The following is a 72,089-nucleotide window of genomic DNA, read 5'->3' on the forward strand; positions in this document are numbered from 1 at the left end:
GCCAAGGAAACACTTGTGGCAGCAGTGTATGCTTTCTTTCCCAATTATCTGTTCTTTTCGTAAGAGATAAGTACTTTATTGGAGATAATTGTGTTGCAGTGGATGATCGCCTTGTTGAGATTGCTGTATCAACAAATCAAGAACTTCGTTTTCTTTCTATGCAAGGTAGATGTTTCCAACCAGTTATCATATTTCGTAAAGCGCAAAGCATGCATGTTCAATAAATTGAAAAAGTTCCAACTTGACACTTCTGTTTTTTTTTTAATGTACTTTGCTTTTGGTTGGTAACATCTTACTCTTTTTTCTCACGGGTTCTATAGGTGTTTGCATGACATCTTCGCTATTTGGTAAATATGAAGACGGGGACATCGTGAATAAGTTACAAGAGATGTATGAGGTATATGGAATTTTTCTTTATTTATTAGGTCAAAGGTTTAGAATATCTATTTAGATTCATTCGTTAAGAGTTAAGAGCGAAAACGATAATTTTAGTCAAAATAATGACATATAACAATCAAACGACCCTTAAATGTGCATAACTTGACCAAATTAGGTAATAATGAGAATTATAAACATAAACCTAAGTATATTAAACATGTAAAAGGTTTAGAATATCTATTTAAATTCATTAGTTAAGAGCTAGGAGCAAAAACGACAATTTTAGTCAAAATATGACATATAACATCAAACGACCCTTAAATGTGCATAACTTGACCAAAATAGGTATGAATGAGACTTAGAAACATAAAACAAGTATGTTAAACATGTATATGGTTTCAAATACCTTTTTAGGTCCATTAGTTAAGAATTAGGAGCGAAAAGGACAATTTTAGTCAAAATATCACATATAAGGATCAAACGACCCTTAAATGTGCATTACTTGACCAAAATAGGTAAGAATGAAACTTAGAAACATAAAACCAAGAATGTTAAACATGTATATGGTTTAAAATACCTTTTTAGGTCCATTAGTTAAGAATTAGGAGCGAAAACGACAATTTTAGTCAAAATATGACATATAAGGATCAAAAGACCCTTAAATGTGCATAACTTGACCAAAATAGGTAAGAATGAGACTTAGAAACATAAAAACAAGTATGTTAACCATGTATATGGCTTCAAATACCTTTTTAGGTTCATTAGTTAAGAGTTAGGAGCGAAAACGACAATTTTAGTCAAAATATGACATATAACGATCAAACGACCCTTAAATATGCATTACTTGACCAAACTAGGTAAGAATGAGACTTAGAAACATAAAAACAATTATGTTAACCATGTATATGGCTTCAAATACCTTTTTAGGTTCATTAGTTAAGAGTTAGGAGCGAAAACGACAATTTTAGTCAAAATATGACATATAACGATCAAACGACCCTTAAATATGCATTACTTGACCAAACTAGGTAAGAATGAGACTTAGAAACATAAAACCAAGTATGTTAAACAATTATATGGTTTGGAATACCTTTTTAGGTTCATTAGTTAAAAGTTAGGAGCAAAAACGACAATGTTAGTAAAATTATTACATATAACGATCAAACGACCCTTAATTGTGCATAACTTGACCAAATTAGGTAATAATGAGACTTATAAACATAAAAACAATATGTTAAACATGTAAAAGGTTTAGAATATCTATATAGGTTCAGTAGTTAAGAGTTTGGATCGAAAACGACAATTTTATTCTTTATTTCATTGGTATGAGCAAATTAAGTCTTACTTTATTTTACGATACAATATTTATAATATAACTAACTAAAGTATACATATATTTTTTTTTATTGTCGATCTTCGTAAGGTACTCAAAAATTCGAGGGAGGAGCCTTTCACGATTGAAGAGATAAATGAAGTTCGAGAAAAGTTGGCAAACTTCATTTCTAGTGATTGTCTTTGATATTTTCTTGTAGTGAATTTTAGTATTGTTTTTGATATTTCCTTGTAATGAATTTTAGGTTACGGATGCTAGTTTTTTATGACTGTTATGTAATCGAGTTTTCAACTGTACAATTTAATTATCTATATAATTGGGTACTTTTTTATATGATGTATGGAGGTTAACTAGTGGCGTGGTCCAATTATATAAAATATGTGGCAGGAAAATAGGATATATAACAAATACGGCTCGTTTATAGGCTCGTATATATATCACAAGTGCGGGCTCATTCCCAAAATTGGCAGCACAAAAGTTGCAAGTGCGGGCTCATTTACAAAATTGCCAGCACAAAGTTTGTCAAGTACGGGCTCATTTTAAAAATTGGCAGCACAAAAGTTGTCAAGTGCGGGCACATTTAAAAAATTGGCAGTACAAAGTTTGTCAAGTGCGGGCACGTATTCGAAAATTGGCAGCACAAAGTTGTCAAGTGCGGGCACATTTTCTAAATTGGCAGCACAAAAATAGTTTTGTGCGGGCTCATATATTGGCAGCACTTGAGAAATGCCAAGTGCGGGCAGGCCATGTGCTGCACATGTAAAAGCCCGCACTAAACCCCTTAAAATGAGCCCGCACTTGAGGTTTTTTCCTATAGTGTCACGTCTAAGCTTTCTTCCCAACCTCCTTGGAAAGCAATGACACTAGCTCGAAGCGTGTCTTCGAGTGTCTGAACAGTCCTCTCTGTTTGACCATCTATCGCTGGATGGAATGCCATACTCATGTTCAGTTCTCTTGAACGCTTTTCTATCATTTCAAAAGAAATCTAAAATTTTTATCTGAAATAATGTCCTTCGGAACTCCATGCAGTCTCACGACATACTTGATGTAAGCTATGGCAAACTGTTCCATTTTTCAAATCTCTTTCGTAGGAATAAACATTGTTGACTTGGTTATACGATCTACTACTACCCATATGGTATCATTTCTTATTTTCTATTGCGGCAAAGACGTGACAAAATCTATAGAAGTACAATCCAATTTCCAGCTTTTCCTTGAGGCCTTCTATGTTCTATATTGACTTTCTAGCAAGTCAAACATCGTGAAATGAATTTAGCAACTTCGTGAAACATTCTAGGCCACCAATGCACCTTCTTAAGATCCTTATACAACTTGTCACCTCCTGGGTGTATTATGCCCTTCTTCCATAACCTTTTTTTATAATTCCTCACACTTTTGTGGTATACACCACCTTCATTTGTATCTCAAGCTACCATCCTCGTGGATCTTCAATTCCAATTCTTGTTCTTACGAAATCTTCTCTTTGATTCGATCCAACTTATCATCCTATACTTGGTTTTCCTTGATCTCATCAAAGATTGTTGGTTGAATAGTAAAAATACTAAACATATTCTCCAACACTTCTCCTTCTACAAGCTCTAGGCTTATCCTTTCCATATCCTTATACAACTTGTCTGGTACTACAAGAGAGTTTACTCAAGGCTTGATTTTCTACTCAGAACATTTGCAACTACATTTGCCTTTCCCTCATGATACTGGATGATAAAATCGTAGTCTTTTATCAACTTAAGTCACCTTCTTTGACTCATATTCAAGTCCTTTTGCGTAAAGATATACTTAAAAATCTTGTGATTCGTGTAGATCTTTCACTTCATACAATACAAGTAATGCCTCCACATCTTCAATGCGAAAACAATTGTTGCTAGTTCTAGATCATGGGTAGGTTAATTTGTTTCATATGGCTTCACATGATTAAAATAAAGATCCTATGCATGATACTATACACATAAGCATATACGTACCTTGAGTACGTTAAAAGGTGAAACATTGCTCAATCAATTACTCAATCAAAGCTTGTTCAGAAAATAAATAATAAATCAATTATTATTCATACTTTGATAAAATTTCAGCAACTATTTAATACTTTAAAATTCATTAAAAACCCTAATAATCTCTTTTAATCTTAATTAATTACCATGGCCAAAACCCTAGGTAATTCATGGAATTAAAACATTAAAAATCCATGTTTCATATATGCACAAATCAATTAATAAATTAATTAACAAACTTGAAATTTTGTGCATGAAATATATAAATTTTAAAAAATTTAACGATTTTTTTCATGAATTGCCCCCGAGGTTAACAAAATGCACTAAATACCCTCAACTTTTTTAAAATACACCAAATACCCTTGAGGTTTGTGAAAATGCACCAACTACCCCTATTGACTAACGGTCGTTAATGAATTAACCACTAATTAACCATTTCCTCTATTAACCCTAACATTAACCCTTAATTATATAAATTAAACCCTAAAAAGTTAATTTACTATTATAAAAATAAAAATAAAAGCCAAAACCTTCTCTTTCTTACCTTTTCTATGATTCTTCTAAGAATTTTCCCTCCAATTTGTGTTCTAACGCTCATGTTGTGCATCATTTTATATCACACAATTTCAAATACTTTTTATCTCTTTTTATTTTATGTATCTTAATTAAATTTTTAGGGTGAAGTAAAAAACAGGTTGACCAAACACGAGATAACATGGGGTTTTATTTCGTGAAATTCAAAGAAGAAAACGTTGAAAACCAGAAAAGCGTCGAATAATCCTTCCTTCTCGCCACCACCTCTAGACTGAATCGTCGTCTTGCCTTCAATCCGCGCTAAAAACTACCAATCTCGCTCTCCCTTCTCATTCTTGCCCAATTCAACCACCACCTGATCATACCGCCCAACTTTCTCCCTCATCTTTTTCACCACCATATCGAAGTTTGTTTGGCGGGTGTTTTAATGGTGGTCTACGACAATTATTCATGTAATGTAATACAACCAAGTTTTTTAAATCAAATTCTTGGATTGGAGCTTGATTTTGGGTAAGTAATAGTTGATTGCGATTCGTCAAATTAGTGGGTTGATATCGGACGGTAGTAGGATTATGGGTTGGTTCTGTATGTGAGTCTTCGGAGGCTATATTTGGGCGGCGTAGCAGCCCAATGGGGGTGCAATGTTGGATGGTAGCGGCGGCTGCAGGTTTGGATGGTGGTGGAACTATCGGTGGAGCAGTGAGGAAGAGAGGGAAATGGGCCAAGAGAGAGAAGTGACGGGGAGAGAAGGGGGCTTGAGTGGTCGTAAGAGGTAGAAGGGTGGGGGGTAGACCAGTGGGGTAGAGAAGCCATAGAAGGAGAAGAAGAAGAGACAAAGATTGTGATGGAAAAGATAAAAGAAAAGGAAAAAATTACAAAAAATAAGTAGGATTAATGTTAACGGAAAATGACCATTAAGGGCATTTTATGCATTTTTACCGAAACTCGGGGGTATTTGATGTATATATGAAAACGTAAGGGTATTTCATGCATTTTGTTAAACCTCGTGGTATTTCATGAAAGAACCGTTAATTTGAACATCATTAACAATCTCGAAATTAATTAAATTAAAAAATCTTGAATCATTTTTTTTATTTTATAAAAACAATCAAAAACAAAGATAGGAAAAGGACACACACACACACACACGCGCGAGACACCAACATGCGGTAGCGGCGCGACGTAGGGACGACAAGGGAGAGGGCGGTGACAGGTGGGAGGTTGCTGTTGCCTTCTTCTTCAGTGCGGCAAGGGGAGAGAAAGAATGAGGGAGAAATTAGAGAGGAGGGAAGAAAAAGTGATTTTAGGGTTTTAATTCCCTTGCAACTTGGTTATTTATACTAACCCTTACTTGGGCCTCTGATGAGTGACATTTATGTCGCTCTTAGCTTATGATTTTAGTTCATTTTATTAGCATTTTATTATTATTTTTGCTTAGTTTTATCGTTTTTAGTTCGTTTATCGCATTTTTGCATTTATCGTAACATTTTCTCGTCTTGCTTATATTTTAGTCGTTTTTTCTCTAAATATGCCTTTTGTGCGCATTCTCGTTGCGTAAGAGTCGTTTTGAGTATTAACGTGTTAATATTGTATCATTATGCTTGTCGACGAGTTATATGTTTTACGATTTGCAAAAATGTTAAACGAATTAATATTTTGATTTACAATTTTAATAATACGCTCTACGATTTTATTGAATGTGGTAGGCGAGGAAACTAGCTTGCATACGATGCCTACAACGTTGCAGCAACATGAGCAGCTAGCCAGCAACACACACTCGAGGAGCCACAACAGCACTCAAGCAAGCAGAAGAGCAGCGCGCGGCAAGAAGCTTCAGCCGTGCGGACGCACGAAGATCCTTTGCGGGCGCACACAGTTGTGCGGGCGCACAGCCCTTCCTGTGCCGGCGCAAGAAAGGCCAAAAACGGATCAGGAACTCTTTGCTGCTTGGTGCGGACGCATGCCTTTTCTGTGCAGTCGCACGATACCTGTGCGGGCGCACACACCCACTTGTGCGGTCGCACAACTGCGCGTGGAATATAAATACGAGAAATCGCGACTTAGTTTCACGTAGTTAGTTTTTAGTTTTTTCATTTTCAGATTTTTGAATTAGAATTCTAGAGAGAGAATTAGTTTAGGGCTTAGATTAGAGATTAGGATTAGGATTCATTGCTTCAAATTCTTGATTCTTAGTTGAATTCAATCATATAATTTTCAGATTTCTTTCTCTTTCTTTTGAGCTTTGTTCTTCAAGGTTTGATGCAAATTCTTAAATTCAAGGTATAATTCTAATTTTTTCTTTTGATTTGTTCTTTCAATTCTTTAATGCTTCATTAATTTCGTTTATGCTTTGATTTCATGCTTGAATTTTAGAATTAGTTTCGTATTTTGAATTTTCTTGAATTTTCCCCCAATTTTGGATTTTTAGATTTTTGAATTTTCTGATTTTTGTTGATTCAATTAGCTTCATTATTTCAATTAGTTTCATGATTAGGATTGATGTTAGTTTAATTTTGATGTTAATCATGCTAGTTGAGTAGTTTTAGTCTAGAGGTTAGGGTTGAAGCCTTGGGATTGAATTTGGGGAATTTTGGGGAATTTCATGATTGATGTTGTGATTAAATGTGATTTAGTCATAGGACATCCATGAATAATTGAGTAGTAGTTGCAAATGCTATTTGATTGGATTAGATTGGAATGCATAGGCTAGGCTTGGCAAGACATTGTGAGCCTAATTTGTGCAAGTGAATAGTGGTTCCTATTATATGCAAGTTGTTTAGTCTAGGATTAGGCGAAAGCTCTTCCATAGATTAGACGCTTCGCGTGCTCCATCCGAGAGGTGGCGAGCACGTCATTCGATTCTACTCCCCTATGTGCTAAATCGTTGCATATTCATGAATATCTTGACCTTGTTCTTCCTTTGATTCGATTTCCATTGCCGATTCCCGAATCCTCTAGAATTTCTTTATTTGTTTGCATTTCTAGCTTTCACTAGATTAATTCAAAAACTCAAATTTGATTCGAACTAGCTTGTGAACGCATAGATTAAATAGTCAAACATATCCATTCCTATGGGACGATCCCTATGCTTGCCGCTATAGTCAATATAGCCGGTTAGTAATGTGTTTTATAAATTATGTTTGGTGAGGTGAATTTCTATTCAACGACGGAAAAACACCTTATCAGCCTCAAGTAAGGTCCAGGAACCCAAGTTTACTTGATTTTTCATCCTTTCCTATTTTAATCCCTCCATCCTTTTTAATTAAATCTATTTCCGTTTAAGGAAATATTTAAAATATTTCTTTTTTCTAAAATACATTTAAAAACTTTAATAAATATTAAATGCACTTAAATCTCTTTTATTATTTTTATGAATTAATAATCATCTAAATATATAAAAATGGTTTATTAAACTATAAATATATTGAAATTAGATTTATAAAATAATAAACGTACGAGGTATTACAACGCAGCTCATGGTTGCAGTGGCTAACATTAATACCACTCTAGAGGGAGTAAGCGGTCACTTGGAGGTCGTAGAACAAATTACTTCCAATGTCGATCTGTCCAAAAAGATCGGGAGCATGGTGAATTGAGTCACCAATCATGAAAATTATTTTGACACTTCAGGTGAAGACAATCTCAAAGAGAAGGTCAATCTGCCTGAGAAACTTTTTGCCAATAACATTCCTATGTTCCGATATACTGACAATCCCAAGTATCAAGAACTTTATGGAAATGATGGCCATCAAAGGGGTCGATCCTGAGCTTTACCTAGTTGTCTTTCCTATGTCCTTGGAACCGGTATGTCAATGTGGTATTATTCTCTTAAAGATCATGAAACTGACACATGGGATGCCGTGGCTTTGGCATTTCTGGAGTAGTACATACCCATCGTCTAACTTACAAAAACTCTCTGTGAACTGGAAGTACTCAGACAAGGAAATCAAGAAGGTTTCACTTCATACCTCAACAGATGGAGGGAAATGACATCCCAAATGGTAACCAGAACACCAGAAAAAGAGCTAGGCAAGACCTTCGTTTCTAGTCTGCTCCCCCAAATACAATATCCACATGAAATATCTGGGTCTTGAAACCTTTGAGTGGGCATATCATATCGGGGTGGGCATCGAAGATAACTTGATGAAGGCTCCTCCAGTACCCTCTCATCAAGCAGAAAAGTGGAGGGGTAAGAAAGCTGAAACATTAATGGTAAAGGCATCCACAAGGTTAATGCACTTGAAGCTCCTCGCCCCCAACAAAACTTCACCAAAGGCAATGGTTTCTCCAAAAACATTAATGGCAATCAAAAACTCCTAGAACCGTCCTCAAAGAGTGTTTACTAACATGGGTATGTATTACTAGAAAGAATTTGATCCACTGACCGGAAAAGACCTCATAACTCCAATGGGCCCAACCGAGGATCCGCTAGTTTTGAAAAGATCCAAGAGCTGGAACAAGGATGCCTATTGCAAATTTCATAAAGACTATGGCCACGACATCGAAGACTACTTTAAGATCAAGTGTTTCACCCAAAACATGGTGGATAACAAGACTCTACCATCTCCTCCATGAGCATAACAAACACCTTCAGTCCTAGCCATTTCTGAAGACCATGAGGACTTTGAGGATCCTTTTCCATGCGATCTCATTTCTACTATCTGCAATCGTGCATTTGAGATAGTGATTCCCAACTTCTACCATCCCAAGCTTCAATTTCAGGAATGGAAAGTGCCTAACCCATTGGGGACACCAGATTTGGAGGAAAATGTCTGTTCATTATCAACTCTCAAAGCTCTTGGCTTTAAAACTATGAATTAATGCTATCTCCTCTGCAAGCTCTCAAGCTTCATGGTATCACCAACAAAGTAATGGGAATCAAGAAATTAATCTTGTAACTTTCTGGTAGTTGACATTCAAGATGATAACGGTCTATTATTTTGCTAACCTTGGGTTGAGGAGCTGATGAAGGATTCTATCCACTTCACCCAAAAAAACCTCAGTACAAGGGACACCCACATCCGAGAGTCAATTTTGCGTTAATTATAAGTAGAGGACAAAGATTTATTCTCCTACCTCTACAAGTGGATAGGTACCGCTAACCTCATCAAGCCTAACCTACCTGGAGGGAAGTTTTTCAGAAAATTCATGTTGAGTCTGAACAAGAAATACAAGAGCTAATTCTCCATGTACCTATACAACACCTGTGATCAAATTCGTGAAAAGGCCTCTACCCTCACCAATGACCTCTACCTCACCGATGATGACCACTAGGAGAGTCCTTCTTATTGCATTTATGTTTAAAGTTCATGTCTAGAGTCCATATCTAGAGTCTTTAAGTTTCAAGTATAAAATGCCTAAGAGTCTAGGGTTAGAGTCCTGCATCAATAAGTCTAAGCCCGCAAAGGCCACATCTCAAGCTTTTAATGTAATGATTTCTTATCAAGAAACTGACCTTGAAATCTAAAAAGAAATTGAAAATTATGAAAACAAAACGCCTATAATTGAGGAGACTAGTACAAATTAGTTTAACATTAACTCGCGTAGAGCGTGCAGATCTGACCAACCTACTCATCAAGTACATAGATATATTTGCATGGTCCTATCATGATGTGACAGGGTAGACCAAAGCATTAGGCAACATACAATTCCCCTCATTCTAGGTTCAAAGCCAATCAAGCATAAACTCAGTCTGGTGAAATCGAGTGTTTCCCTCAAAATCAGAGAAGAAGTCTCCAAGATGCTGGAGGTCGAATTTATTAGAGAAGCCAAATACTCAGACTGGATTGCCAATGTTGTTCCGGTCCTTAAGAAATATTTCCGTTGTCTTAACATAGCTATCCTTAATATTGTTTTACATTTCCACATCGATATCCTGGCCTACAATACAACAAATCATGCCTTACTTTCATTCACGGACGAGAATGCAGGCTAAAATCAGATTCCCGTGGAAGAGGAAGACATAGAGTAAATAACCTTCATCACTAGTGGGGTACATATTGCTATGCAGTTATGCCGTTCGGACTGAAGAACACAAGGGCTATTTATAAGAGAACAACCACAACCATCACGAGTGACATGATCCACAAGGAAATCAAAGTTTATGTTGATGACGTGATCTACAAATCCAAAGATAACTAGGCACATACGACAGAACTTTGGAAATTCTTCGACAAACTCAGCCAATTTAATATGCGGCAAATCCGTAAAAATGTGCATTCGGGGTAACCTCAGGAAAATTACTCGGGAATGTCATCAGCTCTTGATGCATTGAGGATGTTCCTTCCAAAATCTAAGCTATCTTGGCTATGACACCACCCACGAACTACAAGGAAATTCGGGGGTTCCTGGGAAAATTACAATAGATCAGTCGCTTCATCCCCAAACCCACCATGGTCTGTGAGTCGGTGTTCCGCAAGTTTCGCAAAAATGAGCCAAAAGTATGGGACGAAGACTGTCAAAAGTTATTTGACGCCATCAAAGGCTACCTTTAAAATCCACCATATTGAAGTCAACAATTCTAGAAATTCCACTACGGCTTTATCTTACAACAACCGACCTGACAGTTGGGCACATTTTTTCCTAAGAGGTCGAAGGCAAATAAAACGCAGCGTACTATTTGAAAAAACAGTGACTCGAGTATGAGACCAGATACACTCAGCTCAAAACACTCAACATCGCCTTGGTTTGGCCACAAAGAAACTTAGACATTACATGCTTTCCCATACAATTGACATGATATGCAAAGTAGATCCTCTTAAGTTCTTGTTCGAGAAACCATCTCTCAATAGTCGACTATCCAGATGGTTGGTTATGCTAGCCGAATTTTACTTGAAGTATCTTCCTTAAAAGTCCATCAAGGGTTCTGCAGTCTTAGAGTTCTTAGCAGATTTTCCTATCTAGGCTGAGGAAGAAAGTTATGACTTATCGGATGAGTTAATCTTAATGACAAACGATGACAGCTGGTCGCTGCACTTTGACAATGCTTCCAATCAGAAAGATGTGGTATTGGGGTAATCTTAATAGGTCACGACGAGAATAAACTCCAATCTCTACAAAGTTCTAATTAAATGATACAGATAATGATGCAGAATAGGAAGCCTGCATAATGGGCCTGGAAGCTGCCATAGCTCTTGGTGTTCATAAACTTTGGGTGTACGCAGATTCCTCTCTGATTGTTAACCAGATTTCCGGCAAATGGAAATTCAGGAGCAAAAGCCTAGCTCTATATCCGTTATATCTTGAAAAGCTCTAGGAGAAACTCGAAGAACTCCAGTACACATACCTTCCAAGGGAAGAAAATCAATTTGCCGATGCACTGCAAAGACTGGCATCCATGATTAATGTTCCAAACGGCTGACTGAAATTCCCCTATTCATCGAAACTCGTCAAGAAGCAGCATATGTCTATGTTATTGAAGAGGAAGTGTCTAAGGAGGAAGAACCTTGGTTTGCGGATGTTAGGTTATGAATAATACAACAATATAATTCATGCGGAAAAACCATAAAGCCAGAATCCAAATTAATTGCCACATAGTTAATTAGCATAATTTAGGTGACATACAATGTGATGCGTGCCTTCCCTAGCTGCTCCCGAACAGAACCAGAACAAGTCTTTAGAGCCCCAAATAAAGAATTTGAGTTTTACTAGGAATAGAATTACCAAACCTAATAGGATTGAAATTCTTATTCAATTAGAATTTCAACTATATTTAAACTCTTAATTATTTGAATTCTAGTAAAACTAGGAACACTTAATCCAAGGTTACTTGGGAATTAAGCAATCGGATATTTCTTGGAGCCCAAGACGAATAACCCACGCAGCCACGATGGGCCACGTGGGTGTGTGTGCTGCCTCGGCCCATGCCTCGGCAGGCCTTGCACACAATGCTCGTAGGGTGGGCGTAGCCCATGCTCTGCTGCCTTGCCTCAGGCTTGGCACGACCCATGAGCTTCTACCTTGCCGCAGGCTTGGCGCGGCCCATGAGCTGTTGCCTTGCCGTAGGCTTGGCGTGGCCCATGAGCTGCTACCTTGCTTGCAGCTTGGCGCGGCCCATGAGGTTGCTTCCTTGATTTTAGCTTAGCCCGGCCCATGGATGCGTCCTTTCTCGCAGGGCGCGGCCCCACGGCTGCTGCCTTTCTCGTCGGGCGATGGGCCGGCTCGCTTGCCGGCTTGTCGCTCGTCGAGCATGCGATTCGTTTTCCGATTCCGAAATTCATTTTCGTTTCAAACAAATATTTACGTTCACGTTGATATTTCCGATTCCGGAAATAACTTCCTTTTCCGACAATATTTCCGATTCCGGTAATATTGCCGTTTCCGGCAATATTTCCGATTCCGGCAATATTTCTATTTCCGATAATATTTTCCGTTACGAACCATTTTTCCGTTTTCGGCAACATCTACGACTTGGATAATATTTATATTTCCGTCATGAACCATATTTCCGTTTCCGGCAATATCATCATTTCCGGAGTATTCTTTATTTTGCCTTTTGACGATTTCAGCTCCCACTGGAACCGAGATCCGTCGTTTCCGAATGTTCATAAATGGAGTACTTAATGAATAATATATTCACTTAAATAGTTAATCCGTTCACGTACTATTTTTGTGACCCTACGGGTTCAGCCAAGAGTAAGTTGTGGATTAATATCATTTATTCCACCTGAACATAAGCGGCCTCTAGCTAGGCATTCAGTTCCCTTGATCTCACTGAATTATTAACTTGTTAATTAATACTGAACCGCATTTATTAGACTTAGCATTAAATGCATACTTGGGCCAAGGGCATTATTTCCTTCAGTCTGCCACTTGTCCTTACGGACAAGTGTGCATTTCCTAATTCCTTTGTCGCTTGATGCCTGCTCATAAAAATAAGGTAAGAGTAGTCATCCTTATTATGTACAGAGGTATTTCTCGGTTTCAGAGTTCAACTGATCAAATAAACAGATAATCATAGCCTATGATTCATCTGAGCACGGCCATGCATTTTTCAATTTCTAGCTCTTCGAGTGGACTTGTACAACTTTCTGCATCTCATCCCGATGTATGGGAGGACAATCCCAATCTTGTGATCTTGAGGTTAGACTTCGTTTGATAGGTGATTACCTGAGCATTGCCGTTATAGTCTCCTTTTACGGTGCGACGCTTGACAACGTTAAAGTAACCAGTTCTCAAACAAGAAATCTTAAATCACTCAGGTATTGAGGATTAGTGTCTAATAATGTAATGAAATTCACTTATGACAGATTTTCATCTCTTACAGTAAAGTTTCATAGGTCTGTCATGTCCACATAGTTCAAGAAACAGAACTACTAGTCATCTTGCACTCCAGTCGTCTAGCATTTTCTATGCGTCCCCCTTTATAGAAAACTAACGACCAGGGACCATTTTCAACTTTTGACATTCAAGTTCACTTCATCATACCGTGAAGCTCAGTGAGCATTTTGTCCAGACCATTCATGATGTAGTTCAACTTGAACTGGTCATACCCTCTATGAAGAGAATGGAGGATGGTGTCTACATCCATTTCTTGAGAGAACTACTGATCCAACCGACTCATATTATCAATTAATCCAATCATATTTAGAATATGTGGACTTACGGGCTCGCCCTTCTTGAGCTTGGTGTCAAGAATTCGCCTTTGAGTCTCGAATCTTTCGAATCGAGCTAGATCTTGGAACATGTTCTTCAACTCACTAATGATCGTGAAAGCATCTGAGTTGATGAACGTTTTCTGTAGATCTGCACTCATGGTTGCAAGCATTAGACATTTTACATTCTTGTTGGCATATCAATCCAACGATTGAGGGCTGCCTGAGTGACCCCGTCGCTCGCGGCTTCGGGCAGCGCCTCTTCCAGGACATACTCCTTTTCTTCCTACATAAGAACTATTTGCACGTTCCTTTACCAGTCAAGGAAGTATTTTCCGCTCAACTTCTCCTTTTTGAGAATTGATCGGATGTTGAATGAATTGTTTTTTGCCATAATTAAAACTACAATTGAAAAGAATAAACAAATAAATAAGCATTCATATTTTCTCTTAATAAACTTAAATTCTAGCATACATGCATAATTCAAAATTTATTAAGCATTTCGTTCGAGTTTTTGTGTTTCGACAGGTGTGAATAAAATGAATCCAAGATCCTTAAATCATTGAAGAATTAAGCACATTATGTATTCTGACTCAATTCTAAAATATTTTAGGTAAGAAAATCCTTTGCTAATGGTCTCGAAACTACTCTTGGTTGATAGGTACGTCTAAGAACTTATTAGGTAAACCTATCCCATTTGCCATGACATAAAAGGACTCCATACTTATATCGTTGAGTTTTACCAAAACTAACTTGTACTCACAATTATTTGAGTACCTTACGCCTTTGGAATCAACAAGTAACACCTCGCTATGGCGGGAAACTATTACTTAAATTGATGTAAAGGTTATCCAAGTAAGCGTTATTTTGGAATGACACCTTTTAACTCAATTTTATAGTTTGGAACTTAAGGCTCTTACTATGTTGGTTAGATTTTAAGTGAACTAAAATCCTTAATCATGCAACATAAGCAAGCCATAATCTCATGCATTATTAAGACATATTTAAAGAAATAAATAACTTAAAGCATGTATAAGATTTAAATGTGATCTAATATGTCCCGACTTCATCTTGAAGCTTCAACTTCAAACTCCGTCTTTGAAAATAGATTGGAAACTCCGTCTTGAATTTCTCCACGGGAGGTGCCATTTTCTTCAAATAAGATATGCTATAATTAAAACTAATTACAACTATTTGATGGTACGCAGACCATATTTAAATAAAAACTTTGGTGCATAAGACCAATTTTACATTCAAATTAATGGTACGCAGACCATATTTACTATCCTATTTGGGCCATACTAGTCACTTTCCATAACCTTTAAAACAGTACATTTACAATATACCATTCATCCATTCATTTATCAATGAATGGCCTACATAACAAGTTAGTAGAAAAATCATTCGTCACATAAACATTTGCAGCAACTAATCAAAGGTTCCAACAATCTACAAATTATTCAACCTTATTAGTTCTAATCGAGTTGTTTTAACCTTAAAGGAATGTAGACCTAATCAAGAGTTTAATGACTAAAAGCTCCCACTAAAACCAAGAATTTATATGCTTTATAAATTTTAAACATAAAATTGTATTTCCTAGTCCAATCGGAAACTTACAAATTTAATTAAAATTTAAAGCTCATATAAAATAATTTTAAATCCCTTAATATTATTTTCAGTTGATTAAAACTAATTAATTATAATTTTTTAAGGTTTTAATTTTATTTAAATAATTAGTATAAAATAATTTATAATAATTAAATTAATCAAAGTTAAATTTTGAGAAAAAATTAATTTACGAAATTAAATTAAATTAAAAACGTTTTAAACTGAAAAATTAAACGAACGACCCAACGTGCCAAGGCAAGGCCGTAGGCCGAATCCCACGCCTTGCCCAAGCAAGCCACGCCGCAACGCCCATGGGCCACGTGCACAAGTGCATCGCCCATGGCCTGCTTTGTTGCTGGCCGAGTGATTCACCACAACAGGCAACGCAATAGCCTTTGCTGTGCTTTCTGATGTGCGCTGGGCAGGGGGCTTGCACGGCGGCACGCGATCTTCCTTGCTCGTTGTGCTGCTGGCCTGCCTCTGGCCTTTCACTATACGACGCATCGTCGCCTTGCTCGATCACCCGCACAACACACACCGCACAGGCCCGTGCCCGCGCGCGCATGTTCGTGCTTGCTCGCTGCATCGTACCGCATGGGCGATGAGCTCCCTTGCTCGTCGTCGCATGCCCGCACTATGCAACACCACTTAAGGGCAACATTTAGCTTCCATTGCTTCGTGCGTGCAAGATTTGTGACCGATTTATAAATTTAATAAATTTTATATTTAAATTTAACGACAAATTAATAATCATATTAATTTCACTAAATTTAGGCGAAAAATCAAAAACTTATTATTCAAATTAATTTCCGATTACATATATTCTTAGGGATTAAAACTAGGTCATAAAATTTTTAAAATTTTCAATTTAAAATTTTTTTTGGTGGTTTTTAATCATATGATCCTAATTTAATTATCAATTAATTATGAAATTCAAAACAAATTCTAAATTATTTGAAATTCAACGAATTAATTATAATTACAAATTAGGTTGTATAATTAACAAGATTAGACCTTAACATTGTTAAACATATACAATAGGTCAATCCTATATTCAAGAGTTACATACAAGATTCGCAAATCACTAGTGGAAAAAACCCCTGTTGTAGCCCCCTTGTTGAGGGGGGCATATATAAGTGAGCCTCAATAACCCCTTAGTCAACGCGGGTCAAAAGTTTAAGCATGTGGTTGGGGCGGGCTTTTGTTAGGTTCGCTTCTACAGATACTGTTGAAGGGGGCTTTAGTTTGCCCGCCTCAATAGGTAGTATTCTAAAAAGGCGGGCTTCTTGTTGTTCGCTTCAATAGATATTCACAAAATTTAAATCAATTAAAACACACCTCTCTCACCGCCAAACAGATAACACGTACTGGGCAATTAATCCCCAAGTCTCTATTCGAACAAAGCAAGAACAGTCGCCGCTCCTCACCGCGCGGCTCCACCACCACCACCACCACCATCACCTTCCTCGCCTCCTCTTCCATAACGGTCGCCGCCGACCGTTGTCTTCCCTATCTCGGTTGACTCTGTTTCACACAGTGCCGCAATATATCAAGGTTAGGTTATAATTGATTCTTGTTTTGCTTGGTCTTAAAATTCAGTTTCTCTTCAATTAGTTGAGCATAATGAGTTGATTATGCAGAGAATTTAGGCTAATGTTTCAATATTGGATGAATTTACAAATTAGGGTTTGATATTTGTGGTTTTTCTAGTTCAGTTACAAAATAGAAGTTAGGTTAAATTTTTCTAGTTCAGTTACAAAATAGAAGTTAGTGATATGGGTTTTGTGTCTAAATGATGAAGGCCTCTTTTTTGGTGATGGTTTATGTAAGCTATGTGGTAGCTCGATCCAAAGTATGCAGATGAAATGAAGTGTTTGAACTTTTAAGTGGAGCGAATCGATATGAATCTGTTGAAAATATGTCTGCATAAAATATACTCATGTGTTCATTGTAATATTGATAGTTTATTAATGATGTAAACTAATCGTTGATATTGGATTGTAGCTTTATAGGCTCTAAACTTACCATAGCTTGATGTATTCACTATAGTATATTGTGATGTTTTTTGTACACGCTTGTGATATATCTACAATATTCTGATGTATGATAGTGGAGCCTGTTGTTGCTGCTGCTTTTATTTTCAAGTTCTTTTAGTTCCATTTTTATTATGCTACAATATTTCTCTTGCTGTTGTTGAGTTCCTATTCTGGGGTTTTGTGAGATCGGGAACTGTCCATAGACAGCTGCCTGTGGGGCTTTGACAGGTTCAACAAGGACTAAAATAGGTGCAACAATAAACTTTGTCACCTTCTACTTGGTTGCATTGCATGTACTAGTTGTTATGGCATTTTCGGTCAAGGTTGGATTTATCGGTCTGTGGTTTGGGCTCGCAGCAGCTCAACCAGCTGGTGTACCTGATGCAACCAGCTGGTGTACCTGATATAGCCTGCTACAGTATCTGATAATAACGCAGATTGTAAACACTTCTTTATTGCTATGTTAACGGTGTGAAAAAAAAAACACTTCTTTAACGCAGATTTAGTCTTTTTTTGTTTCTTGGTTAAAAATTTAATCAAGCCAGGTCGTCGAGCACCTGTCAAAATTTGAAAATGTATGCACAGTCCGCAGCCAACCTCCGTGCCTATTCCTTTGCCGAGGACCAGTCTCATATTAACTAGTTCTACTTACAAGGCTTTTGACTATGGCTGAGTATGAGTAGTGCCAGGTGCTTGTAGCTTAACCCTTGCATAGTTGCATGCATAGGGGCTCATTCAGTTATCCATCCTGTTGCATGGAAACAAACTGTGGTTTGATATTTAACTTAAGAAAGGACTTTGATAACCAAATTAGGAGATTCTATAGCTATGTTATTTTATGTGGAGCTTTTTCCTTTCTGTTACTTTTCAACTAAATCTAATAGCATTTGCTTACTTCTAATTTTCAAGGGAGATGAAGCATCATTGCAAAAAGCGCTGCATTTGGTGTACAGCCTCAATCAGGACTGTGTAGATGTTCTGTTTTATGCTTCTTGGTGCCAGTTCTCGAGGAACTTCAGACCAAGCTATTCAACCCTGTCTTCCTTATATCCATCTATTCCTCATTTTGCAATAGAAGAATCAGCCATCAGACCAAGGTTTGGACTTAAAACCAAATCTTAGTTTTTTTTTAATTGAAAAATTAGTTTTCAACATGTGTAACAATGATTACTTTTGTGCAGCATACTGTCAAAATATGGAATCTTGTGTTTGTAAGTTACTTTCATTTCTTTTTAAGTTATTTCTTTTCGTGCCGAATCAGATTCATGAAGTTTTACTCAACTTCCAGGGCATACCAACTGTACAAGTTTAATGATGGGATTTGTCCGAATAGAGCGACTACGCAGGGGTTGAAAGGCTTCCCTGTAAAGGTATCATGCTTACTAATTAGCTTTACTTTTTTTTGGGTAACTACTTGGATATATAATTTATGATTTGTTTCCAAATCAGTGTGTTCAACAAGTCGGCGCCCGCGAGTGTGGCTATTACATTATGAAGTTCATGCATGAAATAGTCACGTTACACCATAACTCTGATGCGCGGTTAGATAATGTTCGTTCTTTTACCATATGTTAGTTGAACTACTAATACTAGTACTTGTACGTAGTAGAATTCTTAATTTACAAGTAGCATTATTTATCATGTTACTTATTTCAGGCTTACACTCCAAGAAATGCGCCTTATACCGATGAGGAAATAGATGTGGTTCGTGAGCTATGGGCTAAGTTTTTTACAACCGAGTATTTATTTACTTAGGTTGTTTAGACACAAAGATGGAAGCGTTTATATCTTCATGGATTTGGTAAAGTTCTTTAATTTTTCCATAATTACAAGTCTGCTGGATTTGCTAATTTATTGCTTTGAATACTAATCTGCTGGTCTTGCTGCTGCTGTGAATACTGCTGTGAATACTGATCTGCTCGTCTTGCTACTGAATACTTAGGTGTAGTCGTATTTGATTTTTTATACATGACATTGTCACACCTTTTACTATATGCTATGTTTTTTGGAAACTAAAGTTAACAGTGGAATCAAATCCCCTGCATACTCCAGGCGTACAACAACCTGGCTTCAGTTTGTCAATTACATTGCTAAGAAGGCTTGTGTAAGAGACTCTTCATATACAAGAGGAATACAAGCTGAACTAAAATGACAACAAATAGGCCACAAACTACAAAATATGCATAGGTTACTCAGAGCCTGCATCTGTTCTACTGAGCATCTAGAAGCTGTTCTGAAATCTGACTACAATGTGTATGAATAGCATGCCAATTCTTCCACTGAGCAGAAAACTGCAATTCATGCCTTCTCAGACAGATCCCATAAATGAATTTAGAAAATAGCATACCATAAAGTATATAATGAGTGGTGTTTTTATTTGTATTTCTTTTTCTAGAAATCTTGACCTCCTCCCCCAATTTCAGTAGTCACTTGTCCGTATAGGTCCAGGAAATTCAGTCATCTGCAGTATAGAAGTCCACATTCTAGAGCCAAAAGGGCAAAGAATTATGAATGTGTAAACTTTCATCCCCAGATCCACACAAAGAACCAAAAGGATCGCAGTCCACATTCCAACTAATGAGCTTGTAAGCTGTTAGCAATCTCTGATGCATCAGGGATCAAGTGACGAATAAGTTCTCAATAGAAGCCTGGTTATTACACACAATTCTTCTCCATTCCTCTCTCTGAAAAAGACCTAGCAGCAATTAAAACCTTTCTTTAATGAAAAACTGATCATCTTTTAAGGTTCAAGCCCACCCTCCAAATTTATTAACAAGATCTTCTCCATCATCCGAGAAACTCTACTTTTACTTGAGTAAAATTTCACCTCTACTTTTAACTTTCTAAAACTCATTCCAATCTACGTATGCATATTTAAGGCTCATTGGGTCGTTATAGGTCATATTTAAAGCTAAAATAACATTTCCACTCCCAACTTTGAACTAAAGAACCTAAGGACTCATTTGATTCTTATTACATGATTAATATACATAGTTTCAACTTTCTAAAACTCATTCCAATCTACGTATGCACATTTAAGGCTCATTAGGTCGTTATAGGTCATGTTTAGAGCTAAAATGACATTTCCGCTCCCAACTTTGAACTAAAGAACCTAAGGACTCATTTGATTTTTATTACATGACTAACATACATAGTGTTAACTTTCTAAAACTCATTCGAATCTATTTATGCACATTTAAGGCTCATTAGGTCGTTATAGGTCATGTTTAGAGCTAAAATGACATTTCCGCTCCCAACTTTGAACTAAAGAACCTAAGGACTCATTTGATTCTTATTACATGACTAATATACATAGTTTTAACTTTCTAAAACTCATTCGAATCTATTTATGCACATTTAAGGCTCATTAGGTCGTTATAGGTCATGTTTAGAGCTAAAATGACATTTCCGCTCCCAACTTTGAACTAAAGAACCTAAGGACTCATTTGATTCTTATTACATGACTAATATACATAGTTTTAACTTTCTAAAACTCATTCGAATCTATTTATGCACATTTAAGGCTCATTAGGTCGTTATAGGTCATGTTTAGAGCTAAAATGACATTTTCGCTCCCAACTTTGAACTAAAGAACCTAAGGACTCATTTGATTCTTATTACATGACTAATATACATATTTTTAACTTTCTAAAACTCAATAGAATCTATTTATGCACATTTAAGGCTCATTAGGCCGTTATAGGTCATGTTTAGAGCTAAAATGACATTTCCGCTCCCAACTTTAAACTAAAGAACCTAAGGACTCATTTGATTCTTATTACATGATTAATATGCATAGTTTTAACTTTCTAAAACTCATTCCAATCTACGTATGCACATTTAAGTCTCATTGGGTCGTTATAGGTCATATTTAGAGCTAAAATGACATTTCCGCTCCCAACTTTGAACTAAAGAACCTAAGGACTCATTTGATTTTTATTACATGACTAATATACATAGTTTTAACTTTCTAAAACTCATTCGAATCTATTTATGCACATTTAAGGCTCATTAGGTCGTTATAGGTCATGTTTAGAGCTAAAATGACATTTCCGCTCCCAACTTTGAACTAAAGAACCTAAGGACTCATTTGATTCTTATTACATGATTAATATGCATAGTTTTAACTTTCTAAAACTCATTCCAATCTACGTATGCACATTTAAGGCTCATTGGGTCGTTATAGGTCATATTTAGAGCTAAAATCACATTTTCGCTCCCAACTTTTAACTAAAGAACCTAAGGAATCATTTGATTCTTATTACATGACTAATATACATAGTTTTAACTTTCTAAAACTCATTCGAATCTATTTATGCACATTTAAGGCCCATTAGGTCGTTATAGGTCATATTTTTAACAACTTAATTATCTCTATAGTCTGCAACTATAGCTTTTTATGCTTCAATGGAATGTAAAGATAATATCGTGAGTGTGAACTTTGTACTCTATAGCTCATATATTTTCCTTCCATCTTGCAGGGATCGAGTCGATTGGAATTAGAAAGTCAACACGGCCTTAATTAAGGTTTGTAATGCATGATCTAAAGGGAGCTAAGTGGCCGGATTAGAGAAATTTGTTAGACTAGCTCTCTAGCCTTTTGTCTTTATTTGTTAATATTAGTTTTAATTTGTTAGACTAGCTAGCTAGGTGTTTAAAAATTGTAAATTTACGTACTATACGCTTTTCTCTATTGGGTTAATATAAATGAAGTTAATTTAATTATTTATTAATAAAAAATAAGCAGATTCATACCTTTGCTATTCTGGTGTTGATTGGTGCGTGTACAGGTTTTAATACTCAATGGTGTATATATATATAGATTTGGTTATTGCCACCTATTTTATATTTTAAAAGAATTTGGAAAAAAAAAAAATGTTGTTGAAGGGGGCTTTTAATGTACGACTCGACAACATATGAATTTATGGCGCCATTGTACAGGTATTACCGCAAAAATACAGGTTTGTTGAGGGGGGCATTTAAGAAGTGAGCCTCAACAGAGGTGTCTGTTGAGGCGGGCTTTTGTAAAGCCCCCCACAACAGGTCCTTATTTTTCGCTTTGGTTTTGGGCTGTTGAGGCGGGCTTTTGAAAGCCCCCCACAACAGACCACCTGTTGAGGCGAACAAAGCCCGCCTCAAAAGCTATGTGAGCTGTTGAAGCCACGTCTGTCGAAGCGGGCCTTGTTCGCCTCAATAAGCCCAAAATGCCCCCCTCAACAGGTATTTTTTTAATTTAACATCATAAAAAATACCTGTTGAGGGGGGCATTTTGGGCTTATTGAGGCGAACAAGGCCCGCTTCGACAGACGTGGCTTCAACAGCTCACATAGCTGTTGAGGCGGGCTTTGTTCGCCTCAACAGGTGGTCTGTTGTGGGGGGCTTTCAAAAGCCCGCCTCAACAGCCCAAATCCAAAGCGAAAAATAAGGACCTGTTGTGGGGGGCTTTACAAAAGCCCACCTCAACAGACACCTATGTTGAGGCTCACTTCTTAAATGCCCCCCTCAACAAACCTGTATTTTTGCGCTAATACCTGTACATTGGCGCCATAAATTCATATGTTGTCGAGTAGTACATTAAAAGCCCCCTTCAACAACATTTTTTTTTTCCAAATTCTTTTAAAATATAAAATAGGTGGCAATAACCAAATCTATATCTATATACACCATTGAGTATTGAAACCTGTACACGCACCAATCAACACCAGAATAGCAAAGGTATGAATCTGCTTATTTTTTATTAATAAATCATTAAATTAACTTCATTTATATTAACCCAATAGAGAAAAGCGTATAGTACGTACATTTACAATTTTTAAACACCTAGCTAGCTAGTCTAACAAATTAAAACTAATATTAACAAATAAAGACAAAAGGATAGAGAGCTAGTCTAACAAATTTCTCTAATCCGGCCACTTAGCTCCCTTTAGATCACGCATTACAAACCTTAATTAAGGCCGTGTTGACTTTCTAATTCCAATCGACTCGATCCCTACAAGATGGAGGGAAAATATATGAGCTATAGAGTACAAAGTTCACACTCACGATATTATCTTTACATTCCATTGAAGCATAAAAAGCTATAGTTGCAGACTATAGAGATAATTAAGTTGTTAAAAATATGACCTATAACGACCTAATGAGCCTTAAATGTGCATAAATAGATTCGAATGAGTTTTAGAAAGTTAAAACTATGTATATTAGTCATGTAATAAGAATCAAATGATTCCTTAGGTTCTTTAGTTCAAAGTTGGGAGCGGAAATGTGATTTTAGCTCTAAATATGACCTATAACGACCCAATGAGCCTTAAATGTGCATACGTAGATTGGAATGAGTTTTAGAAAGTTAAAACTATGCATATTAATCATGTAATAAGAATCAAATGAGTCCTTAGGTTCTTAAGTTCAAAGTTGGGAGCGGAAATGTCATTTTAGCTCTAAACATGACCTATAACGACCTAATGAGCCTTAAATGTGCATAAATAGATTCGAATGAGTTTTAGAAAGTTAAAACTATGTATATTAGTCATGTAATAAAAATCAAATGAGTCCTTAGGTTCTTTAGTTCAAAGTTGGGAGCGGAAATGTCATTTTAGCTCTAAATATGACCTATAACAACCCAATGAGACTTAAATGTGCATACGTAGATTGGAATGAGTTTTAGAAAGTTAAAACTATGCATATTAATCATGTAATAAGAATCAAATGAGTCCTTAGGTTCTTTAGTTTAAAGTTGGGAGCGGAAATGTCATTTTAGCTCTAAACATGACCTATAACGACCTAATGAGCCTTAAATGTGCATAAATAGATTCTATTGAGTTTTAGAAAGTTAAAAATATGTATATTAGTCATGTAATAAGAATCAAATGAGTCCTTAGGTTCTTTAGTTCAAAGTTGGGAGCGGAAATGTCATTTTAGCTCTAAACATGACCTATAACGACCTAATGAGCCTTAAATGTGCATAAATAGATTCGAATGAGTTTTAGAAAGTTAAAACTATGTATATTAGTCATGTAATAAGAATCAAATGAGTCCTTAGGTTCTTTAGTTCAAAGATGGGAGCGGAAATGTCATTTTAGCTCTAAACATGACCTATAACGACCTAATGAGCCTTAAATGTGCATAAATAGATTCGAATGAGTTTTAGAAAGTTAAAACTATGTATATTAGTCATGTAATAAGAATCAAATGAGTCCTTAGGTTCTTTAGTTCAAAGTTGGGAGCGGAAATGTCATTTTAGCTCTAAACATGACCTATAACGACCTAATGAGCCTTAAATGTGCATAAATAGATTCGAATGAGTTTTAGAAAGTTAACACTATGTATGTTAGTCATGTAATAAAAATCAAATGAGTCCTTAGGTTCTTTAGTTCAAAGTTGGGAGCGGAAATGTCATTTTAGCTCTAAACATGACCTATAACCACCTAATGAGCCTTAAATGTGCATACGTAGATTGGAATGAGTTTTAGAAAGTAAAAACTATGTATAATAATCATGTAATAAGAATCTAATGAGTCCTTAGGTTCTTTAGTTCAAAGTTGGGAGTGTAAATGTTATTTTAGCTTTAAATATGACCTATAACGACCCAATGAGCCTTAAATATGCATACGTAGATTGGAATGAGTTTTAGAAAGTTAAAAGTAGAGGTGAAATTTTACTCAAGTAAAAGTAGAGTTTCTCGGATGATGGAGAAGATCTTGTTAATAAATTTGGAGGGTGGGCTTGAACCTTAAAAGATGATCAGTTTTTCATTAAAGAAAGGTTTTAATTGCTGCTAGGTCTTTTTCAGAGAGAGGAATGGAGAAGAATTGTGTGTAATAACCAGGCTTCTATTGAGAACTTATTCGTCACTTGATCCCTGATGCATCAGAGATTGCTAACAGCTTACAAGCTCATTAGTTGGAATGTGGACTGCGATCCTTTTGGTTCTTTGTGTGGATCTGGGGATGAAAGTTTACACATTCATAATTCTTTGCCCTTTTGGCTCTAGAATGTGGACTTCTATACTGCAGATGACTGAATTTCCTGGACCTATACGGACAAGTGACTACTGAAATTGGGGGAGGAGGTCAAGATTTCTAGAAAAAGAAATACAAATAAAAACACCACTCATTATATACTTTATGGTATGCTATTTTCTAAATTCATTTATGGGATCTGTCTGAGAAGGCATGAATTGCAGTTTTCTGCTCAGTGGAAGAATTGGCATGCTATTCATACACATTGTAGTCAGATTTCAGAACAGCTTCTAGATGCTCAGTAGAACAGATGCAGGCTCTGAGTAACCTATGCATATTTTGTAGTTTGTGGCCTATTTGTTGTCATTTTAGTTCAGCTTGTATTCCTCTTGTATATGAAGAGTCTCTTACACAAGCCTTCTTAGCAATGTAATTGACAAACTGAAGCCAGGTTGTTGTACGCCTGGAGTATGCAGGGGATTTGATTCCACTGTTAACTTTAGTTTCCAAAAAACATAGCATATAGTAAAAGGTGTGACAATGTCATGTATAAAAAATCAAATACGACTACACCTAAGTATTCAGTAGCAAGACGAGCAGATCAGTATTCACAGCAGTATTCACAGCAGCAGCAAGACCAGCAGATTAGTATTCAAAGCAATAAATTAGCAAATCCAGCAGACTTGTAATTATGGAAAAATTAAAGAACTTTACCAAATCCATGAAGATATAAACGCTTCCATCTTTGTGTCTAAACAACCTAAGTAAATAAATACTCGGTTGTAAAAAACTTAGCCCATAGCTCACGAACCACATCTATTTCCTCATCGGTATAAGGCGCATTTCTTGGAGTGTAAGCCTGAAATAAGTAACATGATAAGTAATGCTACTTGTAAATTAAGAATTCTACTACGTACAAGTACTAGTATTAGTAGTTCAACTAACATATGGTAAAAGAACGAACATTATCTAACCGCGCATCAGAGTTATGGTGTAACGTGACTATTTCATGCATGAACTTCATAATGTAATAGCCACACTCGCGGGCGCCAACTTGTTGAGCACACTGATTTGGAAACAAATCATAAATTATATATCCAAGTAGTTACCCAAAAAAAAGTAAAGCTAATTAGTAAGCATGATACCTTTACAGGGAAGCCTTTCAACCCCTGCGTAGTCGCTCTATTCGGACAAATCCCATCATTAAACTTGTACAGTTGGTATGCCCTGGAAGTTGAGTAAAACTTCATGAATCTGATTCGGCACGAAAAGAAATAACTTAAAAAGAAATGAAAGTAACTTACAAACACAAGATTCCATATTTTGACAGTATGCTGCACAAAAGTAATCATTGTTACACATGTTGAAAACTAATTTTTCAATTAAAAAAAAAACTAAGATTTGGTTTTAAGTCCAAACCTTGGTCTGATGGCTGATTCTTCTATTGCAAAATGAGGAATAGATGGATATAAGGAAGACAGGGTTAAATAGCTTGGTCTGAAGTTCCTCGAGAACTGGCACCAAGAAGCATAAAACAGAACATCTACACAGTCCTGATTGAGGCTGTACACCAAATGCAGCGCTTTTTGCAATGATGCTTCATCTCCCTTGAAAATTAGAAGTAAGCAAATGCTATTAGATTTAGTTGAAAAATAACAGAAAGGAAAAAGCTCCACATAAAATAACATAGCTATAGAATCTCCTAATTTGGTTATCAAAGTCCTTTCTTAAGTTAAATATCAAACCACAGTTTGTTTCCATGCAACAGGATGGATAACTGAATGAGCCCCTATGCATGCAACTATGCAAGGGTTAAGCTACAAGCACCTGGCACTACTCATACTCAGCCATAGTCAAAAGCCTTGTAAGTAGAACTAGTTAATATGAGACTGGTCCTCGGCAAAGGAAGAGGCACGGAGGTTGGCTGCGGACTGTGCATACATTTTCAAATTTTGACAGGTGCTCGACGACCTGGCTTGATTAAATTTTTAACCAAGAAACAAAAAAAGACTAAAAAAATCTCTAGGGGGGCAGACTAGTTTTTTTCACACCGTTAACATAATACTTGCAATAAAGAAGTGTTTACAATCTGCGTTATTATCAGATACTGTAGCAGGCTATATCAGGTACACCAGCTGGTTGCATCAGGTACACCAGTTGGTTGAGCTGCTGCGAGCCCAAACCACAGACCGATAAATCCAACCTTGACCGAAAATGCCATAACAACTAGTACATGCAATGCAACCAAGTAGAAGGTGACAAAGTTTATTGTTGCACCTATTTTAGTCCTTGTTGAACCTGTCAAAGCCCCACAGGCAGCTGTCTATGGACAGTTTCCGATCTCACAAAACCCCAGAATAGGAACTCAACAACAGCAAGAGCAATATTGTAGCATAATAAAAATGGAACTAAAAGAACTTGAAAATCAAAGCAGCAGCAACAACAGTCTCCACTGTCATACATCAGAATATTGTAGATATATCACAAGCGTGTACAAAAAACATCACAATATACTATAGTGAATACATCAAGCTATGGTAAGTTTAGAGCCTATAAAGCTACAATCCAATATCAACGATTAGTTTACATCATTAATAAACTATCAATATTACAATGAACACATGAGTATATTTTATGCAGACATATTTTCAACAGATTCATATCGATTCGCTCCACTTAAAAGTTCAAACACTTCATTTCATCTGCATACTTTGGATCGAGCTACTCACATAGCTTACATAAACCATCACGAAAAAAGAGGCCTTCATCATTTAGACACAAAACCTATATCACTAACTTCTATTTTGTAACTGAACTAGAAAAATTTAACCTAACTTCTATTTTGTAACTGAACTAGAAAAACCACAAATATCAAACCCTAATTTGTAAATTCATCCAATATTGAAACATTAGCCTAAATTCTCTGCATAATCAACTCATTATGCTCAACTAATTGAAGAGAAACTGAATTTTAAGACCAAGCAAAACAAGAATCAATTATAACCTAACCTTGATATATTGCGGCACTGTGTGAAACAGAGTCAACCGAGATAGGGAAGACGACGGTCGGCGGCGACCGTTATGGAAGAGGAGGCGAGGAAGGTGATGGTGGTGGTGGTGGAGCCGCGCGGTGAGGAGCGGCGACTGTTCTTGCTTTGTTCGAATAGAGACTTGGGGATTAATTGCCCAGTACGTGTTATCTGTTTGGCGGTGAGAGAGGTGTGTTTTAATTGATTTAAATTTTGTGAATATCTATTGAAGCGAACAACAAGAAGCCCGCCTTTTTAGAATACTACCTATTGAGGCGGGCAAACTAAAGCCCCCTTCAACAGTATCTGTAGAAGCGAACCTAACAAAAGCCCGCCCCAACCACATGCTTAAACTTTTGACCCGTGTTGACTAAGGGGTTATTGAGGCTCACTTATATATGCCCCCCTCAACAAGGGGGCTACAACAGGGGGTTTTTTCCACTAGTGACATACGAAATTCACTATAAAAACATAAGATTTCGACAATTCTTGACAAAACTGCCGAAAAATCCGGCGAACATAAAATCAAATAATCGCACGAATTTGCAATCAACTACATCCACGAAATTAATCACCCCTTTAATTCATTCCAATTTATATAAAATTTAATCCATGTTAACTATAATTTATTATGGAATTAATTAGAGGCTCGTGACACCACTGTTAGGTTATGAATAATACAACAATATCATTCATGCGGAAAAACCATAATGCCAAAATCCAAATTAATTGCCACATAGTCAATTAGCATAATTTAGGTGACATACAATGTGATGCGTGCCTTCCCTAGCTGCTCCCGAACCGAACAAGAACAAGTCTTTAGAGCCCCAAACGTTGCCCCTCCGTAGTAAGTCCACAGCACGTTCGATCCGCCTTAGGTTCAACCAACTAGGATTTTACTTAAGGTTTTATGTATTCGGGTAGGCTTGTATTATGTTCTCCCTTGAACACAGTGGGAATAAAGAATATGTTTTCAATTCAATTGATGTGTATAATTATGAGGCCCTAGCCTTTTATTTATAGTGTAGGAAATAAAGAATTTGAGTTTTACTAGGAATAGAATTACCAAACCTAATAGGATTGAAATTCTTATTCAATTAGAATTTCAACTATATTTAAACTCTTAATTATTTGAATTCTAGTAAAACTAGGAACACTTAATCCAAGGTTACTTGGGAAATAAGCAATCGGATATTTCTTGGAGCCCAAGACGAACAACCCACGCAGCCACGATGGGCCACGTGTGTGTGTGTGCTGCCTCGGCCCATGCCTCGGCAGGCCTTGCACACGATGCTCGTAGGGTGGCCGTAGCCCATGCGCTGCTGCCTTGCCTCAGGCTTGGCGCGGCACATGAGCTTCTGCCTTGCCGCAGGCTTGGCGCGGCCCATGAGCTTCTGCCTTGCCGCAGGCTTGGCGCGGCCCATGAGCTGCTGCCTTCCTTGCAGCTTGGCGCGGCCCATGAGGTTGCTGCCTTGCTTTTAGCTTAGCGCGGCCCATGGATGCGGCCTTGCTCGCAGGGCGCGGCCCCACGGCTACTGCCTTGCTCGTCGAGCGATGGGTCGGCTCACTTACCGGCTTGTCGCTCGTCGAGCATCCGATTCGTTTTCCGATTCCGAAATTCATTTCCGTTTCAAACAAATATTTACGTTCACGTTAATATTTCCGATTCCGGAAATAATTTTCTTTTCCGACAATATTTCCGATTCCGGTAATATTTCCGTTTCCGGCAATATTTCCGATTCCGGTAATATTTCTATTTCCGATAATATTTTCCGATACGAACCATGTTTCTGTTTCCGACAACATCTACGACTTGGATAATATTTATATTTCCGTCACGAGCCATATTTCTGTTTCCAGCAATATCATCATTTCCGGAGTATTCTTTAATTTGCCTTTTGACGATTTCAGCTCCAACTGGAACCGAGATCCGTCGATTCCGAATGATCATAAATGGAGTACTTAATGAATAATATATTCACACTAGTAGAAAAAACCCTTATTGCAGCGGGCTTTTAGACCCCTGTTGCAGCGTACATCGTATGCTGCAACTGGGGGGCCTGCAACAAGTCTGAACTTGTTGCAGCGTACATGTTCGCTGCAAAAAGTGATTTGTTGCAGCGGGCTTTTAGATGTACGCTGCAACAAGTGCCAAAAAATTGGCAAAATTTTGGACTTGTTGCAGCGTACATATAAAAGCCCGCTGCAACAGACCCAACTTTTTGCAGCGTACATTTATTTGTACGCTGCAACAAGTCTGAATTACTCAATTTTTTGCAGCGTACATTTATTTGTACGCTGCAACAAGTCTGAATTTTTGCGAAATTTTTTTCCTTTGTTGCAGCGTATAACATATATGTACGCTGCAAAAAAGCACTTTTGGCGGGAAAATTCTAATTTTGTTTAGGGATACCTAGAGTGCCTTGCACCAAATATAGAAACCTGTCAAAACAATAATAGAATAACGCAACCTGTATAACAAATATAAAAACAACAACTGGAGTTTTGTATATATCCCAAAACCAAAAGTGCACATACCGATACATTTAAATACATTTACGTTCCAATTTCAACGTACGCATACATTTTAACATAAAAGATTGTTCTATAACATCTAAACCAACACGATCAAGCGCCATCAGGTCAATAATAAATACTTGGTGGTAAAAAACTTCGCCCATTGCTCACGAACCACATCAATTTCCTCACTAGCATAAGGCGCAGTCCTCGGAGTATAGACCTTACAAAAACAAAAAATTGATGGAGCATTAGATCGATTAAATGCAAATGAAATGTCACATTTTAACATTCAAGCAACTAATGACAATGTATTAATAGTCTAGAATACGAATCAATTAGTTACTTAATTACCTCATCTAGCCGGCCTTCATAGTCATGTTGTAACGTGACTATCTCTAACATGAACTTCATAACGTAATAGCCACACTCAGTTCCGCCGATTTGTTGAGCACACTGATTAAGAAACATAATACTTTATCTTGCAAGGCCAATAATTAATAAAAACAAAGCAAAAAGCTAATTAAGAAACATGTTATACCTCTATATGAATGGGTTTACACGACTTAAAACTCGTTTTATTCGGACAATGCCCACCATTGCACTTGTACACTTGGTATGCCCTAGAAAATTAACGAAACATGGGTACTCATGAATATGATTTTGGCTTAGGTTTTTTAAAGACTAATGTAATTTGTAAGCAAAAGAACTTACAAACTCAAGATTCCCCATGCATAATCTGTTCGACGTGGATCTCTAGCAGAATCGAAAATATATACATAACCTCTACGTAGGTCCATCACGTATAAATTCCAATGATTTCTGTATAATTTATAAATGATATATTAAATATTTAATAACAATAATAATTAATATTTTATATGAAACTTATATAATATAACACACTTACTCTTGATTATATGGGATTAAAAACCAATTAGTTAGGTTAGGATTACCCATCTTCTCCTTTTCAATTTCAGCTTGGAAAATGTTTTTCAAATACATTGTTGGCGCTCCAGGGTCGGCCTTGATTCTAGTGCTTGACATAATCTCGGGACAAATGAACGAAATCCGAGACATTTCAAATGATTTGGCATGATCGTGCAATAAACACCTACAAAATAAACAAGATTACACTATTAAGATCGATAAAGAGAAAAAACTTCAAAGAAATAATAGTTTTATTAACAACAATAAAACATTTAATTACAATATGTAGACTTGGATCGCTGAAATGTTTAAGCACGCCCCGCGAAGGAACTCTCCTATATCAGACGCAGTTATGTATGTTTCTTGATCAAAATCCGAGTGCCAAACTGAGGCCGCCAATGGGATGGTAGTATTATCATATATATCATCAGGCGCCGAAGTCATGATAAACTGCAAGTATTTGCATGACGGGCCAAGACCTTGAATTGCATCGTGTACAAGTCCCGCTTTCTTGCTTTTGGTGGTTGATTCTTGTGTTTTACGATCACAACTACCCACGACCTCTAAGTTGGACTTAGGCTTAGAATTCGACTTCTTTGGATGCGAAAATTCCTATAACAATAGTCAATTAACATTAGTCATATAATAAGAATCAAATGAGTCCTTAGGTTCTTTAGTTCAAAGTTGGGAGCGAAAATGTCATTTTAGCTCAATATATGACCTATAACGACCCAACGAGCCTTAAATGTGCATAAATAGGTTCGAATGAGTTTTAGAAACTTAAAACTATGCATATTAGTCATGTAATAGGATTAAAATGAGTGTTTAGGTTCTTTAGTTCAAAGTTGGGAGCGAAAATGTCATTTTAGCTCTATATATGACCTTTAATGACCCAACGAGCCTTAAATGTGCATAAATAGGTTGGAATGAGTTTTAGAAACTTAAAACTATGCATATTAGTCATGTAATAGGATTAAAATGAGTGTTTAGGTTCTTTAGTTCAAAGTTGGGAGCGGAAATGTCATTTTAGCTCTATATATGACATATAACGACCCAACGAGCCATAAATGTGCATGAATAGGTTCGAATGAGTTTTAGAAACTTAAAACTATGCATATTAGTCATGTAATAAGAATAAAATGAGTCATTAGGTTCTTTAGTTCAAATTTGGGGGCGAAAATGTCATTTTAGCTCAATATATGACCTATAACGACCCAACGAGCCTTAAATGTGCATAAATAGGTTCGAATGAGTTTTAGAAACTTAAAACTATGCATATTAGTCATGTAATAAGAATCAAATGAGTCCTTAGGTTCTTTAGTTCAAAGTTGGGAGCGAAAATGTCATTTTAGGTTAATATATGACCTATAACGACCCAACGAGCCTTAAATGTGCATAATTAGGTTCGAATGAGTTTTAGAAACTTAAAACTATGCATATTAGTCGTGTAATAAGAATCAAATGAGTCCTTAGGTTCTTTAGTTCAAAGTTGGGAGCGAAAATGTCATTTTAGGTTAATATATGACCTATAACGACGCAACGAGCCTTAAATGTGCATAATTAGGTTCGAATGAGTTTTAGAAACTTAAAACTATGCATATTAGTCGTGTAATAAGAATCAAATGAGTCCTTAGGTTCTTTAGTTCAAAGTTGGGAGCGAAAATGTCATTTTAGCTCTATATATGACATATAACGACCCAACGAGCCTTAAATGTGCATGAATAGGTTCGAATGAGTTTTAGAAACTTAAAACTATGCATATTAGTCATGTAATAAGAATAAAATGACATTTCCGCTCCCAACTTTGAACTAAAGAACCTAAACACTCATTTTAATCCTTTTAAATGATTAATATGATTAGTTTTAACTTACCTAGACTCAATCCAATCAATTTATGCCATTTGAGACTTGTTTGGTAGTTATGGTTCATATTTATGCTAATTTAGTCAACTAAGGTCAATTTAGGTCAATTTATTCAACTAAGGTCAATTTAAGCCCGCTCGTTTTGATTTAGGTCATTCTAGCTCAAGATTAGGAGACATGTTAATTAGCGCAACACTAGGAGAAAACGCACAACTCACCAAAAGTAAATACGTGCTTTATTTTCCGATTCTGAGAACTTCTGAAAAGACACAAATCACCGAAAGCTTCTGAAAATTTCTGACTCGGGGATCTCAAGTCATCTGCACAGAAAGTTAGAAAACTTTGGTCAGGAACAAAAGTAAGATGTGGAAGTACAGTAAGAATTAAAGAAAGCTAGAAAAGTATAATCATGAACACAATGGAAGTATAAAATAAGAATTAAAGATGTGGAAGTACAAACTACACCTTCCTAAATGCTAGAAAAGATACATTTAATCTGATATTCAGTTAGCTAGAATTACCTATTCCCAGAAGCCAACTCATCTTATTCATTTACGGTTTACAACCCAAATTCCTTCCCTATGATCTGTACGCATATGATTAGTATTATTTGCATCTTCCTCCTCCGGTAACGGTTGAACAGCCGTTGGTAACAGGGGTGTTTCATCGTACTTGTCATACTCATCTTCATCCACAACATCATCAATACCCAGAATATTTCTCTTGCCTTGGGCAACTGCACGCCATATAGGATCAACATTGTCTACCACATAGAAAATTTGCTTAGCTTGTGATGCTAGAATGAATGGCTCGTCACTATCACTTAATCGATCAAAGTTAACCAATGTTAAACCAGGAAAAATTTCATCTTGTTTCACCCCATTATGGTTGTTGGCCCACTTGCACCGGAATACAGGGATCGTAAATTTGTTGTAATCAAGCTCCCATATTTCTTCGATAACACCATAATATGATTGTGTCGCATCAACCGGTCTTCTATCCTTGGCGCTTGCATAGACCCTAGATGCTGCAACACACTCTTTTCATCTTGTCTTCTAGTGTAGAATGTGAACCCATTGATATCATACCCTTCATAAGACAGAACACATAGTCGAGGACCTCGAGCTAACCACTGGACCATTTCAGAAACATCTAGATTTTTTTTCATTTCCTCGGCTACTTCCTTCTTAAACCAATCAACAAATGTGCGATTATGTTCTTGCATCAACGCTCTTTCCTTCAACTTAGGATTCTTTTGTTGCAATTCTAGCAAATGCTTATCTATGTAAGGATTGACCTCGGTAAGATGCTGCAACACACAAAGATGTGCCTTATTCTTCCTTTCAGATAGAGGCGAGATCACATTTTTACCAATTACCCCATGCCCTTCAAGCCTCCCTGCATGACGAGATTTTGGAAGACCTATTTGCTCAAGCCTTGTTAAGAATTCAGCTACATATTGAGATATCTCTTCCTCAAGGACTCCCCGAATGATACTACCCTCCGGCCTTGCCCGATTCTTTGTTTTGTCCTTTAAATGCCCAAAAAATCTCTCAAAAGGATACATCCATCTTAAGAACACCGGACCACATAACTTGATTTCTCGAACTAAATGGACAATTAAGTGCACCATAATATCAAAGAAAGATGGTGGAAAGTACATTTCAAATCGACACAAAGTTTCAACAATATCATTGTGCAAAGAATCTAATTTCTCCGGATCAATCACTTTAGCACATATAGAATTGAAAAACACACAAAGTTTTGTTATAACATGTCTCACGTGTTTCGGCAATATCCCACGAAGTGCAATTGGCAAAAACACATTAATCATTACATGGCAATCATGAGACTTCATACCAACCAACCTAAGGTCCGAGAGAGATACTAGGCGCTTTACATTCGACGAATATCCCGAGGGAACCTTAATTCCATGTAAGCACTCACAAAACTGCTTCTTCTCCTTTCTTGACATTGTGTAACACGCTGGAGGCAGATAAGTCTTAGTACCACCCGCACCAGATTTTTCAACAGGCCACAAATCTGGTCGAATATTCCTCTTTTTCATATCTTTCCGCACATTCTCATTGTCCTTAGTCTTTCCAGGCATGTTTAGCAAAGTCCCAATGATAGCATCGCACACATTTTTCTCAATGTGCATTACATCGAGACAATGCCTAACCGACAAATCTCTCCAGTAGGGAAGATCCCATAATGGAGATACTTTCTTCCACAAAACACCCTTTTTAGACTTGGACTTGTAGCACTTGCCGTATTTGGTTTCAACATTTTTTATTCGTTCATAAACCTGTGATCCTGTCAAAGGCGTACGAGCTACTCTTTCCTCGGTGAACCCATTGAATTCTTTCTTCTTCTTACGATAAGGGTGATATCGACTGAGGTGCTTCCTGAAATCTGGGTAAACATTTTTCTTGAAATTATGCAACCATGTGGGCTTCATGTCCTCTTCACATATAGGGCATGCTTGTTCTCCTTTGGTTTTGTATCCAGACAAGTTTCCATATGCCGGAAAATCATTTATGGTACAAAAAACCATAGCTCGCAATGTAAAGCTTGAATTGGTGTGTGCATCGAACATTGAAACACCTTCATTCCACAATAATTTCAAATCATCTATGAGTGGAGCCAGGTACACATCTATGTCATTTCCAGGTTGCTTAGGCCCCGAGATGAGGAGTGATAACATGATATGCTTCCGCTTCATACACAGCCATGGAGGAAGATTATAAATTGCTAGAAGAACCGGCCATGTGCTATGTTGACTGCTTAGAGTTCCATATGGATTCACACCATCTGCACATAAAGCAAGCCTTAGATTTCTAACCTCCTTACCAAATTCAGGATATTTCTTATCAATATTTCTCCATTGAACAGAATCTGCAGGATGTCGAAGGAGTCCATCTTTCTTCCTCACTTCCGCATGCCACCTTAAGTTTTTTGCTTGTTTCTTCAATGAAAACATACGCTCAAACCTAGGTATGATTGGAAGATACCACAAAGACTTAGCAGGCGGGCCCCTCTTAGCTGAATTTGCCCCTTTGCGTTTGTAACGAGATGCGCCGCATGTTGGACACTCATCCAAATGTTCATGCTCTTTTCTGTAAAGGATACAATCATTTGGGCAAGCATCTATCTTGTCGACCTCTAAGCCTAAGGGACACATCAATTTCCTGGCATAATAGGTAGAGGTGGGGATATCATTCCCTTCTGGAAAAAATTCACCTACCCACTCCAATAAGGTGTCAAAGTGTTCATCTCTCCAACCACCTTTACATTTGAGGTTGTAAAGTATTGACACACATTCCAACTTGCTGAATTTTGTACAACCGGGATACAATGGAGTTTCAGCAGCCTTTGATACTTGTTCGAACATCTGAGGTCGTTCGTCCAAGTGATCTTTCAGCCCATCCATCATCTCATTTATTTCATCATCTTCTTCCTCATCATCATCCGTCTCATTATTCTCATAAATATCATCATCACTCTCATTACTCTGAACATCAAATTCATGGACACTAGAACTTGGACGATCAGGTATTGTTTCACCATGCCAAAACCAAACATGGTAATCTTGCTTAAACCCACGGCGAAATAAATGATCCTCAATTTCATCAATGTCACCTAACCGCTTGATATTGTTACAATCACGGCAGGGACAATAGATTTTTTCGGCTTTTGTACTCCGTTGGTGTGCTAAAGCACATCTAATGAACTCTGCGACCCCACTCAAGTATTCTGCCGTAGTATGGTCACCATACATCCAACGACGACTCATTACTAATAACAACAACAAAAGGTTCCACACATAAACACATATATTAAGAAGTCACAAAATCATTAAGAAGTTCCGCAAATCTTTGGTTACATCATTTAAGTTTATCAATGCTTCACTGAAGTGATATTAGAAGTCCAAAAACAGTCCTAATAAGTAAAATGGAATGGATACTTAAGCATAGAATACTAATGTACATGTTTTATTATTACACTTACTATACTTATCCAAATTTTATTTATCGTAAAAAAGATATGCACTTACTGTACTATTGATTTCAACTTTCAAAAGAGGAAAAGAGAAATTTTATGAAGATAATTAGATATATCAATACCTTATGCAATTGTTGAAATTCGAACAAGCACGATGATAGATTATGCTGGCAGTACGATCATCGCCCCTCTCTTCAACCATATGCGTATCTACCCATCTTCACAATTAACTGCAAATTAAAGAAATAATTGAAAAACAGCCAAAAAAATCAAAATAAAAACGAAAATCAAAACGAAAATCAAAACGAAAATCAAAACGAAAATCAAAACGAAAATAGTTCGAGGGCCAAATTCAGATATTTCTCATAGAATGCATGTAACAGGAAATTAACTATCTACCACATCACCACGTAGCAATCACATTATTCAAGTTATTGGCATTAACGCAGCATTCAAGTGCGGAACTAAGTGCTTACGTAACCTCGGGGAAGGAAGAAGGTCTTGGGTTTACAACGACCACTTAATGGTTTTGACTCACAACTGACTTGAGGTAAACTTGAGTCAAGCAGCCATCCCATATCGTCTGTACACAAAGGTTTGAGATCTTAAAACAGAATTTTAACCCAGATGGTTGGATAACAGAGATTATTTTGTAAGGTCCTGCAAATGAAGAGTTCCCCTTCCCAACTCTACCAAGAAGACGGGTGAATACTGATGTTTTTGAAGGGCCTGATACTATTGATCTAAGTGATGTATTCAACACTTTGAGCATACTTGGAAATTAAAAAAATTAAAAAAAAAAAAGGTAATCCAAAAGCCTCTTGGAAATCAGCAAAATAACATCCAAACAACAGTCTGAAGGGGTGAGTAGCAGTCAGCAACAGCCTTAGGCCATTCCCCATTACTTGTTATGAGCAAGCTTAAATAGTGGCTGTGTGCTTTTTAAAGAAATAGATCTATACTCGGAAACATAGCAATCCCCATTTACTTCGTTGGGTCGTTAAGTTTCAAAAACGAAAATCAAAACGAAAATCAAAACGAAAATCAAAAACGAAAATCAAAAACAATAATCAAAACGAAAATCAAAAACTAAAATTGAACCCTAATCTGAAAACGAAAATAAAAAACGAAAATAAAAATTGAACACACCATACCACCGGAACCACGACGCCGAGCAACCACCGGAACCACGACGCGACGGGGAGATGCTGAACCACGGAACCAAGACAGCGACGCAGGGCTGAACCACGGAACCACGGAACCAAGACAGCGACGCAGGGCTGAACCACGACGCGACGGGGAGATGAGCAACCAACGGAACCAAGACAGCGACGCAGGGCAGAGCAACTCTTGGGTTCGACGGCGACGCGAGCTGAGTTCGACGGCGACCTTGGATATTTGTTTAAGGGAAAAGGCTTGGAGCTATAGCAGAGAAGGAACAGAGATTGAGCGCGGTTTGTACGTTGCAACTAGGAAAGTAAAAATTTTAATTTGAAACGCGGACTTGTTGCAGCGGGCATTAACATGTACGCTGCAATAACTACGGGTTGTTGCTGCGGGCTTTTATTTTGTACGCTGCAACAAACACATTTGTTGCGAACAACTAAAATGTACGCTGCGATAACCCTTTAAAGGGTTTGACCCGCGTTGACCGACTGGTTGTTGAAGCGTATTTATACTTGTACGCTGCAACAAGGGGGCTGCAACAGGGGTTTTTTCTACTAGTGTCACTTAAATACTTGATCCGTTCACGTACTATTTGTGTGACCCTACGGGTTCAGTCAAGAGTAAGTTGTGGATTAATATCATTAATTCCACTTGAACTGAAGCGGCCTCTAGCCTGACATGCAGTTCACTTGATCTCACTGAATTATTAACTTGTTAATTAATACTGAACCGCATTTATTAGACTTAGCAGTAAATGCATACTTGGACCAAGGGCATTATTTCCTTCAGCGGAGATCCTGAAATATCTGCCAACTCTCGAATATCGACCTCACTTTTCAAACAAAAACCGAAAATATATATCTTTGCAACTCCAAGCAGCAAACTTCATCATTGAGGATGGTATTCTATATAAAAGGGCCCCTGAAGGCCTCAATATCTGATGTATTAATAAGCATGAAGCACAAAGTTTCATGGAAAATGTGCAAGCTTGAGTGTGCGGTACTCATATGAATGGTAGAATTTTAGCTCTTAAGATCACGAGATCTCGGTATTAACGGACCAACTCGAACGGGACTGTCACTTCTTTTTCAGAAAGTATTCCACCTGTCAAAAGTGCGTTGAAGCACATTCCACTATCTTTACTATATTCGCACTCTTCACCTTGGCCTTTCTCAGCATGGGTTATTGACGTTATCAATAAAGTCACTCCAATAGGCATTGGGGGTCATGTGTTCGTACTTGCTGCAATTGACTACTTCACCAAATTGGTTGAAGCTAGTTCTTTCAAACTGCTCACTATGGGGGTATTGAACATCAATCCGTACTTTGACCAACACAACTCCATTTTTCCTAGTCTATGGAATGGAAGTCGTACAACCAATCGAGCTTGAGCTATCTTATCTGAGAATAGTTCTTGAAATCAAAATCCCAGAACCCATGGGTACAAGCCAGGTGCAATATGCTAATCCTCCTAGATGAACGACGACTCCAGACAACTAATCATGTTCAAGTATATCAACGTCGAGTTGCCGGACACTTCAACAAGAAAGTCAGAACCCGCGACATCAAAGAAGGCGAGCTTATCCTGAAAGTCCTTCACAAAAGTGTAATGGATCCAAGAGAGGAATTAAGATCCAACTGGGATGGACCATACATTGTCAAGAAAATCCTCTCCGGGGGAGCAATCAAGCTAACAAACGTTCTTTGACAAACTTAGAACAACTCCAGAAGTTCAATGTCTGATTCAAAATCGTTACAAAAGCCCTGTATCAAGAGCTACTTACGACTTTATTCCTTAACAAGATACGTTGGCAACCTCATTCTGAGGCCTGACCATCTTAATATTCAAAAAATTAAAGTCCCCTCAATTAAGGTATTCTAAAATTAATCAATCTTCAAATAAATTTTCAAAGTACAAACATTTGAACTTGCAATTTATTTGATATTGATGCTCTTATTCCAAATGTGCAATAATTTCAAGAAAAAGCGTATTTATGAGGAGTTTGGCACAATGTTCAAATGCGAGTAAGTGATGGATTTTTTATCATAAACTTCACTTCGAATAGTTCAAATTGCTCTAAAGCCTTAAATCAAAAGCTAATTCCATAACAAGATCAGAATCAAGTGAAGCAAAGTCATTTCAAGCCTTTTCACTTCCCCAAACACATTCTAAACACACTTCTAAACACATTTCTAAACACATTTCTAAGCACACTCTTCAAACACTCTTCTCAAAACAAAAATCAAGACCTTCTAAAAGGAACCATCTCAAGGTTTGGTGATCATACACTAAAGCCTTGGCGCCTTGGGTAGTTTTCCCTTACCCTTCTTGCAATCATCAACATCACTCTCTTCCTTGCCCAAGCATCGGGAGAAAGGCAAAAAAATCTTACCAATGCAGGAAGATGAGGAGCACACTTTAGATCCCAGACAGTCATGAACCGAATGGACCTTTCTCTCATCACTTCCTTCAAGATTTGTTGATGCATGTCGCCAAGCCTTGGTCTCTTTGCCTTTCTTGGACTCGAAGAGAAGAGCATACCTCTGGTATTGGCCTTTCATCCATACAACATATCTGGCAGTGAGTATAGTAGGATTCGATGGAATCCGCACATTCAAAAGAGGTTTGGAAGCCCAGTGCCTTCCCACGCAATTTGAGCAGGCCAAAATTCATCAAGGTATGTGTGAGGGTGTCGATTTTTCCCTCTTCTGGATGTGGCAAGCATATTAAGTAAATAGGGACTAACTGTGGGCGTTAGCCTCTTTTTACTAGTCTTTTAAAAGTTTCCATTCAGTTTAAAAAAACTAACAAAACCCGGTTATCGTGACATGCTTGGAGTGCAAAAATGTGTGATTCACGACGCCCATAGATTCCCTTATGATCCCTGGTGTGGAAATCCCTCAACGTAACATCCAGCGGAGCAGAGATTGAGAGTTCGGGGGACGTTTACTAATACGGGGAGTTCCCAACATTAGCCCATGCGGCGCGGTCCTTACTATTTCAATTGTGACGATGATGGGACATGCGTTATGCTACATTACTACTCTTGATTGATTTTAATGCACAGATATTTACTAAACAGATGTCAAAAGATGATTTAGATTGATTAAAGGGGCTTAACAATAAACCAGTTTGTCCAAGTATTATCTGATTTAGGCGTGAACAATATAACATATTAAAGTTAGCAGATTTATGTGGTGGGGAAAGCAATAAAAATATAATTCATGTTACAACAAAGCGTAGGCTTTACTGCGATTCTAAGGAACACTTACCACTCGCCTTAGCAGAGCCTCCTTTTAGCTTTTAGAACAACCTTTATATTGACTTTTAGATTTTGATATTTTCTTTAATTCAGGCAGAGTTTCCTTTTAGATTACTTGGTTTTGGCTTATCAATTGGCTAGAATCTCGGTAGTAATTGGGATGGTTTGAATACTTGTATGCACATAGTTCTACTTAACAAGAGTTAATACGTCATAACTGTTACGAATACGGGGCGGGACGTCAACAGAAACTTAGTATGTTAGAGAGGAAAGAGAGAATTCAGAATATCAAAGGAGTGAGACTGAATTGATGATTGAAAACGGGGTGCAAAAGGGCTATATTTATAGAGTAGGTAGTCGAAATAATATAGATTTTTGAAAAGCTTGAACGCCGGAAAAAAGTAGCGCTCAACATGTGAGCGCTGGAAATTTCCAGCCCTCGAAATAGTAGCGCTAGAATTTTCTAGCGCTCATAAGATAGAATTTGAAGAATTTGAGTTCCTGTCAGAATCAATATCAAGCGTTAGAAAAAAGCAGTGCTCAAATTGGAGCGCTAGAATATTCCAGCGCTGCTTTACCAGCGCTGTAAATTTCCAGCGTTGTAAATTTCCAGCGCAGGCAGATCTGCGGATTTTCAGAAAACTCGACCTTTAACAGCTCATAACTTCTTCATAAGAACTCGGATTCTTGAAACTAATATCTTGTTGGAAAGCTACAGAATCGAGATTTCCGATGCTGCCAAAGTGTTATGGCCCAAAGAGTGGAGGTCGGTCCATTTTAGCGAAGCCCAAGTAAAAGCCTTATAACTTATTCGTTTTCAATCGGATTTGGGCTTATGATAAGTCTTTGGAAAGCTTATTCCAAGGCCTATACAATAATGTGATGTGCATGATCCAAATAATAATTTATAAGACGGACTTTGACTTCGTAAGGTAGTGTTTATTTGCTAAATGGGCTAAAGAGCATATTCTAGGCTCTCGTAAGCATTTTAAGTAACTTGGGTTAACATTTACATGTATTGTGCCCAATAAGTTGAGTTTGAGAAGTGTTATTGTTTGATCTATGTTATTTCTAAATCCTAAAGGCAAGCACTAGAACATTGTGGCGTGTACAGGTGTGCTGTAATGCGGACAATCATATTCTATATTTCAATTTATGCAACCATATATTAAGCCGTATCGAAACACAAATATGATTAAATATGTGTCCAATCTATTTCAGGAAGCTTTCTATTTGTGGAAGTTTACTATATTTAACAGGTTTTGCTCCGGATGGTCTCTTCAGTCAGTCGAGAGTCGTTCTTTTAGCTAATCAGAGTGCATTCTTGGCGAGCGGGTTATAGTTTCATCATTGAACACACCGTGTCGGGCCTAGGGACAAATGTAGACATCTACAGTTAGCCCCCACTTTTATCGTGTCTGAGCAAGACGATGATCAAAATATTGGTAGGCGGGATGCGTCTGGGACTTAGCTTGGTTGAAACTAAGTCTTAGCGAAGGTCTCACGAGCCCCCGAGTGATAACATTTGACCGAAGGGTCATCACTGGAAATGCCAATAGTTCCCTCGCAAGTCATTGGGAACATATCGACTTGAACGGTCCTCTTACAGAGTCATTGGAGACGTTCGACTTTGATGGATAGAGCTTTTTGAAAACGGATACTTAACTTTGGCTTCTTCAGGAATGAAGTGACATATTTTAAGAAAAGGAATGAATAAACCTTAAAACTTTGACATTCAGGGAATGGCATGAAATTTTTTTTAGAGAAGGAATGAATAAACCTTAAAACTTTGACATTCAGAGAATGGCGTGACATTTTTTAGAAAAGGAATGAATAAACCTTAAAACTTCGACATTCAGAGAATGGCGTGACATTTTTTAGAAAAGGAATGAATAAAAATTAAAACTTCGCAAAATATCTTATTTTAAAAAAAATGCGCAGTTTTTGGAAAACAAGTCTTATCATTTATTATTATTTTCTTTGAGTAAAATAACCATACCTAGGTGGGCGACGACGGTTTCGGACACAGTGGCCTGCTAGTGGGCCACTGAATATGGGGATTTGAAAAAATCGTTACTTCTTCGCGGGAAACCAAAACGGAAGAAATATAAGCGGTTTGTTTGATAAAACTTGGGCTGAATGGCCCGACATTTTGTCGGGAGAGGATAAACGTGCGCTGGAATTTTCCAAGTCGTGTATTCTTTATATACGGGCACCAGCGGTAGTTTCTTTGCTATCTACACGAGGATTTAGGTGGAACCGGCCGAATAAGAGTGACGTTTGAAGAGATTGAGTTTTACGTGAAACAACTAGCAGTGCTAGAATATTATAGCGCTTTGATCAGGAGCGCTTATTATTTCCCGGTGCTAGCTAGATGGGCGCCAAACATTATTCATGTTGAGCCATTGAAAACTTTATCTTTACCGTGATTAGGTGAGAACCAAACTATAGCGCCAGAACTTCCTGGCGCTGGCTTTGGTGTACTGGAATATGAATGGCGCATGTATGCCTAGCGCTAGAAATATCTAGCTCTGGTGTTTTACTTCCATTTTTCCAGAATTTTCCGGTTTTATTCAGAATCTTATGTCTCATTCACAGTTTTATCTCTCTTAAGGATATCGGTTGGAGTGCAACCTTTATCTTTCCTCAAGGATTAATTGTAGTGCAATGTAATCACTTTGAATATTCTTCTTGTACGGTTACTATTGTTAGTAGATGTTTATGTATGGAAGCTACTCTAAGTGGCAGTTACTAAAAGCGAAAATATAGGCTTCAGGATCTCGTTAGCTATTTCGTTGTTTGTTCATCGTGATTTCGCATTTTCTCTTAACTCTTGCTGCCCATTTTTCTCGGATTTGGCTGACGTCTTTACCAAATTCGTTCCCAAGTCACTGGATCTCTAGTATGCAAGTAATTCAGATTTTGCTTGAGTCTTTGGTTTAATTTCGAGTAAAGTTCGCGTAGAAGTTTATGCTCAAATTGATTTGGGATTTCTTGATTTTTCCCAATTTCTTGCAATAGTTTGCTTGCATGCGATGCTTACAACATGTGTAAGTATCTTAGCATGTTGATTTTCACAAGTTCGGTAATTTTGGGCTTGCTCAAAATTAGCACCAAGTGTGCTTCTGAATTGATGTCGTGACACAATGTAGGTGTTCTTGGCTTGTTGCTTGCGGTTTACATGGTCTATGCATGAATTTTCGCTTTGCAGTTGTTTTGATCACTTTGCAGGTATGTGTTTCGCTACTGATTTGAATTTAGCAGAATGTTCGTACTCAGGGAATAAAATTGTTTGACTCCGCCAAGTAAGACAAACCTGTTATAAATTTGAATACTTGGAACTTAGAAATAGTATGTGCTAATAGTTGGGTCGAGGTGTGATGCCTCCGTACTTTTAGAAATGCTAATCTGTAGATTGTTCTTTCCGGCCTTAGTTGCGGGAGATATTTGGGACTACGAGTCCTACTGAGGTAAGTGTATGGATTTGCTTACTTTGTATCGTCTCGTTTCATGCGAGATTTTAACTGTCCGTTTTGGCTTTTGTTCAATGTCGTAGATGCAAAGGGCGTCAGTAAGATGCGGCGCTATGAGGGGTATGCCTCATGGGTACTTGAGGTTTGCAGAGAGGATTTGCCGTGTGTGCCCAATTCTTGTAGAGGAATCAGGGTTCCAGCCGCCCGAGTGTTTACCTTTGCTTGCGTTGGAAATTTTCTTATGGCTCTTCATTATCCTCTAAAGCAATGGTTAAACTGTACGAACAAATATGTGTAGAGTGATTATCCTGCATAATCGATGCAGCTGGATGACCGGAGTTCTCATGAGCCCGCGATGTTTATTGCCCTATTAGTCTGGAGCAACTTTTAAGTTCTAAGTAGTTAACCTTGGTTAGAGTTGAGATAAAGGGATTATCAAATTAAGGTTCATTTTATGCAAATGAACACTAGGATTTGCTCCCTATGACATATGTGTAGCATTAGCATCGAGAATTTGCGATAAAATCGGCAATCGGAGTAGTTTTGAGGTGTTTTCTCCAAGCACCCAAGCATAGCTACGGGATTAGCTTCGTGCTATGACGCTTGGCATATGTATTTCATGTTCGTGATGTCCAGGATAAACATAAATCGTCTGGCTACTAATAGTGCATGAACCGTTCGAAGCATACTCGTTTAATGCAAGGTATGTTCAAAGAACGAGTAGTAATCTCTACTTGTCTTTTTTCTTTGTAGGTGCCGTGTTAGGCGACAGAGCCATGGTCAAGGTGGTCAATAAGTTGAAGTTTGCCCGGACCAAGGCTCGAGTGACTCTTTTTAGCCAGAGTGAGGCTTCAACCTGTACTTGAAGAAACAGACATAAAATGACAGCATACACAACTTCGGTTTAAGGTCAACAACGTCTCTTTTGCGTCTTTAGAGCTTTTACGTCTGTAGAAAGATATTAGTTAGAGATTGCAGATTCGGTGCCAAATTACTCGCAATGAGGAAGTCTTGTATGTCCAATCGGTTGTTAAGGAAGACACCGGACGTGTTGGCTAAGCTAGCCCCCAGTATAAAGCAGAGCAATGTTTTCGCCTCTTTTGGACTAAACAGGGAAGGTGCATCCAGACTCGATTGCTTAACAAGGGAATGAACAGACAGACTAAGATAGAAGACATATCCAACTAGTTTTCGAAAATATGAGATTTTGAAAATAGAAAGGAAGAGGTACGGTCCTTATTTAAAAAAACACATTTGAGAATGTTCAAGGAAGTCATTTGACAGTGCGGTCACATGGTTTTGCATAGTCTGAAATCAAACAGTCTCTTTTTATTGTGTCGGATGCGGAAGCTTTCACTTGGGCTGTTGGTTGTAGTGCTTGTAAGAAATATCGGTTGCTTGATTCATGATGAAGTTTTGATGCTCAAAGTTCAAGAAGGTGAAGGATATTATTTCATGAAGAGATGTTAAAGGATAATAAGGATAGTAAGTGCTATCCTATGCTGTTTACGAAAAAGGCTTGATTGTCTTGCTTAGTATTTGTTGGGAATGTTTAAGAAGACGTAGATGCGTCTTTTATTTATGTATTCGAATGGCAGGAAACAAGTTAATTTAGGAAGTGAATTCTTCCTTTTGGAAGTTTTTCCTAAAGCGACGAGTTGCTTCTATTTTTGGAAAAGTAATTAGGTTGATAATGGAATCGTGTGCCTAATTAACAAGACTTTTAGCACTTTTGCATTTAATGACTTGAGTTGAATATTATGTATCCTGTTTTAGTCACTTTTAGCCGGAGTGGACTGAGTTCGTTTTGTTCAGAATAGATGTCCATAATGAATTTGGACTAAAGTGGCCACGCCATTAGGGGTCGCATACGTATCCAGGTTGGAATCAGGCCTTACGTAGTTCTGGTTTTTTATTTTGAGTATTCTTTGTATTATAAATTCACCTTGAATTGCTTAAAGTTGCATAAAAATAATCGGATTGTGTGTGGATGTACCCCGCAAGTGTTCGAATTTTTCTGTAAAAGTGCAGTAAAGATTCTGAAGACTTAAGCACAGGCGTTGGAAAAGATCCAGCGCACAGCTTGCATGCGCATTAATTTATTAGCGCTTGGCGGTTGGTATGCTCGGTTATCACAGGACTCAATTTATTTTTACGTTTCCTTTTCTGGTTGATTTCGCAAATTTGATTAACTTCTTATTACCGAGTAATTGGTGATTTGTTTTCAGGTATTCCTGAGTGGGAATTTCTCTTTTATTTTTTTGCGCTGTAAGAAAGACTTATGTTTATTACTTCATCTCAAGGAGGGCTTTTCCGGGGTTGTAACATGGTTAAGCTTTGGGTAAAAAAAATGGTTAAGGCTCAAAATTTCCCACTATATCCTGAGTTAAATTGACAATTGGGCTTAATGTTTAACCTTGTTTGATCTTGGCAGAACTTCGTCACTGTTTACTCTTCATATTTCATTTTTTTGGACTTTTGGGTTGACCGGTTACTTCACTGTATACTTGGATTCTTTCTTTTCAACGGTCTTTGATGTGTAGTCCTTTTAATTTGATTAGCTCCTTCTTTCAGTCTATTTTATTCTCATAGTATACTCCCATCCCAAGGTTCGGATAGTGTGGGTTGAATAGAAAGGCTCCTTCAGACGAGGTTCAACATGGCTAACAATAAAGTGGTTCAATGTATCTTGGTCAAGGGAAAGGACATTTTCAAAGGTTGTACGTTGCCTCTTGTGTTGGTGAATTATATCTTTTAGAAATCGTTAAGGTGGACTGAATGAGTCCCCAGCTGTTGGTCCTGAGATGGATCTTTTCTTTTTTCTATTTTTTTTGAAGTTAATGGGCTATGTTGGGCCCAGGTGAATGATTATTTGCGAACTCCTTTATGTAAATTGCAGAATAAGTTTTGCCAATTGTCTCGTGCATCGAATAATTTGCCTTTTGTTTGTTAATTGCTTTTGAAACTGTTATGGTAAGACAATCGAGGATGTACTTTAAAAGCAATTTTATTGGTTTTGGATGAAAGTACATGATAATAAGGCTTTGACAGAAACTTAGCCTTTTTATTCTATTTTAGGAACGAAATGAAAGGGAGAATGATGTAGAATTAGTTTGTAGTGCTATATTCTAAGTCTGAGCGTCTTTAAACTTTGAATCTACATCTTCGAGCTTTGGATGATCTTTTGTCTTCAGCAGCCGACAGTTTTGTTTGTAGCTTCGTATTTCTAGTCCAGGAGAGATTTGTTTATGAGTCTGTCATTCTGAACATTCTGGTGGTGGAATGTTTGATATGGAAGAGGGTAAGTATGCCATAATTGTCCCAAGTTTTGTTCAGTGCTAAAGGAATGCTATGAGAAGTCAATTAAGTTTTAAACATTGAAGGTGAACGTTTAATCTTAATTGAGTATACTGCTCTCAACTTTATATCTTACATGGGAAGGGTCAACACCCCGTCCTCAATTAGATCTTGTATTGCATTCTATAAGTGCCAACACTGGTGGATAGGATAGCCTTTTCCCTGATGATACTCGAAATATGAGTTAGGGTCCCAATACTTATTTTTAACACGAAAGTCTAGGGTGGGACCTATTGGACATAGTATTCCTCGAGTTTTGAGTTTTGCAAGCATTTTTGTGTACGACTCGCCTACCGAAGTGAATTTTCTGCCTTTAATCCACCTTTTAGCCCTTTTCGGTTGACAAGCAAATTCATTAATTGTATTTGGTTTTTTGAAAAGGGGACTTTGTCTCATTAAGAGGTTAGTTCAATTATCCTTTGGCGGTCAACTGTTTTGGGAGTGGGGTGCTCCGGAGTGTTGTAACCTATTCGGCGGATTAGGCAATTGAGACGATTACTTGGACCGTGCTCACATTGATGAATTTGCTTGTGTATTTCTTCTAAGGTGATGAGGCGAGAAGTAAGCTCTTCAAGAGTAATCTTTATTAGATGGATTCGCTCTTAGATGGTACTCATGTTCAGATTACAAAAGAGAGCGGATTCGACGAGGATTTCTCTGATTGATTGGAGTTTGTGTTGCCGAGCGACCGTTCCTTGAATTATGTTCGAATTAGTTAGGACCCTTAGAGGAGAATTAATGAATTGTTTTGGAAAACTAGAAAGAAAGAAAAATTATTTTGAAAAGTTGGATATGACCACCTAGTTCTTGATTAAATGTTGACAGATTAGCGCTACCAGCAAGTTCAGAGGATAAGAAATGCTTGATCAATCTGAGTGGCAACCTGAGTATTTGGAGGTTTGGGTTGCCAACCTTAAAGGTAACCCCCTTTTTTTTTACTGAGTATTAGGCTGAATAAATAGGTTGCTCTAAATCTAGATGATTAGAAATTTGGTCATCATGATCATTTCTACATTTAATCAAAATAACAAATCGGGTAAGGGGCCAAACTTGTATTTTGGGAAGTAATTTCGTGTCTATTAGTCAAGTGAGAGTTATAGTGCTCTCATGGTCTATATTTTTAAGATCTAGGGGATTTGAACATAATGCAATAATCGCTTTAATTTATTAATTTCGAGGTATGGAATAGCTTTTATAATCCTTTTAGATGGTGAATGCCATCTACAAAAAACTTACTAATTATTTGGGATATGTTAGTACGATATTTCGGACGACTCGAACTCAAAGGTTGGGCGTGGGTTTGACTCAAAACACAAAAACGGATTTTGACAAAATTTCTTGACTGCAACAGCTATACATTTTGATCTGCTAACTGTTTTGGGCTGAAACTGACTCTGGATGATGGACTAAGGTTAGACCTACGGATTGATAGATTATCGGTCTCACAGTTCTTTGTTAAACTATTTTTATGACTGTTTTAATGTTTTTACTTTTTGCTATACTGGTTTGACTTAAGTTACGAGATGTGGATTAAGGGAATTGTCCTAGGTGTAAGTGGATTCTAGGCGAAGGACTCTAAGTGTGTGGAGATTCTATAGAGTGTTATTTTAGGTGAATCATGACTATACGGTAGGCTTTAACTTGGTTTAGACTCTTAGGAAAAAAAATTGGTTAAGACTTTAGGTGGACTTAGACTAGGTGATCTTAGACTTAAATTAACATGATGAACTCAAGGGGTGACAGACTTGGCTAAGGTTTTTGACTCAAGGGATGACAGACTTGGCTAAGGTTTTTGACTCGACTTGATTCGTCCTTTTCCTCGAATATTATTAAGCGATTATAACGAGCAATTTGGTTTGAATCCATTTTATCAACTGATTTTAGAAAACAGACTCTTTTTTCTTTTTTAGAAATCTTTTCTTTTAGTGAACGTCAAAGGTTATTTTAGCATGAACGGTAGTACTTTACGAATCGGTTTTATTTTAAGTTAGGCCAGAGTACGCGAAAATTGTCAAAGATGAAGCCAGCTACGCTTGAATATTTCAGCGCTCAAATTTGCAGCGTTGAAATTTTCTACCGCTTCCCTGTAGAGCGCTGGGTGCAGGAAATTGTGTAGATTTTTCCTTTTAGTAAGTTTTACTTTGTGGCTTGAACTTTACCAAATTGGACCCTCCGTTAGAGCGTCCGTGCGCTCAAACATTCAGCATTCCGACGCAAATGATATGTAATTTGCGCGTACTGGCCTTTGGGTGGGATTTGGTAAAAGCTAATGCGGATTTTCGTTTAATTTGGACTTAAGGGGACTTCAATTCCGTGGAAATACCTTCGGCGCAGTTTTGAATATGCATTCCGGAGTGGGTAATTTCAGCCAGGCATACGTAGTGCTTTAGGGCAAATGCGTGTTTTGGTCTTAAGAATTTGTTGCACGATGGACTGGGTTCCGAATTTTCAAATTCTTGTAATTGTGCAGGTACCGTCGTACAAAGAATGGTCTTGATTGCAGAACATCTTGACCGTTCTTTGTCCCTATTCGAAAACTTTGACTTTCGCTTTCCTAGCCGGACGCTCAGTCAAAGTGGGGGATTCTGTAGACACCTAAATCGTGTATCCCCTATGGGACGATGACGATACTATTATCCTTGTTAGGTGGTTGGTACAACTCCTTGCGGAAGTCCCAATTGCTAAAACACATTCCAAAGTCCAAGATCCAAAATCCAAAATCCAATTCCCGAGACCATTCCCATTACGGAACTCGGTACAAAATTAAATTTCCAAAAATTAATTTCAAAATCCAAACACAATCTCACCCAATGGACCTCTCCATTTTCTTTACAAGGTATTTTCCAATCAAAATGACACTAAGAAATCCAAATTCGGGCGCCGACCCACAAAACCGAGCAAGCCGTGCCTCGTCCCGAAAAACCGAATTCAAAAACCCGAAACGGCTAGTTTTTTGTCGCAAAATCAAAGCCTTAATCATTAAGCAAATGCTACATGCCAAAGTTCGTACATTTTGTACAATGGTACATTCACAAAAGACAAAGGCAAGGACGGCATCATCGTCCCAGCGTTGGCGTTTCCTATGCCACGTTATCGGCGCCAGACGCCAGCCCCTGCACTGGGCGCAGCTGGCACTTGGAGTTTAGCATCCAATTTTCTATTTAAACCCTAATTTCCAAGCATTTTAGGGCACCAAATTATAATCAGAACGTCGTAATTCTGAAATTCAATCTCAAAATTAAAATACAAAAATCAACTTTCAATCCTCAAATTCCCATACAATTTCAAGTGTTCTAGCAATTGGGAGCTCTAAAAGGAATTCCAACCTAACCCTAACTAGGTAATTCCGAATCCCTACTCAAATCTATAATGCTTTCTATTCTTCAACCTTTCTAATACAAAAATCCAATGATGTTGCCATTTAGGGTTCATGCCTTTTCGTAACTAGGAAAATCATACAAAGGTGTCATCTTTGGGGATGTTTCACTCTTGAAACTGATGTGGGCCTAATTTCTTCCACCACAAGTGTAATACCTCTTATTTTTCTATTATTATAAATATATTTTATTATATTTATAAAGCATTTCGTTGTATTTTTCCAAATTAATTTCATTTAATGAGAATTAAATGCGCTTTTATTTTTAAGTAATTTAAATATTAATTATTTCGAAAATCGTATTTTTATTAAATAAATTCAAGGAATTTATTTAGTCGGGAATTGTTGGGTCGTGTTTCAAAAACAAATACAATAAACTTAAAGCCAGGTCGTTTTGTTTTAATTAAACCCAACAAAGCTTGCAAGGAAATTAATGAACTAAGCCCGAAAGCAAGCCCAACTCAAAATTACCCTAACCTAGCCCACAAGAGAGAGAAAACCTATAAATAGACCTCATATCAAACCCCCAAAATCAAAAATTCAGAAATCTCTCTCTCTCCTCTTTTCCTCTCCTTGCGGCACACCCACACACCCCTTCGACCGTCCCCTTTGCTTGCAGCGCAAGGCACGCTGCCGGGACGTGTGTGCTCGCCCAGCGTCACGCATCGTTGCCTCGTCCCATAGCCCGCAGCGCCCCGTGTGCTGCTGCCTTGTCTCTCGCGTGCTCCCTCTCTCTCGTTGCCTCGCCCCGCAGCGCAGCGCCCTCGCTGCTGCTGTGTGTTGCGTGCGCGTCGTCCCGCCCGGTAGCCACGCTAGCTCGTGCGCGCTCGTCATTGTGTTGCGCGCCCAGCGCCTGTCCCTCTTGCCCTCGTCGCGTGCTCGTGCGCACTGCTGCTGCGGTGTGTGCGTGTGTTGTTGTTGTTGTTGCGTTGATTGTTCGACGCACACGCACACAACACAATTAATTGTTGTGTGCTTGTGTGTTATTGAATTGGGACAATCAAATTATGTTTTCAAAAATATTAATTTTCAGTTTTAAATTGATTTAATTATTGTGATTAAGTTTAATTATTGGATTGTTTAGATTAATTAAAACGGTTATGAACACCGTATTGGGTTAGTAGTATGTTTTAATTAAAGGAATTGGTTATGATGGTTGGTTTTGTAATTTTCAGATTTTATATGTTTATAAAGTGTGGATTTTTGAAGTCAAAACATGTTTTTGGATTAAACTATTGCTAGGATTTTGGTTTCAAATTGATTAAGCAATTGATTTACATAATTTAATGGCAATTTAAATTATGGGAATCAATCAAAATTTTCAGAATGTTTATAAGCTTTAAAAGGTTGGTTTTTAAGGGTTTTAAAGCTAAAAAGTCAAAGTTTTTATACTACGACTTGAGTTGACTATTTGAGACTATTAAATTACCAATTAATGAATGAATTCTAATTAAACTAAGGGTTTTAGTTTCTTAAATAGTTGCTGGAAATTTAGTAAACATGGATAATAATTTAGTTCTCTTATTTTGTTTTATAGGAGTTGATTTCTAGTGAGTCGTGATTCGCACAGTGGCCCCCGTACTTAGGTATTCCAGGTACGTACAAGACTAGGGTGACCACCCATCCCTTGAGGACTTTGTGAAGTGTATTGAATGCGAATCATGTGAACTTATATGTTGTTATGACATCATGTTTGATGATTGGGAATGATCATGTTGTTATGAATTCATGTTTAATGTTGAGAACAAGAATGTTATTATTATTGTTGAATCTATGTGAATGAGCATGTTATGAATTGAATTATGCTTTTATAGATTCTGTTGAACTATCATGTTATGGACTTTTATAATCGTTGAATTATGTCAAGCATGTTGTTCAAGTTGGTTTGCATGTATGAATAGTGCGCATGCAAGTTGTTATTATTATTATGCTATAGTACAGGATATCTAGCATAATTATTGAGCCAGTCGAATATTGCCAGTGAGCAATATATATTCTACCAAAGGGGTAGAATATGTTAGAGAGTATATGTGAATTGAATTAAGGACAATTCGTGCTAAGGGAACACCCCGCTTGTTAATAGGCAATGTCGGGTTATCTCAAACAGTGTTTTGAGAAGGAACAATGGGAGTAATTTCACTTGAGTCTTGTTTGATCACAAGTCCTAAAGAAGTAAAATATTAAAGAGTCATTGTTTACTTGTTTAATTGGTTAATCATTTGTATGTTGTGAATAGTGTCTTGAGTCGCCTTGATCATAACATACTAATTAACGTAAAGTGTAACTCAAAGATCTTCAAAACTCTTGGAACGTATATACCTTTAGTATGAACAATGGGGGGAGTCTTGCCGGAAAACTTGTACTCCTAGAATGATACAAGACGTTGTTTCATTCTCTTTTATGCCGTTGTGCATTGGAATTCCTGTCGGTATGGCCCGACTGTCGGTAGTAGCCCGACTTATTTTGGTGTATGGTTGGCTCCCATCACCCTTTTCTTTCCTTTTGAGGATACTTTACCCGTTCGAAGCTACTTTTTATTAAACTGTGAGTCAAGAGTCGGGTCTCGTGTCGAGTCTTGTCTCCATGTTTACTTGTTTATTTTATGGCTTTTGCATGTTGATTATTTAATTGTCGAGTGAAGCATGTTAGGATAGAATGTTATTCTAGCTTGTTCGTACTCAGCTTTTGCTGACTTCGTGCTTCATGTCTTCTGGTCATGGCCTTTGCCTTAATGACCCTATGATGATCCATCAATTGCAATTGCGTTGTTGGGGAGTATATTTTCAATGAAGCAGGTTCGTAGAGATAACTTGCGGGAGAAGCTATCATGGGATTCGTGTTGAGAGTTAATCTTCCGTATTTTATAAACTCTATTTTTATTTAAAGTCATGACTATTACTATTTCAGTTAACGGATTTCCAACGGTTTGTTTTAGTTTGGGCCTCAACGGTTCCAACTTGTTTTAATGACCATTAAATATTTATTTATTATGTTTTGAAAGTTAGTTAATTCCTCTGCGTAATTCTGGTAAATTGCCTTAGCCGTTATCACGGTGGCGGTAATATCTTGGTAATTCCTGTGTTTTAACTCGGAAAATGTTTTATAAAAAGCAAGGAATTATTAGGGTGTTACGAAGTGGTATTTGCAGAGCTCTAGTTTGAGAGCTGCTTTGCATTAATTAATAGTGCAAAGTGGTAAATCCTTAAACTACGATTACGGAACTTTAGGATTTTCGAAAACTATTTTCCTAAAGTCAAAATTTTGTTTTTGAGTACTCAAAATTTTGAAAAGCCAAATACCAATTATTTCAAGAATTTGGAAATTGTTTTAATTATTCGGTTTTTATTTCGAATTATTTTTTTCCGAAATAATTTCGGATTTTCCAAAAAAAAGAAAAAAGTTAAATTATTATTTTATTTTCGGATTTTTCCAAATTTCAAAAAAATAATAATAATTTCTTGGAATAATTAATTATTATTTAATTTTAATTATTTTCGAAAATAATCGAATTAATTAATGAAATTATTCGATTAATTATTTTTAAAATTTCGATTTTTAATATCTAATAATTTCGTGAATATTTGAAGTTATTTATTTAAATTAATTTCGAAAATTTTTATTTCTTTTTTAAGTGAGGAATGGGTAGAATAAGAAGGGTATAATTAGTCTAAGTATGTGTTGTCTAAGTATGCCTTTCTAATCAAGTGTTTATGTGATTATGCCTTGATTCTTGTGATCTTTTAATTAAAGTTTGATCATGTTTGTTTTGCTTTATGTGATTAATTGCATCACGATTCATGATTAAGCATGAACTTGTGCATTGAAATTGTATGGCTCAACGAACTTACATTGTTTTGGAACACTTTAGTAAGACTTTGTAGTTGTTAACTTTCAGGATTAAGATGTTGATTTCAAAGTACGCAAATCTAGGAAACCTAGAGATGCTAGACTGTGAGACCCCACACATTTATGTCAAGAAGATTGAGTTTGCCTGCAATTACTTTGCTACAGTGAAGAACCTACCTGAATTGAGAAAGAAAGATGTTATGGCAGAGATGGTTATTCATAGCTTACCTTCCAGGAACCCATACATAGAGCTTAAGAACCGATTTCGGGATATGCATATGGAAAATGGTATTCCTAATTATTACAAGTATGGTACTCCAGATGGTAGATGGAGATATGATTTGGAGATTATGACTACGATTATAGAGCTCGCGGAGGAATGTTTTGATGATGGTAAGACGGTAGAGAACATGAACATTTTGGGATTAGATCATGATACAGAGACTCAGATGGATGAGGATAGTGATGATGATGTTGTTGAGATTGAGAACCCTAACCCTATCATTCCTGAACTCACTATTGAGATCTCCGGTGACACGGAAATTGAGCCTGAAATCAACAATGATGAAGTGAACAGTGTGCTACAACAAAACAATGAGGATATGGAGTATGAGTCTGATCCAGAGGAAGACTTTGATGACTTTGAAGACCATGAGCCCTCTTCACCTGTTTGTAGGGGTGGCTGGATAGTAGAGTAGCATTTTAATCTTTTGTAATATCTAGTGACTAGATTTAGTGAAGCAATAAAGTAGTACACTACTATTTATGGTTTTAGTAGTTCAGTTTTGTGGTTTTCCGAATAAAGTACGATCCAAAGGATGTATTATTTTTCCATTGAAGTAATAAAATCTAGAATTCCTTCTTATATCCTTAATTCTAAGTCTATACTATCTTTGAGCGATTATCGCGAAAGGAATTTTATGCATTTCTTCAATGAAATTGTACTTGCAAGGTGGTCCAATCTTTCACCACTTGAATTTTGTGATGCGGACTAAGGAAAAGCGGCCCATAAACAGGCGCCTATCCTACTGAGGGTCCGAAAATTTTGTGTATGTGCACCAATTGAATGACTAGCTAGTGCAATGTGTTAGTAAGGCAGTGTCCAACCTCAGTTTTTAAAGTTAGTCTTTTGTTTTATTCAGGAGAAGGGAAATGGCTACCCAAGGAATTGCTGACGTGGTCAGGCAACTAGCTGAAGTAGTGCAGAACTTAGCACAGAATAGGAATAACCAGGGAGTTGATCCAGCTGGTGAGATGTTTAAGAAGGTGGCCCAAAGTAAGCCTCCTTTGTACCAAGGGGAGATAGACCCAACTGTACTTGAGAACTGGCTAAGGGAATTCGATAAGCTTATCGTAGCTGTCAATTTCCCAGAGAACCTTAGGGTTAATAGTGATGTTTATTACCCTAGGGGAGAAGCCGATTTATGGTGGCAAAGATGTTAGAATGCTTTGAGAGCTACACCTGGATTTGGATGGGAATCATTCAAGGTAGCCTTAAGGAACAAGTTTTACCCACCATACCTGAAGAAGCAGAAAGCTCAAGAGTTCATCGAGTTGAAAATGGATGGTATGTCTGTGACAGAGTATTATTCGAAGTTCATCGAATTGTCTAGGTTTGCACCGGAAGTGGTGGCAACGGAGGAGCTTAGTGCCCAGAGATTTGAGAGTGGATTGACTATGGACTTGCAACTAATGCTTGCTGGAGAGACCTTTACATCTCTTGACACCCTATATGGAAAAGCTGCCCATCTGTATGGCCTGCAGCAAAGAAAGAATGGGATTGGTGAAAAGAGGAAGGATGTTGGTAACCATAACCAAGGTGGTGGTCAGCATGAACAAGGGAACTTTAAAACAAACAAGGGAAACAACCATTTCAAGTTCAAGGGAAACCAGGGTGGAAATAGGAACAACTTCCACAGTAACAATGGAGATAAGAATCAGTCTGCAGGGAATGGAACGAGAGTCTTTGAGTGTAGACGTTGCCATACTAATCACCCAGGTCGAGACTGTAATGGAAACCAAGTTGTCTGTAGGTTTTGTGAGAAGCTAGGCCATAGAGAATTTGAGTGTTGGGCCAAGAATGGGAAACCCAACCAGGTCAAGCAAGGTAACCGCCAGAACAACAACCGGAATAACCCAAAACCGGAATGGAGGAAATAATGGTGGAAACCAAAGGCGTAACCAGAATGGTAACAATGGCAATAGTGACCAGGGTAATGGAAAGCCCGGAGGGAACTATCAGCAAAATGGGAACCGAAATGCCAATAGAAATGCCAATGGAAGTGGCTATAACAAGGGAGTTGCCCAAGGAAAGCTGAATGTGATCACTAGGCAGGAAGCCGAAAACTCGTCTGACGTCATAGCTGGTACTTTTTCTATTAACTCCGTTTTAGTTAACGTACTATTTGATTCTGGTGCGACTTATTCATTTATATCAAAGGGTATCTTAGAGAAGTTAGAACTGGAAGATCCTGAAGAAATAGAAGTACCCACAGTGATACCAACCGGTGAGATCGTGAAATGCACCAAGATCCATAGGAATGTACCGTTAACCATAGCCAAGACCATGTTCTTGTCTAGCCTAATTGAGTTTGAGTTAGGAGATTTAGATGTGATTTTGGGAATGGACTGGTTGGCCATGTTTAAAGCTAAGATTGACTGTGAGAAGCAGAAGATCCACTTGAAGTCTAGTCTAGGAAAGGTGGTATCGTATCGCCGTTTTGGGAAGCCTAGGAGTGTAGGAATCGTCACGGCAATGGAGCTCGTGAAGTTAATACACTAAGGAAACCCTGTTTTCTTATGCAATGTGAGAGACGTAGACCATGTAATGAAAGAGCAACCAGGGGATATTGCAGTGGTGAGTGAATTCTTGGACGTGTTTCCGGAAGAAATCCCGGGAATGCCGCCCAATCGACCAATCGATTTTACCATAGATTTAGCACCCAGAACTGCACCTATCTCGAAAGCCCCATACCGAATGGCTCCAGCAGAAATGAGTGAGTTGAAAGGTCAACTTGAGGAATTGCTAGAGAAAGGTTATATTAGACCAAGTGCATCGCCTTGGGGAGCGCCAGTCTTGTTTGTGAAGAAGAAAGACGGTAGTATGAGACTCTGTATAGACTACAGGGAGCTCAATAAGGTCACAATCAAGAATAAGTATCCTTTGCCTAGGATAGATGATCTATGTGACCAGTTGAAAGGAGCGGGAATGTTTTCAAAGATTGACTTGAGGTCAGGTTATCATCAGTTGAGAATCGCAGATCACGATATACCAAAGACTGCATTTAGGACTAGATACGGTCATTATGAGTTCACTGTTATGCCATTTGGGTTAACCAATGCGCCTGCTATCTTTATGGACTTAATGAACCGAGTATTCCATGCATTCTTGGATATGTTTGTAGTGGTTTTCATAGATGATATTCTGGTCTACTCTAAGAATGAGGAGGATCATGAGGAACACTTAAGGCCAGTGTTGAGTACCCTTAGAGACAATCAGTTGTATGACAAATTCTCGAAGTGTGAATTCTGGCTAGAAAGAGTTGCGTTCTTAGGACATTTTGTATCTAAGGAAGGAGTTGCAGTGGACCCTGCAAAGATAAAAGCTATTAGTGAGTGGCCTACACCTAAGAGTGTCACCAATATTCGGAGTTTTCTTGGTTTAGCGGGTTATTATAGACGCTTTGTGCAAGACTTTTCTAGAATTGCCAAACCAATGACAACCTTGATGAAGAAAGAAGCGAAGTTTGAATGGAATGACCAGTGTGAGGAAGCGTTCCAAGCCTTAAAGACGCGATTGACAACCACGCCATTGTTAACTTTACCAGATGAGAGCGGTACTTATGATGTGTATAGTGACGCCTCTAAAAATGGTTTAGGGTGTGTGTTGATGCATAACGGGAAAGTGATTGCGTATGCATCGAGGCAGTTGAAGCCATATGAATCCAATTACCCCACCCATGATTTAGAGTTAGCCGCCATAGTGTTTGCATTGAAGATATGGAGACACTATCTGTATGGTGTGAAATGTAGAATATTTACGGATCATAAGAGCTTAAAGTACATTTTCACACAGAAGGACTTAAATACGCGCCAACGAAGGTGGTTGGAGCTGATCAAGGACTATGATCTAGATATTCAATACCATGAGGGAAAATCCAATGTAGTTGCAGATGCCTTGAGTAGGAAATCAAGTCATGGTGTGAATGCGTTAGTAGTTGCTAACGAGCTGTGTAAGGACATGCAGCGACTAAATCTAGAAATAGTGAGTGGAGAATGCCTTGAGAGTATGATGAATGCCTTAACCATCCAGTCGTCAGTATTTGATGAAATCAGGGAGAATCAGGCTGGTGATGTTAAGCTAGAGCGGATTAAGGAAAAGATTTCGCTAGGAAAGGAGGTTGATTTTAAGATCCACGAGGATGGAAGTTTGAGGTATAAGGGACGTTGGTGTGTACCCCAAAAGTGTAATGAACTTATGGAAAAGTTGATGAGAGAAGGTCACAATACACCATATTCTGTTCACCCGGGAGGTGACAAGCTGTATAAGGATCTGAAAAAGGTCTATTGGTGGCCAAGGTTGAAGAACGAAGTGGCTGAATTCGTGGCAAGGTGTTTGACTTGTCAGAAGGTTAAAATTGAGCATAGGAGACCTCAGGGAAAGGTCCAACCTTTAGAAATTCCGAGTTGGAAGTGGGACTCTATCTCAATGGACTTTGTTACTTGCTTATCCAAGTCGAAAAGTGGAAATGACACCATTTGGGTAGTGGTCGATAGGTTGACTAAGTCAGCAGTGGTCATACCAATGAAAGAAACCTGAAAAATGGAACAACTTGCCAAAGCTTACGTCAAACATGTAGTGAGATTACATGGAGTTCCTAAGGATATCGTATCAGATAGAGATTCTAGGTTCCTTTCGAATTTCTGGAAAAGTGTGCAGAAGAACTTTGGTACCACATTGAAAATGAGTACAGCATTCCACCCAGCCACAGATGGACAAACTGAAAGGACTATTCAAACCCTAGAAGATATGCTAAGAGCTTGTGTGATTGATTTCCAAGGTGGATGGGAAGATAGCCTAGATCTAATTGACTTTTCATACAACAATAGCTATCATGCCAGTATTGGAATGGCACCATTCGAAGTCCTGTATGGACGAAAATGTAGAAGTCCACTATGTTGGAGTGACATTAGTGAAACCGTTGTACCAGGTCCCCAATTGATAGAGGACACTATGAATCAGGTTAGGACTATTCAATCCAAAATCCAAGCCGCGCAAGATCGCCAAAAGAGCTACGCAGATTTAAAGCGTAGGGATGAAGAGTTCCAAATAGGTGACAAAGTGTTGACAAAGGTTTCACCAATGAAAGGAGTAATGAGATTTGGGAAGAAGGGAAAGCTTAGCCAAAGTATATAGGCCCATATGAGATCTTAGAACGGATAGGGAAGGTAGCGTATAGACTAGCCTTGCCCATGGACTTGCATAGAGTGCATAATGTGTTTCATATATCCCTGTTGAGGAAGTATGTCACGGATAAGTCTCATGTAGTGCAACCGGAGACCATAGAGTTAGACCAAAGTTTGACCTTTGAGGAAAGACCTGTCAAGATACTTGATAGCAAGGTGCGTAGCACTCGAACTAAGGACGTTAAGATCGTAAAAAAGTGTTGTGGTCTAACCAAGAGTCAGAGGAAGCTACCTGAAAAGCGGAGGAGGAAATGAGAAAGAAATATCCCGAGCTTTTTCCCGAGGTTAGTTGAGTAACTGGGCCGTAACTCGTTTTCTTTAAGGGGGGTAGAGTGCGGTAGAATTTCGCGCTTTTTACCTTATTTACCCAATTTATCCTTTAGGATATGCTTAAATAGTCGTTTCCAGTGAAGTTTCACTGTTTATTGTCATGTTGAATTATTTAAAGAGTACAGCAACTAAAACTTTTGCAAAGAAAACGCACTAAAGTCTCAAAATAGCCTCAAGTTTAGTTTTCAAATTGTGATTTCCGTGCCCAAGTTTCGGGACGAAACTTCTTTTAAGGAGGGTAGACTGTAATACCTCGTATTTTTCTATTATTATAAATATATTTTATTATATTTATAAAGCATTTCGTTGTATTTTTACAAATTAATTTCATTTAATGAGAATTAAATGCGCTTTTATTTTTAAGTAATTTAAATATTAATTATTTCGAAAACCGTATTTTTATTAAATAAATTCAAGGAATTTATTTAGTCGGGAATTGTTGGGTCGTATTTCAAAAATGAATTCAATAAACTTAAAGCCCGGTCGTTTTGTTTTTATGAAACCCAACAAAGCTTGCAAGGAAATTAATGAACTAAGCCCGAAAGCAAGCCCAACTCAAAATTACCCTAACCTAGCCCACAAGGGAGAGAAAACCTATAAATAGACCTCATATCAAACCCCCAAAATCAAAAATTTAGAAATCTCTCTCTCTCCTCTTTTCCTCTCCTTGCGGCACACCCACACACCCCTTCGACCGTCCCCTTTGCTTGCAGCGCAAGGCACGCTGTCGTGCCGTGTGTGCTCGCCCAGCCTCATGCATCGTTGCCTCGTCCCGCAGCCCGCAGCGCCCCGTGTGCTGCTGCCTTGTCTCTCGCCTGCTCTCTCTCTCTCGTCGCCTCGCCCCGCAGCGCAGCGCCCTCGCTGCTGCTGTGTGTTGCGTGCGCGTCGTCCCGCCCAGTAGCCACGCGAGCTCGTGCCCGCTCGTCGTTGTGTTGCGCGCCCGGCGCCTGTCCCTCTCGCCCTCGTCGCGTGCTCGTGCGCACTGCTGTTGCGGTGCGTGCGTGTGTTGTTGTTGTTGTTGTTGTTGCGTGGATTGTTCGACGCACACGCACAAAACACGATTAAAGGTTGTGTGCGTGTGTGTTGTTGAATTGGGACAATCAAATTATGTTTTCAAAAATATTAATTTTCAGTTTTAAATTGATTTCATTATTGTGATCAAGTTTAATTATTGGATTGTTTAGATTAATTAAAACGGTTATGAACACCGCATTGGGTTAGTAGTATGTTTTAATTAAAGGAATTGGTTTTGATGGTTGGTTTTGTAATTTTCATATTTTATATGTTTATAAAGTGTGGATTTTTGAAGTCAAAACATGTTTTCGGATTAAACTATTGCTAGGGTTTTTGTTTCAAATTGATTAAGCAATTGATTTACATAATTTAATGGCAATTTAAATTATGGGAATCAATCAAAATTTTCAGAATGTTTATAAGCTTTAAAAGGTTGGTTTTTAAGGGTTTTAAAGCTAAAAAGTCAATGTTTTTACACTAGGACTTGAGTTAACTATTTGAGACTATTAAATTACCAATTAATGAATGAATTCTAATTAAACTAAGGGTTTCAGTTTCTTAAATAGTTTCTGGAAATTTAGTAAACATGGATAATAATTTAGTTCTCTTATTTTGTTTTATAAGAGTTGTTTTCTAGTGAGTCGTGATTCGCACAGTGGCCCCCGTACTTAGGTATTCCAGGTACGTACAAGACTAGGGTGACCACCCATCCCTTGAGGACTTTGTGAAGTGTATTGAATGTGAATCATGTGAAATTATATGTTGTTATGAATTCATGTTTGATGATTGGGAATGATCATGTTGTTATGAACTCATGTTTAATAGCATGTTATGAATTGAATTATGCTTTATAGATTCTGTTGAACTATCATGTTATGGACTTTTATAATCGTTGAATTATGTCAAGCATGTTGTTCAAGTTGGTTTGCATGTATGAATAGTGCGCATGCAAGTTGTTATTATTATTATGCTATAGTACAGGATGTCTAGCATAATTATTGAGCCAGTCGAATATTGCCATTGAGCAATATATATTCTACCAAAGGGGTAGAATATGTTAGAGAGTCTATGTGAATTGAATTAAGGATAATTCGTGCTAAGGGCACACCCCGCTTGTTAATAGGCAATGTCGGGTTATCTCAAACAGTGTTTTGAGAAGGAACAATGGGAGTAATTTCACTTGAGTCTTGTTTGATCACAAATCCTAAAGAAGTAAAATATTAATGAGTCATTGCTTACTTGTTTAATTGTTTAATCATTTATATGTTGTGAGTAGTGTCGTGAGTCGCCTTGATCATAACATACTAATTAACGTAAAGTGTAACTCAAAGATCTTCAAAACTCTTGGAACGTATATACCTTGAGTATGAACAATGGGGGGAGTCTTGCCGGAAAACTTGTACTCCTAGAATGATACAAGACGTTGTTTCATTCTCTTTTATGCCGTTGTGCATTGGAATTCCTGTCGGTATGGCCCGACTGTCGGTAGTAGCCCGACTTATTTTGGTCTATGGTTGGCTCCCATCACCCTCTTCTTTCCTTTTGAGGATACTTTACTTTACCCGTTCGAAGCTACTTTTTATTAAACTGTGAGTCAAGAGTCGTGTCTCGTGTCGAGTCTTGTCTCCATGTTTACTTGTTTATTTTATGGCTTTTGCATGTTGATTATTTAATTGTCGAGTGAAACATGTTAGGATAGAATGTTATTCTAGCTTGTTCGTACTCAGCTTTTGCTGACTTCGTGCTTCATGTCTTCTGGTCATGGCCTTTGCCTTAATGACCCTATGATGATCCATCAATTGCAATTGCGTTGTTGGGGAATATATTTTCAATAAAGCAGGTTCGTAGAGATAACTTGCGGGAGAAGTTATCATGGGATTCGTGTTGAGAGTTAATCTTCCGTATTTTATAAACTCTATTTTTATTTAAAGTCATGACTATTACTATTTCAGTTAATAGATTTCCAACGGGTTGTTTTAGTTTGGGCCTCAACGGTTCCAACTTGTTTTAAGGACCATTAACTATTTATATATTATGTTTTGAAAGTTAGTTAATTCCGCTGCGTAATTCTGGTAAATAGCCTTAACCGTTATCACGGTGGCTGTAATATCTTGGTAATTCCTGTGTTTTAAGTCAGAAAATATTTTATAAAAAGCAAGGAATTATTAGGGTGTTACAACAAGGCCCAAAGAAGTCCTAATATCCAATCAAGCCAGCTTAACTGACCCATGGATCAAGCCCAGGAAGTAGGCTTGGACCTTGGTGTTCAAGCAACATAAAGGCATGACCCTAATTGAGAAAGCCCATGATCTCTGGCCCAGTTTATAAAAGGCCCAAGATTGACAGCCAAAGGACACGTGTCTCAAATCTCCAGGGGGGCACGCATCCCACAGATAGGGTTGAGGGATCACTTCCTGAGAAACTTCAGCCCTATAAAAGGCTCAGATTCCAAGGTAAGGGGCAATCAATTCATTCCCACCAACCTCAAACTATTTCTCTCTACAAATTACTTCTCTCTCTAGCTTATACTTACTTAAGAATCGGAGGGAATATTCCTACGGGAATATTCTTGTTTTGCAGGATGTCAGAAGTTCGTGCCAGCTCATACTTGATACCTCCGAGGAACGCGTGACACGTCATCACTGTAAAAGATCCCACATTATTTGGCGCCGCCTGTGGGCAGGTACAGTGTCATGGCTGAACTGCAATCTGGGCGCGAAAAGCACAAAGACGGATCAAGGGAAAGAACAGGATTTCCTACCAATGAAGGGATGCTTAAAAATAAGACCAACAATCACTGTGACGTAGCAACTAGCCGGCCTGCCTCTGCGAGGTCCCTGCAGTACTTGTTGAACGATCTCCATCAGAATATTTCGGACGAATGGCAAGAAAGGTCTCAGCACGTCTTCCAAAAAGGAATCACCAGGTCTCCCCACAAAGTCAACCCTGAGCAAGATAACGGCAGAATGATGGAATCCTTATCAGATGATCTGGATCCACCCCTGGAAGGACGCACCCTGGAAAACGAAAGTCAGCATGTAAGAGAAGAGCGTCCAGGGAGGCGGACGAGTCTAGCCTCACGGCAGACAAATTATGAATCTCAAGGTCATCACTCTCTCAGGATTTCTGGAAAGCGGCATGAGAACATCACTATGAGAAAAAGTGGCGGCGACACTAAAGTAAAAAGAAAACGAAGGAAGTCAACGGCAGGAAGCTCCCTTATGTTTAACACGACTCTTGAAGACATTCTCTTGGCTGAGGGATAGAACCTAGGAATAGAGCAATAGTCCCCCCGACGATCGGCTACCTCAAACCAACAGGCCCCATTCTGTGCTTTTCACAAAGAAGAGGGACACGACACTCAAAACTGTCGGATGTTAAGGAAGATACTGAGCGACCACGCGGCTAAAGGACGCTTACGACAGTACATCCTTTTAACAGGCGCAGGCGAAGATGCGAGTCTCCCCACCAATAGCAAAAACTATTCAGACAAAGGAGTCGTTACGGTGATATCAGGGGGGATAGCTGCGGGAGAACCATATAAGGAAGGACGGCAAGCAGGTCCATCTTATCGCCGGCCCGCACAAATGAATTTACCTTCTGTGGAAATTTCCAAAGACGACTACAGAAAGGCGGCAGCACCATATGTAACACCCTAATAATTCCTTGCTTTTTATAAAACATTTTCCGACTTAAAACACAGGAATTACCAAGATATTACCGCCACCGTGATAACGGCTAAGGCTATTTACCAGAATTACGCAGCGGAAATAACTAATTTTCAAAACACATTAAATAAATAGTTAATGGTCATTAAAACAAGTTGGAACCGTTGAGGCCCAAACTAAAACAAACCGTTTGAAATCCATTAACTAAAAATAGTAGTATTAGTAATGACTATAAAATAAAAATAGAGTTTATAAAGTACGGAAGAATAAACTCTCAACACGAATCCCATGATAACTTCTCCCGCAAGTTATCTCTACAAACCTGCTTTATTGAAAATCTACTCCCCAACAAAGCAAATGCAATTGATGGATCATCATAGGGTCATTAAGGCGAAGGCCATGACCAGAAGACATGAAGCACGAAGTCAGCAAACGCTGAGTACGGACAAGCTAGAATAACATTATATCCTAACATGCTTCACTCGACAATTAAATAATCAACATGCAAAAGCCATAAAATAAACAAGTATACATGGAGACAAGACTCGACACGAGACACGACTCTTGCCTCACAGATTAATAAAAAGTAGCTTCGAACGAGTAAAGTAAAGTATCCTCAAAAGGAAAGAAAGGGTGATGGGAGCCAACCATACACCAAAATAAGTCGGGCTACTACCGACAGTCGAGCCATACCAACAGGAATTCCAATGCACAACGGCATAAAAGAAGAATGAAACAACGTCTTGTATCATTCTAGGAGTACAGGTTTTCCGGCAAGACTCCCCCCATTGTTCATACTCAAGGTATATACGTTCCAAGAATTTTGAAGCTCTTTGGGTTACACTTTACGTTAATTATTATATTATGTTCAAGGTGACTCAAGACACAACATACAAACAATTAAACAATTAAACAATTCAACAATGACACTTCATTATTTTAATTGTTTAGGACTTGTGATCAAACAAGACTCAAGTGAAATTACTCCCATTGTTCCTTCTCAAAAACACTGTTTGAGATAACCCGACATTGCCTATTAACAAGCGGGGTGTGCCCTTAGCACGAATTGTCCTTAATTCAATTCACATAGACTCTCTATCATATTCTACCCCTTGGTAGAATATATATTGCTCACTGGCAATATTCGACTGGCTCAATAATTATGCTAGACATCCTGTACTATAGCATAATAATAATAACAACTTGCATGCGCAATACTCATACATGCAAACCAACTTGAACAACATGCTTGACATAATTCAACGATTATAAAAGTCCATAACATGATAGTTCAATAGAATCTATAAGGCATAATTTAATTCATAACATGCTCGTTCATATAGATTCAATAATAATAATAACATGCTCGTTCTCAACATTAAACATGAATTCATAACAACATAATCATTCCCAATCATCAAACATGAATTCATAGCATATAAGTTCACATGATTCGCATTCAATACACTTCACAAAGTCCTCAAGGGATGGGCGGTCACCCAAGTCTTGTACGTACCTGGAATACCTAAGTACGGGGGCCACTGTGCGAATCACGACTCACTAGAAATCAACTCCTATAAAACAAAATAAGAGAACTAAATTATTATCCATGTTTACTAAATTTTCAGCAACTATTTAAGAAACTAAAACCCTTAGTTTAATTAAAAATCATTCATTAATTGGTAATTTAATAGTCTCAAATAGTCAACTCAAGTCCTAGTATAAAAACATTGACTTTTTAGCTTTAAAACCCTTAAAAACCAACTTTTTAAAGCTCATAAACATTCTGAAAATTTTGATTGATTCCCATAATTTAAATTGACATTAAATTATGTAAATCAATTGCTTAATCAATTTGAAACCAAAACCCTAGCAATAGTTTAATCCGAAAACATGTTTTGACTTCAAAAATCCACACTTTATAACATATAAAATATGAAAATCATAATTTAAATCATCAAAACCAATGTCTTTAATTAAAACACAATACTAACCCAATACGGTGTTCATAACCATTTTAATTAATCTAAACAATCCAATAATTAAACTCAATCACAATAATTAAATCAATTTAAAACTGAAAATTAATATTTTTGAAAATATAATTTGATTGTCCCAATTCAACAACACACACACACACACAACAATTAATTGTGTTGTGTGCGTGTGCGTCGAACAATCAACGCAACAACACAACACACGCACGCACCGCAGCAGCAGTGCGCACGAGCACGCGACGAGGGCGAGATGGCCAGGCAGGCGCTGGGCGCGCAACACAGCGACGAGAAGGCACGAGCTCGCGTGGCTGCTGGGCGGGACGACGCGTATGCAACACACAGCAGCAGCGAGGGCGCTGCGCTGCGGGGCGAGGCGACGAGAGAGAGGGGCACGCGAAGTGCTGGGCGAGGGACAAGGCAGCAGCAACACGGGGCGCTGCGGGCTGCGGGACGAGGCACGACGCGTGAGGCTGGGCGAGCACACACGGCACAGCAGCGTGCCTTGCGCGGCAAGTAGAGGGGTCGGACGAGAGGAGAGGGAAGGGTGCCGCAAGGAGAGAGAAAGTGAGGAGAGGGAGGGAGTGCTGAAAATTTTGTGAGGGTTTAATGAGAGGGTCTATTTATAGGTTTTCTCTCCCTTGTGGGCTAGGTTAGGGTAATTTTGAGTTGGGCTTGCTTTCGGGCTTAGTTCATTAATTTCCTTGCAAGCTTTGTTGGGTTTAATTAAAACAAAACGACCGGGCTTTAAGTTTATTAAATTCGTTTTTGAAATACGACCCAACAATTCCCGATTAAATAAATTCCTTGAATTTATTTAATAAAAATACGGTTTTTGAAATAATTAATATTTAAATTAATTAAAAATAAAAGTGCATTTAATTCTCATTAAATGAAATTAATTTGTAAAAATACAACGAAATGCTTTATAAATATAATAAAATATATTTATAATAATAGAAAAATACGAGGTATTACACCATATGATGATGACCCTTTGGTCTTAGAAATTAAAGTGGCGAACCTCAGGGTGAAGAGAGTATTGGTGGACACGGGGAGCTCGTCCGACATAATCAGTCTCCACTGTCTGCAAAAATTGAAGCACGATGCCGGAGCCATCGAGAAAGTATTTAGGCCCTTAGTAGGATTTGGATGAAGCATCGTCTGCCCAATTGGCTCCATCTTGCTCCCAGTCTCCATTGGTGACCCTCCGGTGACCAAGGAGGGTGTCATCCGATTTACAATTGTGGCAAGCCTCACCGCATTCAATATCATACTTGGCCGCCCAGCACTCAATGATCCAAAAGCGGTGATTGTTCCCCATTTACTACTGGTTAAGTTCGTAGGAAGCAATGGACGCATCGGGTCCCTGTATGGAAACCAACAGCTGGCCAGAGATTGTTACCTATCAACGCTGGAACCGCCGGCATGGGGAGCCTCTCAAAGAAAAACGAACAAGCTAAATCACTAAACCAGCGTAAACTCCGAGAGATACCAACGGCACATAATGCAGATAGACGCCCTGAGCCAGTGGGAGCACATTACGCTATAATTCTGGACCTAGCGGATCCATCTCGAACAGTCCCCATTGGAGTCCCTCCTGACGACCCAATGGCAGCGGCATTGGTGCAACTGCTTCGAGAATACAAAGAAATATTTGCTTTCACGGTAGAGGAGATGCCAGGCATTGATCCAGCAGTAGCCGTGCACAAGCTGAATGTAGATAGCGCCATGAAACCAGTACGTCCGAAGAAAAGGAATCATGGGGAAGCAAGAAATTTAGCCGCCGCGGCTGAAGTTGAGAAACTAATGGACGCAAACTTCATACGTCCATGTCAGTACCCAGACTGGGTAGCCAATGTAGTACTAGTACCTAAGCCCAATGGGACGTGGAGGAGGTCTGTCGATTACACTGATCTAAATAAAGCCTGCCCCAAGGACAGTTTCCCGCTGCCAAAGATAGATCGACTCGTCGACTCAACGGCAGGGCATGCCATGATGAGCTTCATGGACGCTTACTCCGGATTTCATCAGATCCCTTTGTGGCCTGAAGACCAGGAGAAGACATCATTTGTCACAGAAGAAGGGTTGTACTGCTATAAAGTAATGCCGTTCGGCCTAAAAAATGCCCCAGCCACTTTCCAACAATTGGTGAACACGGTTTTCGCAAAACAACTAGGGAGGAATATAGAAGCCTATATTGACGATATGATTGTAAAAAGCAAGCAGAAAATGGATCACCTCGACGACTTGCGAGAAACCTTTGAGACCCTTAGGACTTACCAAATGAGACTCAATCCAAAGAAATGCATTTTCGGAGTGACTTCCGGCAAGTTCCTTGGCTTTTTGATCGATGAAAGGGGCATTGAGGCCAATCCTGACAAGGTACAGGCCGTCATTACAATGACGTCGCCAAAGACGGTCAAAGATGTGCAACGCTTAACTGGTTGTCTTGCCGCCTTGGGACGATTTTTGTCTAGAGCTGGAGATAAGTGTCATTACTTTTTCAGTACCATAAAAAAGGGCACCCAGTTTGAATGGACGCCGCAGGCAGAGGCCGCCTTCCTTCGTTTGAAAGAACATCTGCACACTCTGCCACGGCTCGTCAGCCCCCTCTCAGGAGAGGTTTTGTGTCTCTACCTTGCCATCTCAGACTACGCTCTAAGCGCCGTCCTACTTACAGAAAGGGATGGGATGCAACTACCTGTCTACTTCGTCAGCCACATGTTGCAGAATGCAGAACTCAAATACCCAACTGTTGAAAAATTCGTCTTCGCTCTGTTCCTGGCTAGCAAAAAGCTTCGTCCATACTTCCTGGCCCATCGGCTAATAGTATACACGGATCAACCTCTGAAACGGCCATTTACCAATCTCGAAGCGTCCGGGAGAATGCTCAACTGGGCAATCGAGCTTAATGCATTTGATATTTCGTATGAGCCACGGAAGGCTATAAAGGGACAGGCTTTTGCTGACTTTATTGCATAAATGACTAGGCCACCTTATGTGAAAAATGAGAAAGCTCAGTGGGTGGTTCACGTGGATGGCTCTGCTACCCAAAACGGTTGTGGAGCCGGCATAATCTGCGAATCCCCAGAGGGGCATATCTATGAATATGCAATGCGCTTTAACTTTCAGGCGTCCAACAATGAAGCTGAATATGAAGCCTTGATATGCGGAATCCAAATGAGCAAAGCAGCAAGGGCGACAGAGGTCCTGATTTTATCCGACTCACAGCTAATTGTCAGTCAGGTAAAAGGAGAATATGAAGCCAAGGATGACGCCATGATAAAATATTTGGAAAAGGTCCACCAAAAAGTCCAGCAGCTGACTAGCTTTGAAATACAA

General features: G+C 38.1%; 1 protein-coding gene and 1 long non-coding RNA gene across 2 annotated transcripts; both read right to left on the reverse strand.

The window, feature by feature from the left end:
- Window positions 1-30,967: 30,967 nt before the first annotated feature.
- LOC130459425 (uncharacterized) lies at window positions 30,968-32,527 on the reverse strand. The gene is made up of 6 exons (XM_056826796.1): window positions 32,203-32,527; window positions 31,903-32,106; window positions 31,707-31,814; window positions 31,534-31,615; window positions 31,347-31,448; window positions 30,968-31,215 (listed from the first exon to the last, which is right to left on the reverse strand). Exons 1-6 carry the CDS (start codon window positions 32,364-32,366, stop codon window positions 31,114-31,116), a joined length of 762 nt encoding a protein of 253 aa, XP_056682774.1. The 5' UTR covers window positions 32,367-32,527; the 3' UTR covers window positions 30,968-31,113.
- A 1,319-nt stretch (window positions 32,528-33,846) lies between these two features.
- LOC130459426 (uncharacterized) lies at window positions 33,847-39,122 on the reverse strand. The gene is made up of 3 exons (XR_008918814.1): window positions 38,940-39,122; window positions 37,913-38,020; window positions 33,847-34,105 (listed from the first exon to the last, which is right to left on the reverse strand). It is a non-coding gene; the product is annotated as an uncharacterized lncRNA (long non-coding RNA).
- Between the last annotated feature and the right edge of the window lie 32,967 nt (window positions 39,123-72,089).

This window comes from Spinacia oleracea, chromosome 4, assembly GCF_020520425.1.
Source record: "Spinacia oleracea cultivar Varoflay chromosome 4, BTI_SOV_V1, whole genome shotgun sequence".
Lineage (NCBI taxonomy): Eukaryota > Viridiplantae > Streptophyta > Magnoliopsida > Caryophyllales > Amaranthaceae > Spinacia > Spinacia oleracea.

Coding starts and splice junctions, on each gene's coding strand:
- LOC130459425 (XM_056826796.1), bottom strand. CDS start 32,366: ATGACTTCGGCGCCTGATGATATATATGATAATACTACCATCCCATTG. Junction 32,107..32,202: donor GCGATCCAAGTCTACATATT/GTAATTAAATGT, acceptor TTTATTTTGTAG/GTGTTTATTGCACGATCATG. Junction 31,616..31,706: donor GCATGGGGAATCTTGAGTTT/GTAAGTTCTTTT, acceptor TTAATTTTCTAG/GGCATACCAAGTGTACAAGT.